The following is a 70,998-nucleotide window of genomic DNA, read 5'->3' as shown; positions in this document are numbered from 1 at the left end:
TAATCTATGCAGTTCTTGTCCTCGAGTAATAATGTTTCTTGCACTTCTTGCAGTCAATATCAGCAGATCCCTAATCTAATCTCTTATAGTTCTGTGTCCAACTTCTCTTCTCAGTTGATCTTAAGAAATTCACACTGTCTGGCTAATAAAGTTTTTTTTCTAGAAGGATCTTTCGTATACATCTTCATTAACTCAATGGTGGGTACCAATAATATTAAATTTAGAGGATTCAATGTATTGTATAGTTAATTAGCCGTTATAATTGATTTTTAGGTGATTGTAAATTCCTAATTGAGGCCAGTAAAGTTGTTATAAATAGCTGTGTAATTTGTTGTTGTATCATAATTAATAAAAAAGAATACTTTTCTGTCCAATTACAGATGGCTCTAGAATTTAGAGTTTTTTATTGTATTTATTTTTCATGAAAAATATTAGTTTTTCATTCAAATTCATACTTTTGATGTTTGATTGTTATTTTTTTCCATTGAAAATATTTTTCAACTTTTGAAAATATACCTAATTTTCCTTGTTTTTAAGGAAAATATTTTCTTTGGGGGAATAAGTTTTTGTTTTCCTCAAAACAAGGAAAATATTTTCTTTTTTTATGTGATATTTTTCATTCCAATCAAACACACTCTAATAGCATTTTTCAATTTTATTCTATTTTTACTAGATTTTATGAGTTGTAGAAATAAGTTGAGCCTTCGTTTAAGAAATTTATAATTAGTAAAGAGAAGTAGCATTAAGTTCCATGAAATGTATGGATAATAATAAATAGTAGTTATAAATATGTGATTAAAATTAATTTCCAAACTACTGCGTGCATTTTATAGCATGTTAGGCAAACTTTAAATCGTGTTAACGTTGACAAACATGTTTGTCAAGCTTAGCAAATCTATCATATATACACCATGATAACATTTTCGAAAAATTGCAGCCACGAATTACCAAATTTTTTGTTTATTAACAGACTTAACATGAACCTTTCATTTGTGTTATCGGAGATTAATTACATTTTAAAGTGTAAAAAGACAACTTTAGATTTTCATATTAAAGAACTAAAATAATTAAATTGAAAAACCAAAAATAAAAAGAATAGAATTTGAAAAACTTTTCTTCTTCTTTCCTACTAGACTATTTTGACCCCCACCCCACCTCACTTCATATAAGCCAAACCAACTTCCACCCACCCAACCACGTCGCCATCCCCGACTCCCAAATCAATTGATGAGTCGTCAACCATTTTCAAACCACCACAATCACGGCCACCACCAAAGTCACTGCAAACAATTCATATCATTGCCCGCCTACCCAAACTAAAACCCACAACCACTGCCACCGCACAACTCCACCAATTGCAAGAATTTGAACAACAAATCAACAAATCACAATGTTTACTGTAGCCTCAAATGTCATGTATAAGCCATGGTGGCTCTAAATCAAATTCAAGTATAGATTTCACAGCTCCAACTTCTTGAATAGTTGGAATAATATTACAGGTTTTTCCTTTCAACGCAAAATTGAGTGAATAACGAAGGAATCAATGGAGGAAATTATTAGGTAATCAATTTGAATAGTTGGAATAGCGATAGAGATAAACAAGAGGTTTATAAATCTGCCTCTGCAGTTGAAATAAAACTAGCCCAACAATTGCAAAATCTTGGAATTGGCATTCAAAAAGAGGCAAATAATGTTGAAGTGTAGGTCGATTAGCTATGGGAATCGACGGTAGCAACGACAGCAATGGGGTGAGTGGCAGTGGCAGTTTCGGTTCCTGGTTTTGATTTTTGGGGGTGGGTGTGTGTAGGGTATGCGGAGAAGATGAAGTATATTTGTGTTTTAGGTTTCTATTTTAATTTTTTATTATAGAAAATATAATTTCACCATTTTAACCTTTTATAATTAATCAAAATTTGGTCAAAATGTTAACTCTAGGTCAACTAAAGGTTTCCATCCATTTGGACTCCAGGTAAGATTTTTTAGAGGTTTGGTACCTCAGATAGTACAAATGAAAGATTTGGATCAAATCTGTTAATAAACGAAATGTTAGGTATCGTGGCTACAATTTTTCCTAACCTTTTTTTAACTTCGGTTGAGTTCAAACTTATTGTACATCTTCAACTCTGTACAATTTTAAACTAAAGGCTCTCTTGGCACAATTTTCTCTTTAAAATCATTCTCAACTACATATTATATGGAATTCCTAGTTTTTCTCATTTTTCAATTAAGAAAATTTGTTTCAAACAAACTCTTAGTATACTCTTATCAACCTATTTAACTATGCTTTACATATCAATTAGAAGCTACATATTTGACGTCTTACTTTCTAGTCAATTGTCGTGGATATGATATGTCCGCGGCTTTTAATGATACAACGAGCTTCGACGGTTTTCGTATATATTAATCAATTACTAAATAGTGATAGAAGAGATTGAACAATTATTAAAAAAAAAGTACAAAGATTCTCTTATGATACAAAAAAAATATATATATATATATATATATATATATATATATATATATATCCAAGTTTCCGCATCACCTATTTATGAAAATTATCGAAATGACAAATTACACAAAAATTATCGATTCAAGTTTTGACACCACTTAATTAGAAAAATTATCTAACGATTAGGTTAAGGAGTAAAGAATGGAAGGTTGAGGTGGTCATAATATTAGGTTATTGACTTGCCATACTTTTAATAGGCTGGAATTTTCCAAGGAAACATGATGCCAATACCGCAATACGTGTTTAGGATGTGACTATGAAAGTCAATTCAAAGAATTTATTGACTAGCCCCTAAGCTAGTAGTATTAATTAATTAATTAATCTTCATTAAGGAGATAAACATCTTGCAGTTCCTTGCTTGGCCCCCACGGAAGACCAAAATTTGATTGAACTACAACCATTACCATTAGTACTGAACACCCTTTAACAGCTAGCAAAAGGCTAATTCAAGAGTTGCCCATATTTAAAACCTTAAACTTTAAGAGAGAAGTTGTTAAACATGGTATTATCATATTAATGTAAATTGACGTGCCAAGTCCAAATCTTACTAGAGAGAGGTCGTTAAGAGATTGTTCGAGCAAAACTATCAATAACTTTTTAGGCGGAATACTTGTGGTGTGTGGTCAATAAATGAATAGTAATAGTGAATGTAAACTTGAAATTAATATTTAACTTTGACTAAAAACGATTTTTTAAGAATTTTTAGATGAAGAGAGGCTAAATATGGTTTCTTAGTGTAGACATACATGCTAAGTTCAAGTATTGTTGCACCATTATAAAGCCTGGCACATTAACCCCTTATGAGAAATGAACCAAGAATGTGTTGAATACGTAATTTAAATGAATATAATTCAATATAGTATTGAACTGTATAAAAGACTTTGTTTCAAGCCTTGTTTCTACGGATTTATGAATATCTTTCACATTTCAAATTTTCATAAAAAGTAAATGTGATATGTATGTGAAGGGACTTGTAGAAGACTATACCTAAATAAATACTAGTGTCACGTTCTTCGTCTCTGTTTGGTGGTCATAAAATTAAAAAAATATATAGTTTTAAATAGTATTTTTTTAAGAATGTATAGTTAAAAAGTAAGAAAATTTTTGAATTTACCAATAGAATATTTTATTATGTTAACATGTGGTTGAAAATAAGTATGAAAAATAGATTAAGCCCCCATTTGGCTTCTATTAAATTACATTTTATTTTTTTCTCTTCTATTTTCAACCATACAGTCTTTCATAAAATAATATTACACGTAAATCAAAAAAATTTCCTTCTTTTTCAACTACTCATTTTTTAAAAAAATACTATTCCACCCATTTTCATTTCAAAAAAAGAGGCCAAATAGGAGCTAGAGTAAAGGGAATTAAGATTTGCTAAATTATTTGTACTTTTAGCCTTTGTTTGACAACCATTATTTGAAAAGAAAAAAAATATATATTTACATATTCATTTTCAGCAATACATTCATACAATAAAATATTTTACACGTAAATTCAATTTTTTTTTACTTTTTAAACACACATTGTTCTAAAAATTAATATTCAAAATATTATTTTTGAATGTATGGTTGAAATAAAGTTAAAATACTATTCAATTTTATTTTATTTTTTTAAATTTGGCTCAAACGAGGGCATGATCAATAGAGTCTACGCATCAATGAATTTAATGATTACACGTATGCGTATTTTCTGTCCTTATTAAAAGGTGCATGTGACAAATATTCAAATTTAAACCCCGTTTGAGCCACATTAATTCTCGTTATATTAAATTAAATTTTTCTCTCTTCTATTTTTAACCACACAATTTTCAATAAAATAATATTACACATAAATCAAAAAATTTTTAACCACTCATTTTTCAAAAAAAACGCCATTCATCTCAATATCATCTACAAATAATGGGGCTCAAAAAAAAACTAGCTAAAGGCATACGCCATTAAAGTTCACCAAGTGATTGTTTGAATTTATCAATTTTTTAAATTGACCAAATCTTATTTTAACTCAAACCATGTTTGACAGTCATTTTTGTGTAAATTTTTTTAGAATTTGTGGTTAATAAGTAGAAAAAGAATTTAAATGAATAATATTTTATTAGTAAAATGTATAATTAAAAATAAGTATTAAAAAAATTGAAAAAGAATAATTATCTACAAGGAAACTTTGCAATCACTCTCACCGACCTCTCGTCCCCTGGCTTATATATATGGCAACTCTGCTATCGACTCTCTCGTCAAAAATCATTGTCCGAAATCAAATTTCAAGCTCTCTTCTATAATCTTAAGTGCTCTTCATTTGTGATTCTCTTTTATTTTGTTAATCTTAATCACAAAGTATTATCAATATCGAGAATGTGTGGTGGTGCAATCCTCGCCGGATTCATCCCTCGCAGCAAGGGCAGCAGCCAACTCTCCGCTGCCGACCTATGGCCCACATCCGCCGACTTCTGGCCAATTTCTCATTTTGCCAAACCCAACAATTCCAGCTCCTCCAGCCAAAATGGCTCTAAGCCTCTCAAAAGATCCCAATCTTGTACAGGTAAATTTTTAACTAGATTTAGCTTCTTTTTTCCTAGACTAATATCTAGAATCCGATTGAGGAATTTATACAAACAGGTGATAAGCAAGCGGAAATCGGTGGAAATGCAAAGCGGCAGCGGAAGAACCTGTACAGGGGAATACGGCAGAGGCCATGGGGCAAATGGGCAGCCGAGATCCGGGACCCGAGAAAAGGTGTTCGGGTTTGGCTTGGTACATTCAACACAGCTGAAGAAGCAGCCCGGGCGTACGATAGAGAAGCCCGCATAATCAGAGGGAAAAAAGCTAAAGTCAATTTTCCAAACGAAGACGATGCGTACAATCCATACAATCACAATCACAATCACAATCACAATCTGACATATAATAATAATCACGGTTCGTTTAAAACGTACCCGCTCGAGGAAGTATCCGGGTCAGCGTCCGGTTGGGGTTTGGAAAATGCATGTTGTTTTGATCAGGAAAGAGAGGGTTTGTTTAAAGTGGAGGAGGCGGTGAGTGAGAATGGTATTGTTGACATAGGAACGACAGTTCTGGATGCGGCGGCGGTGGCTGCGGAGGAAGCGGCGAAGGATAATGAAGTGCAAAAGCTGTCGGAAGAGTTAATGGCTTACGAGAACTACATGAAGTTCTATCAGATTCCGTATCTCGATGGTCAGTCCGTGGCGGCGGCAGCGGGGTCAAATCCAGCGCAGGAAACAGTACTTGGAGGCGGTGCATTGGATCTCTGGAGCTTTGATGATGTCACACCGGCGGTGACCTAAGCGGTCTCTAATTTGGCGGATTTCTTTGGGTTCTTTCAAATCAATGGCACAATTTGTAAATTAAGTAGTCATTCGGTACCTTAATTGTCTTTTCATATCCACATTTTATTAACTATTTGTAATTTCCATTCAAAAGCAATAAATATATTTTTTGTGTGTTTTTTTTTATTTTTCTTTTCATTCTTCTGAGTTTATTATCTACTAAAATAAGTGGCAATGCCATTAGTGACACGTTTATTTGTTAAATACGAGCTCTTTTAATTTGATGTCAAATTTAGCCCTCATTAAATTCAATTTCATTATATTCCATTTTTTTCTTTCCTATTTTTAACTACACAATCTTCCATAAAATAATATTGCACGTAAATCGAAATTTTTTTCTTTTTCAATCACTTAGTTTTTAAAAAATACTATTTTACTCATTTTCATTTTAAGAAAATGAGGGCTTAACAACACATCAAAATGACTTTCTCTCTCTCTCTCTCTAAACTAAGGTTTCCTTGGGCATTATGATCCAAAATAAGGATTTATCTTCTTGGATAGGCCCTTGTTCGACGTGATGGCCTCCTATTGGCCGGTTAGCCTCGGGCTAGTGGGTTCCTTGGCCCCAATTGAAACTATAAACTTTTTAATATTATTATATTTTATATTTGTAAAAATTTTCCTAGTTCAGCTTTCACTGCATTCGAGTTTTGAATTCTTCATCAATATTTGTTAAGTAATATGCAATATGATTCAATTTTATAGTAAATAAAGTTTTCACTTTTTATTTTTTTAACGTTGTTGATTATATCTAATCGTTCTTCGAAATATGCTCAAAAGAACCGATTATTTAATACAAATACAACTTTAGAATAGAAAATTATTTCGAAATTCAATTTAATTTGTTTGCGAAATACTATTTCTTTTTCTAGTTTTTTATCGCAAATATTTCAACGGGAATGGTCTTTGTCTACGTATTCGAATAAATATAGTTAACAACATTGATTTTTATTTTATTCTTCAAATTTTTCTAGCGCAATTTGGAATAATCAAAGGCCAAAAGTGGGAAAAGGATAAAAAAGTGCGCGTTGGGCAAGTTGGTGCATGCAACTTGGAAACATGGAGCGCCCCTTGGTTTTTGTTTAAAACATTGTATCGTTTTGAAAACATCAACTGGCGCCCATAGCTTTGTCTGAAAGACGTGACGCGTCGACCTAGTACACCGTTGTTGTTACGTCAGTTTATGCGATATTGAGGGAAACTCCAATACTAACATCATTGTATCAAATTGCACCATTTTTGGGTGCGAGGAAATAGTGGAAGATGACCGGTTTATGTTTCCACAATGGCCTTTGACCCAAAAACTCTCATTAAAAAATAAATAAATAAACTGAAAATGTAAACAATAAAAGGGTTGAAAATACCTCCAAATAAAGAGAAGAGAAGAGGAAAGAAAAGAAAAAGAAAATTAAGAGGCGAAAGAAAATCTCATCACCGATGCCACTACGGATTGCTTAGACCGGACCCACTTCGACCATTGTCGGAGATCGTCATTTTTCAAAGATTGTATTTGTTTCTTTGTTATTTACTCACCATTCAGGTCTGACACATGTGAGAATTTGAATGTTTAAAATTTGAATACGTTAAATTATGATTTTAATACAAGTTTTTATAGTTAAAATAGAAGGAAAAGTTGAATTTAAGGTTGAATTGATTATGAAAAGTGAAAAAATGGGGTGGAGCTCGTCGAAAATAAAGTTTTCAGGGGACCCAGTCGGCAATGACTTCACCATCTAGATTTAGAAGGCCCAGTTGTCTAGATCCAGATGGCCCTGAGCTGTCTGGAAATGGCCCAGCTTGCCGTCCATTTTTTTAATATTGAATTTAATTGTTTATAAATATTTCATGAATTACGTAAATTGTTTATTTAATTAAAATAATTAATTGTTTTTTGTTTCATTTTATTTAAAATATAAATCATTTAAATAATGAAATAAATATAATAAACGTTGAATATTCAATAAACAATTAAAATAAATAAGAAATTAATATAAATAATTAAATGAAGTAAATGAATACGAAATAAACAATTAAAATAAGTAATTAAATAGACTAATAAAATATTAAACAAATAATATACATAACCAATTAAAATAATTAATGAAATGTTTAAATAATTAATTAAATTAAATATTAAATAAATAATTTAATAAATCAATATTTAATTTAATTGTTTATTTAATTATTTATGTATATTGTTTATTTAAGTAAATAATAAATAACTAATTGAAATAAATTCAATAAAGAAGTAAATTAAATATTAATTAAGCAATAAAAATAATTAATTAACATAAATAAAAAATAACTATAAATAATAAAAATAGTTTAAATAAGTAATTAAATAATATTAAATAAACAATTCAAACAAACAATAGAAATAAATAATTAGCATTTAAATATTAAATAAATAATTTAAATGAATCATAAATATAAATAATAAAAATAAGTAATTAAGTATTAAATAAACAATTGAAATAAATAATTAACATTTAAAATAAACAATTAAACATTCAATTAACAATTAAAATAAATATTAAATAAACAACTAAAAAATTAAAATAAATAATTTAAATACACATTTAAATATGGAATATATAATTTAAACGAACAATTTAAATAAATAATTAACAATTAAATATTTGATAAACAATTTAAATAAGTAAATAAACAATTTAATTTTCAAACATTATGCTTTTTCCATTGTCTATTACACAAGGTCCAATAATTTTAAATTTTACAGAATGGATTACCATTTGGACGCCGCCTTCAGATGGATTCCCAACAAAGTTACTTCAAACTACAACTTAAGCAAGCTTAATATTAGTCCTAGATTTGTTGGATGAGAAGCACATGGACCTATTACGTCGATTATGTTTACGACGGTAACTCTAACACAGTTAGAAGACACATTCAGGGAATGTGACGATATGTTTGACAAGTTGAAGTTGGGATGGTGTTTGTACTGAAGTGCGTACTGAGGTGTCATCACAAAAAGACGTCGATCGACGTCTTTCATTTGGAGGCTGTTGATGACATTGAAATATTCAACAACTATCTATGAGGACAGAGCTGATAACTGACAGAGCTGACAGTTATCAGCTCTCATTGACGATCTTGAGGTACATATTATTCATTTGTGATTTTATGTTGTACATCATTTCGGAATCTCGATACATGATCATTAACTTGGTGAAATGTTAATAAGTCAGTTAGAAGTGCTTGCTTAGTTGACAACATTGATCGAAGAGAAGGGTCATAGTCATATCCGAGGAGATACAGGGGATGTGGGTCTCAGACTGTGATAGAGAGGGTGGCGGAGATGATGATAGGAAAGGTGATGGTGGAGGGGTGGGGATGTTCACAGATGTTTCATTAGAATCGTGACGCATGTTAATGGGGATGGGAGAAGTGCCAGTGAAGGGGATGAAATAATTGTATATATATTTTTTATTTATGAAATAATTGTATATATTATAAAATTTATTTATATAAGGTAATGCAATATTAAATACATAATATACACAACCAATTAATATAATTTATAAATGAAATATCTAAACAAGAAATTAAATTAAATATTATTTTTTTATTTGATTAAGTGAATAAATAAATAATTAAACAAAGTAATTAAATATTAAATAAATAGTATACATAACTATGTCGGAGAGGAACCCCAACTTGACAAATAATATCGCGAGTTTGGATGACATGACAATTATGTCGAAGAAGGCAATGGAAGTGACACCTTGTAAGAAACATGTTATTGACGTGTCAGAGCAAATTGTCAGCAAGAGGACTAGATTGTTGTCATAACACATTAATTCTCCGTACACGATCGAGGCAAAGAAAAGAACATCCATCGACTGTACGTTGTCAACCTCTTCTGTGAAATCGACCCAGAGCAATTGTGGAATCTTCAGATTGAAGTTAAGGCTGTAAATGGATCGAATATGCTCAAATCCGATCCGATTCGATTCAATCTAATCCGTTAAGAATAATTATCCTATCTGATCCGATCCGATCCAATCCAATCCGATGGATATTTGAATGCTAAATTCATATCTGATTAACTATGTTATCGGATATCCGATCTGAAATTGAGAAAATTAGAAAAATAAAGATTTTATTTATTTTTTCATTGAAAATCTTAGCCTCAACAAGATTTTAATTATTTATTTATTTTAAAAAATATTTAAACCATCTTGATGGGCTCACTTATTATATTAAAAGGCCCAAATCATTTTTTTAAGGGAAAATTTCATAATTAAGAAATTAATTATAGTACATTTCAAAAACAAGAAAACAAGTTTCAAATTTCTAAAATCAGATTTTTATTAAAAATTATTTATAATTTAATTAGTTAATTAATTATTTTATTAATTAAATATATTTAGGTTACGGATCTTTACAATTTGGTCACAAATTAATAATATAATTAGTTACTTATTATTTTTTGGTCACAAATCAAAAATTTTATGTCACAAATTTTTTTACGATCACAATTCAAAAATTTTGTGAGTCACAATTTGTTTATTGGTCACAAATCTAAAAATAATTAGTCACGGATTAATTTTTAGTCACGACTTATCATATTATTGGTCACAACTTATTTTTCGATCACAAATTAAAAATTTTATAGGTCACATATTATTTTTCGATCACGAATCAAAAATTTTATAGGTCACAGGGTAATTTTTCGGTCACAATTCAATAAATTATAAGTCACAAACACAAATTTTATAGGTCACATATTATTTTTCGATCACGAATCAAAAATTTTATAGGTCATAGATTAATTTTTCGATCACAACTCAATAATTTATAAGTCACAAATACAAATTTTATAGGTCACATATTATTTTTCGATCACGAATCAAAAATTTTATAAGTCACAAATTAATTTTTCGGTCACAACTTAATAAATTATAAGTCACAAACACAATTTTTAGGTCATGTATTATTTATTATTTTTAGTCACCAATTAATTTAAGTCACGGATTTATATAATTTGGTCACAAATTAACGATTTAATTCTTCACTTATTATTTTTTGGTCACAAATCAGAAATTTAATGTCACAAATTATTTTACAGTCACAATTCAAAGAATTTATAGGTCACAGTTTAATAAATCGTGAGTCAAAATTGAAAATCACAGTCACAAATTTCATGTTACTTATCCAATTGTGAGTCACAATTCACAATTCGAAATCAGTCACAGTCACAATTCTCATGGCCATCACCATCACTATTGCTGCCACCCACCACCCACCAACACCAACACCGCAATTGGGAGTCACAGTCCACACAAACACCAGATCCGTCGAGTGCCGCCACCACAGCACCTCAAACAACCCACTGCAACACTTCAAATAGACCACCACCAGATCAACCACCCACCGCAACACTGTCACCACACAAACACCGTTGTCGTCACCACACAAAATCCACGATCGCCACAGATCAGGGGATCTGTACCGCACCACTATTGCACGAAATCGACGATGCTGCAACGATTGCAATACACCACCACCACACAAAATCCATAATGCTGTAACGAAAGGGGAATCACCGTCATGCATACACCACCACAGCCTCATGCCACCTCCGCCGAATACACACGCCCAGACCCACGCGTGCGCACACACACACACACACACATCTTGGGACAGTGATGCAAGCTGCGCCACCGACAGAGATGAAGAGCGAACACCTTACACCCCCAAAACTCCGACTAAGCAGGGTGGAAGAAGAACTAACAAAAAAAATGCAAATCGCTACAGCACCCCACCTCCACCACCGCCATTCGCATCATCGCACACGCGTTACACAGATCGCCACCGCATAGATCCGCACATACAAGTTACTATCGCACACACCACTGCAGATCGACGCACCACACACCACGGATCGTCACACCACGCACCACCGCACGTTGGAGGAAGACATTAAATGGGAGATTAGTGTTTCAAACGGGGTTCGACAGCGTCACTGCAAACAAGGTTGTCTTCGATGGCGACGATGGGTATGAGTGATAAGGGGGAGAGAAAGTGGAACAAAAACGGTTTTGGGGTTTGGATGATGGTTAGGGTATGAATATATAAATTAATTTATAATATTATTATTGATATTAAAAAATATTTTTTCATCTGATTTTTGAAATATCAAAGTTTCGATATGATTTTAGAATGTTGGATACTTAAAATATGGTTTGGTTATGCTCATTTAACTTATTTTTAAAGAAAACTCTTCTTGGAATGTTTTAGTGATATTAGATCGAATTGACCTATATCCATATTTGATTTATTTAGTTAACGAATTTTCGAATTTGAATATCGATTAAGTTATCAGATTAAGACCTTAAATCCATCTCCCATTAATTTTATCGAATTCGGATCAAAATCCAATCAATTAATAACCCTTATTAAAGTACATTGAATTTTTAGCATCGGATGTGGAGTAAAGTTGATAAACCAAAACACACATTAAAATGTAAGCGTTCTTTTCTGTACATTGTGATCCGTAGATGTAATAATTTAAAATGTAAGCATTTTTTTAAAATGTTAGTAATACTTTAGTTTTTATGAAATTGTATAATAAATAACTAATTACTCTTAATTACATATATAACACACTATGAATAAAGAAAATTGAGAAAATCAATAACATATTATAAATAGAGAGTACATACGATTTAAGTAGATATTACATATTCGTCGGGTCAATTTTCATGTAATCAATGATATACTATAAATAGAGAAAATTGAGGAAATCAATAACATACTATAAATAGAGAGTACATACGATTTAAATGGATATTACACATTATTTGGGTAGAGAGTAACATATTATAATTGAGAACTTCCCACTCCACTTTATTTAGTAGATGAAATATAGTTTCGACATTCTTGAATAATGTTCAATGTCTTGAAAATGTGACCATCTCCATTAGATATTCTCAAGCACCGTGTGGTTTATGTTTTAATTAAATATTAAATAAATAACATACATAACCAATTAAGATAATTAATTAATGAGATATTTAAAGAATAATTAAATTAAACATTAATTTTATATTTGAATAAGTGATTAAATAAATAATTAAATAAAGTAATGAAATATTAAACAAACAATATACATAACTAATTAAGATAATTAATAATGAAATATTTAAAGAAGAAATTAAATTAAATATTAATTTTTTATTTGAGAAAGTGTTTAAAATAAATAATTAAATAAAGTAATTAAATATACATAACCAATTAAGGTAATTAATAAAGAAATATTTAAACGAGAAATCAAATTAAATATTGAATAATTCTAAATGTACTAATTCATAAGGATGTCCATAATGTACATGTGGAATTCTATGAGTGAAGGATCAAAAAAACTGTTTTTCAACTCTCCAATAATGTCATATGGTATAATATTTTTATTTAAATAAGTAATTAAAATAAAATAATTAAATATTAATTACTAATATTATACATAACCAATTAAAATAATTAATTACTGAAATATTTAAATAATTAATCAATATTTAAAAATTATTTATTTATTCAAATAAGTGATTAAAATAATAATTAAATAAGGTAATGAAATATTAAATACACAATATACACAACCAATTAAGATAATTTAAAAATGAAATATCTAAATAAGAAATTAAATTAAATATTAATTTTTTATTTAATTAAGTGATTAAATAAATAACTAAACAAAGTAATTAAATATTAAATAAAGAAAATACATAATTAATTAATGAAATATTTACATAAGAAATTAAAATAAATATTAATTCTTTTATTTAAATAGGTGATTAAATAAATAATTAAATAAAGCAATTAAATTTTAAATGCATTATATACATAACCAATTAAGATAATTAACTAATGAAAAATCTAAATAAGAAATTAAATTAAATATTAATTTTTCATCTAATTAAGTGATTAAATAAATAATTAAAAAAATTAATTAAAAAATAAATAAATAATATACATAACTAATTAAGACAATTAAATAAAGAAATATTTAAATTAGAAATTAAAATAAATATTAATTTTTTATTTAAATAAGTGATTAAACATATAATGAAATAAAGTAATTAAATATTAAATAAACAATACCCATAACCAATTAAGGTAATTAATAAAGAAATATTTAAACGAAAAAACCAAATTAAATATTAATTTTTTATTTGAGTAAGTGTTTAGATAAATAATTAAATAATTAATTAAATATACATAATCAATTAAGATACTTAATTAATGGAAGATTTAAATGAGAAATCAAATTAAATATTATTTTTTATTTAAACAAGTGATTAAATTATACATAACCAATTAAGATAATTAATTAATGAAATAATTAAACAAGAAAGTAAATTAAATATTAATTTTTTTATCTGAGTAAGTGTTTAAAATAAATAATTAAATATAAAGTGAAAAGTGTTTGATTTTTTAATTTGCAACTTAAGGGTATTTTTGTCTTTTTAAACAAAATTCTACCTTTGTAATTGTATAAACTACTTAAGGATATTTTCGTATTTTACTCAACAAAAGACCATCTTGATAATTGGCAAAAATTTGATTAAAGTGAAAAAATGGCTTTTTGACTTGCCCAATCTTAAAAGTACCCCTTTTTAGTGCAAAGTTACTCCAATGCAACACCAAACTTTGCACAATTTTGCATCAAAATGTAAAGTGTATAAAGTTTCTTTTACCCTTTTTTATCCTTTCCCAAACAAATTTGTTAAAGGTATTTGTGTCATTTGCGCTATATATTTTATAATACAATAAAAAATTATTATTATTATTTGCATTTAAAATAAATTTTAAATGTAAGAAATAATAATTAATATATTAATTAAAAGAAGAAAAAAATTGAGTTGATTGAAGACGAAAATTGACATTTTTGGAAATTTCTTGCTCGTCATAGACAAATCAAGGATAAAGAAGCTCGCATTGCACTTCGAAATGCATTAATCGATCATTTGTGGGCAGAATATATGAATTCCGAAAATTAAATTGCAAAAATTTTGTTTATCAAAATTCAAAATGCATTATACTATTTTTTGATGGCATGATTTCGTATTTTCGTTGTTGTGTTGTTTTTATTAATTGTACTATATTTTTTTATATCTATTAATAAATTTAATCTTCTCCATAATTTAACGTAATTATTTATTTAGTAATTTATGTATTTATAAAATAAGTAAATAAATAATATTTCAAATAAATAAATTATAAAGAATAAAAAAAGAGGAAGAAAATGGTTAAACATTATTCATTTGGTGTAATGGTTGGAGATGAATTTTGATTTAATGCAAAATGATACAAAATTTGGTGCAGAGCTGAAAATGACCAGGCTCTAATTGAGCCATATTTTTAGGATTGTCCTAAATTTTGTATAAGGGTCCGTTTGATTCTAAAGATAGAATTTGGATAGAAAAAAACGAATTGTAGAGAATTGAATTGTCTAGAATTTATTTTAATTGGAATTGTCAATTAATAGTGTTTAATTGATATAATTTTTATCTGAAAAATCTTAAAATAAAAGTGTCTTTTGGTATTCATTTGGCTCTATGTTTCATGAAAATTAACAATTTAAGGGATATTCACTTCTACAATTGTTTCTAAAATTTGTTTCCATTACAAACAAAAAAATAAAAATAAATGAATATCGAAAAGTTATCTATATTTTGGTGTTCGTTTAGTTTTGTTTTACATGAAAATTATCAATTTAAGGAATATCTTATTTTATAATTATTCTTAGAGTTTGTTCCCATTACCAAAACAAAAAAAAAAAAAAACAAAACAAAACAAAACAAAACAAAACAAAAAACCAAAAAAAAAAAAAAGGTGGAAAACCAATTTTGGTGAAATTTGGGTTTCCACCAAAATAAGAAAAATGCACATATGTGAGGAAAATATGGAAAATGAATTCCATAAAATACTTTTGCAATCAAACACCAAAAGAGTTGGACCATTTTTCATGGAAAATATCCCCAATCAAACAGGGCCTAAGTGATTTTTAGGAGAATGTGTGATTAAAAAATAGAAAAAATTATTGATTTCAAGTACAAAAGTATTTATTGAGAGAATACATGACTAAAGATGAACACGGGACGGACTAAAATAGAAAGCAATTCTATTTTTTCTTAAACAGAGAGAGTGCAAATTTTTTGGTTACTCCGCAAACAAATACCAAATATTCAAGCATAGCTGACTTTAATGATACTTCTACAAGGAAAAATTTATAATTAACAGGTTAAGGATCATCGACAAAACTAAGAACAACAATTTCAAATTTAAAAAATCATATATTTATTAATTAATTAATTATATATATTTTATTAATTAAATATATCAAGGTCACAGGTCTCTATAATTTGGTTACAAATTAACAAATTAGTTAGTCACATATTATTATCGATCACAAATCAAAATTTTTATAGGTCACAGATTATTTTATGGTCACAATTCAAAATTTTATAGGTTACAAATTGTTCATCACAAATCAAAAATGTATAAGTCACAATTTATTTATCAATCACAAATTATCGATCACAAATTAACAATTTTTTAGGTCACGCATTATTTCTTGATCATAATTTATCTTTTTCATTGATCACGTATTGCTTATTGATCAGGGGTTAATCAATTCAATGGTTACAATCAACTAAACAAGTTGTGACTGCCACTAACACTTTTGACCACTTTTGCACCATTGCCTTCAATAGCAACAACACCACCGTCGTTTTCACCAAAATCATCGCCACCACCTTCGACAGCAACACCACACACCACAACAATACAAAACCACCACACACCACCGTTTTCGCAAGACCCACCGCCACCGCCACCACTTATGACAGCAACACCACCGCCATGACCATCATCACCAGATAACACAAAATCACCACTATACACCACAGTAGCGCAAAACCACCACAAAACATTGACAGCACAAACCATAAACCCATCTAAAAAAACTACTGCAAAAGTCACCACTAATGACCACAAACCACCGTAAAACAATACAAATCGTCGTCGATTTGCCACTACAGTGACCACCATCACCACCAACGCCAACGCCAACGCCATCACCATAATATTAGGGTCAATACTTCTGTAACAAAAAAATCACAGTCACCATATCCACCCAAAAAAATCCCCAAATCCACTGCAGTCGTCGTCGCCACTTCATCATTACCGTTGACTTCATCCTCAATTTTTTTATCATAACAAACAAGATTAATATTATTTCTATCAATTTATTTTGAGTAATGATAGTTCTACGTTAAAATCAATTAAGCACTAAGCACTCAAGTTAAATCATTCGAGGCGAAGAAAGATCAAGCGCACGAGAGACGGCATAAAAGAACGAGGTCAAAATTGAAGTCACATATTCAATAATTTAAGAGCCAACTTCGGAGATCAAAGACTTGATTTCTTAAGCAAAAAAGTAAAAGGTACTAATACTTTGATGAATGGTTAAGCTCAAAATGCTATGGATTAAAAATAAGTTTTGTGCATTAAAAATCATTCCAATGAAAAGTTTTGATCAAATATAAAAATAACTTTTAAAAATGATTTTTGGATTTTAAAAACATTTTTAGTTTGAAAATTTAGTTAAAAATACTTTCCAAAAGTCCATGCATTTCAAAACTCTCAAATTGGAACAAACGGGATTAACACGTAAAAAGATCGCACTGTTGGGATGATCAACCGCCTAGAAAGGCAGTAGACTGAACGCCCATCAACATTCCAAAATTTGACCATTCTGACCTCTAATTTTCACTGTACAAACGGCTATATTAGTCATCCGGACAAGAGACGGTCGACCAGACTTGTCTTCCGCAAATATAGATTTTTTTACGTTTTTGAACTCTATAAATATTTTCACTCTTTCCATTCTTCACAAGATTTTCAAGTTGTTTTAAGAATTCTTTAAGCTTTCTTATGCATTCATTTTATTTATTTTTTCATATCAAAACTTTTATTGATTTAAACTCTTTAATCATTATTTTCATCAAAGTTTTTCATCTCTCTTTTTGTACTTAACTTATTTCTATCATTCATAGAAGATAGAAATATTTTGAAGAAAAAGTTTTGAACTTACATTGTATCATTTCTACTACTTTATATTGAAAACTTTGATTGATTAAATTAAACTTGTAAATCATCATATTCATCAAAGTGTATCATCTCTTTCTTGGGACTTAATTTATTATAATAATTCTTTAAAAGAGAGAGATATCTTGAGAAGATTTTTAAACTTACATTGAATTTATTTCTTCTTCATTTTCTCATTGAACTACTTTGATTGATTGAATTTTATTTTTAATTATCATATCTGTCAAAGTTTTTATCTAATATTTGAGCTATCATTTATTGCTATTCATTGAAGTGTTAGCCTCTCTTAGTAATTAAACTTATTTGTATTATTTATCAAGAGGGGAATTCCATTTTAAAATCACTTTGATAAAGTGTAAGTTGTGTTGAAGCCCTATAAATTTCAACAATGTATAAGGATCGGTGCTCCTTGTTGTAAACCATTGTATGGGCCATATTGAGGTTCCGTGAACCTCAATATTGTGGGTAATATTGAGCTTTCGTAAAACTCAATAGTGTGGGTTGTGTTGAGGTCCCGTAAAGCTCAATATTACGTAAGGATCGGTGCTCCTTGCTTGTAAGTCACCGAAAGTGTTGTAGATGAATTACACCATAAGTCAATCAATTTAGCGAATAAGCCTTGTTCGTGTCGGAGAGCTTGGTAACGAAGGACGTAGATCATTGCATTAGATCGAATCTCCACAATTAAATCTTTGTATTCTCTCCCTTCTATTTATCGTTTTTACATTGTGCTCATTAATTTTTCTTATTTGATTTCATATTTTTGTGTATTTATTTTATTGCTACATCTGCTAGTACATTGTTTTTAGACTTGAATTAATTTTGGAAAAGTATTTAAAAACCAATTCACCCCTTTTAGTTAACTATTCTTGGACTTTCAATTACCACCGTCTTATGAACAATAACCACCACGACCTCCCCAAATCCACGACAGACAGTAGTCCAACAGTGGTGGCATTGCATTCTTGCAACACCTCTGTGCGCAGTGTTAGCCTCTCTTAGTAATTAAACTTATTCGTTTTATTTATCAAGAGGCGAATTCCATTTTAAAATCACTTTGATAAAGTGCAAGTCGTGTTTGTAACGCCCCGACCCGCAAGGACCGGAACGTCGTTAGATTAATTGTACTTTTAGCCATAAACTTGAAAAAATAGCTAAAATTTTTAGAGGAAATTATAAAGATTTAATTTAAGAATATCCTTTTTTTAAAAGAACAATAAATGACAACATAACTCAATACAAAAAAAAACTAATTCTTAATGTCTTCGGGTGACATCCATGCATAAATACATTTTTTTGCATGAAATTCTAGGCAAGAATTTAAAAATAAATGTTGTTGTTTGACTTCCCATTTTTGCGCGGTAAGTTTTAAAATAAACTCATTTACATAGTAATCTAGGTCGAAACTTCACAAAACTTTAAGAGAAAGTAGAAAACTTCTCATAATATAATATGTCCAAAATTTAGCTTTTGTCGGCGACATATGAGATGTTAAAATGTTTTTCAAAACCTCGCAGCGACTCGATTTGGGAAGTAACCCAGCGCAGCATACTTAAGGTGTCATATAAAATTCCATAGCTATTGGATTGACATGATTTTGAGTTTATGTAGTAGCTAATCCATGAGGCTATTAAATCCCGCTGGTTTTGTCCTAAAATCCCAAGTAACGATTGAGTTATGAATTTTTAAGTTCAATGGCAGAAACTGAAATTTTCAGAAAACAGCAACACTATGTTTACTTAAAGTGACATATAAAATTTTTCCGACATTGGATTGACATGATTCTAAGTTTATTCAGTAGCTAACTTATGAGGCTATCAAAAACCATTAGCTTTGTTCAAAAATTCGAAGTAACAAATTAGTTATGAATTTTTAAAATTTGAGCAGAAACTAAAATTTCTAAGAAAACAGTAACATTAACTAATTCACTTTTTTTTTTTTTTGAAGACGGTGTTTCGTAAGTAAATTCTAGATCACATATATCTATTTTTAAACATAACATATTCATAAGAAAATGTTTGTAGAAATAGTTTCATATATGATGTCCATAAAAAAGTAATTAATAGGAAATACAAACATTTCATAATCAATTTAAAGTTGTTAATTCACCAACTTTTCCAAATCGAATTGCATCTTCAACCACCATCATCCGCGTCCCCAACAAAAGAACAAAATCAACTTGTAAGAAGGATTTAACCCATGAGTTTGAAACTCAATAGATATCATCAGTCCATTTCGTAATCAAATTAGAAAATTCAAAACATAGATTCATATCGTTGCATGTAGATGGATATTCGGCAAAATCTGATATCTATAACATTATCATAACATGTAGAGCCGGAGAATGATCATTCAAACTATAGTAGTGCCGAAGCACCGTACCTGTAGGTACCATTTCATTCAACTTTTAACGAAAATTCAAATTTGAAAACGAAATAACACTTGCACCTCAACCTACCTTGAATTTTCTTGGATATCAAATAACAAATGTGTAGAAAGCCTTTTTTCTTCTCACCTTTGTTATTCCTTTAGCTTAAATTGACATAAAATATATTTTTTTTGAGAGAAAATAAGATGAAATTCGAATTGAAGGAAGGATGTAGTGAAAAAGTGACCTTCCGCTTCTTGTAACCTTTCTTTTTAATGAAAAACTAAATGGGGGGAGTTGTATTATTATAAAGTTTGTTAAATTGGATCTTTAGTTAAGAATTTGAAGAGTTTTTAAGCCTAAAAAAATTCATAAAAAAGTTTTATAAAAAATCTACATGGTGATTCGAACCTGGGTTGCCTATATGAAATACCATGTAGATGACCATTGGGGCAACCCAGTTATTCATTACATCTTTGTAATCAAATTTACTTAAACTTAATCTCTTAAATTGTTGGGCTTTTAATTAATTTATGGCTTGAGCTTTCAAAATCTTAAATGGTTTGAGCTTCCACAACTCGTTTCTTGAATGAGACAGGCTCGTGATGCTAGATCATCACAACATAATAGCCTAATTACGTTTTATTTCTTGGGCTTCTACATCCCTTACACCTTAAATAAAATTTCGTCCTCGAAATTTACCTTATGGATTGGAAAAAAGTGTCGGATATTTGTCTTTAACTTCTTTTTCTTCTTCCCAAGTAGCTTCTTTGACTCCATGATTATTCCATTGCACCTTGACCAGTTGAATCTCCTTGTTCCGTAATTTATGTACCTTTCGATTCAGTATTTTAATTGGTAATTGCTCATAAGATAAATCTTTACGTACATCTAGGGATTGATAATTGACCACGTAATCAGGATCATACATATACTTCTTGATCTTCAATATGTGAAATATGTTGTGAACTGGTGATAGTTCGAGCGGCAAAGCTAATCGATAAGCCACACTTCTGACCCTATCAAGTATTTCAAAAGGTCCGATATAACGAGGTCATAGCTTGCCTTTCTTGCCAAACCTAAGTACACCCTTTATTGGTACCACTTTTAGAAAGACTTTATCTCCAACTTGAAACTCCAAATCCTTTCGTCTGATATCTGCATAGCTCTTTTGTCTGTCTTGCGCTGCCTTTTTCCTAGTACGGATCTTATCAATGGCTACGAATATCCTTTCAATAATCTCTGGTCCCAAAACTCTCTTTTTTCTGACTTCATCCCAATGAACATGTGATCTACATCTTTTACCATAGAGAGCTTCATACGGTGCCATTTCAATAGTTGCTTGGAAACTATTATTATATGCAAATTCCACCAAAGGTAAATACGATTCCCGATTGCCTCCTTGATCCAAAACATAGGATCTTAACATATCTTTCAAAGTCTGAATGGTTCTTTCAGATTGACCATCAGATTGAGGGTGATATGCCGTACTGAAATTCAATTTCGTTCTCATAGCCACTTGCAAGCTCTTCCAAAACTTAGATGTAAATCTTGGATCTCTGTCAGACACAATGGATACGGGGGTTTCATGCAATCCTACGATCTCTTTAATGTACAACCGTGCCAACTGATCTAGACTGAATGTCATTTTCACCGGAAGAAAATGAGCGAACTTCGTTAGACGGTCCACTATTACCCATCTAGCATTGTGTCCTCCTGCTGATCTCAAAAATCCTACCAAAAAGTCCATTACGATATTCTCTCACTTCCATTCTAGTATGTTCAATGGATTTAACAACACTGCCGGTCTTTGATGTTCTGCTTTAACTTGTTGACATACAATGTATTTTGCCACAAATAGACTTATACTTTTTTTCACATTCCTCCACCAAAATGTATCTCGAAGGTCTTGATACATTTTCATACCACCAGGATGTGCAGTGTATGGAGTGATATACGCCTCCTCCAATATCTCCTTCCTCAAAATTTCATCCTTAGGTACACAAATCCTTCCTTTAAACATCAGAGCCCTATCCGAAGCTATTCTAAAGTCCTTTCTCTTATTAGTACCAATCTCGTTCTTGATCCTTTGCAAGAATGGTTCCTTATCTTGTGCCTCAATGATCCGATCTCTAAGAGTAGGTCGAACCACCAAAGTTGCTAAACGGGTGGTGACTTGCTCTGGTGTGGCAACTATTTCGATTCATAAATTCTTCAAGTCCTTGATCAACTCCAACTGAGTAGTAGGAAATGACGCCAATCGTCCCACTGGCTTTCTACTTAGCACATCGGCAACAACATTAGCCTTACCGTAATGGTAATTGATAGTACAATCATAATCATTTACAAGTTCCAACCATCGTCTCTATCTCATATTCAATTCCTTCTGTGCGAAGAAATATTTGAGACTTTTATGATCCGTGTAAATGTCGCACTTCCCTCCATGTAAGTAATGTCGCCATATCTTTAAAGCATGCACTACTGCAGCAAGTTCTAGATCATGCGTCGGGGAGTTCGGTTCATGTTGCTTCAATTGACTTGATGCATAACAATCACTTTTCCGTGCTGCATCAGTACACATCCTAAACCTTGTTTGGATGCATCACTAAATATAACAAATCCTTTCGATCCTTCGGGTATAGCTAACACGGGTGCTGAAATCAATCATCATTTTAGCTCCTGAAAGCTCTGCGCACACTTATCTGTCCATTCAAACTTTACTCATTTCCTTGTCAATTGTGTCATTGGTCCAGCTATTTGGGAGAATTCTTCTATAAATCTCCGATAATACCCAGTCAATTCTAGAAAACTTCGAACTTCACCCACGTTAGTTCGTGTATTCCAATTAATTACTGCTTCCACTTTTACTGGATCCACCTCAATTCCTTGGGCAGTAATTACGTGACCGAGGAATCCAACTTGTTTAAGCCAAAATTCACGCTTTTTAAATTTGGCGTATAACCTTTCCTTACGCAGTATTTCTAATGCCATTCTAAGATGCTCTTCATGTTGATCATTACTCTTGGAGTATATCAAGATGTCATCAATGAAGACTATGATAAATTGATCCAAATACTGATGAAATACACGAATCATTAAATCCATGAACATTGTCGGAGCATTTGTCAACTCGAACGGCATAACTGTGAACTCGTAATGTCCATAACAAGTTTGAAAAGCTGTCTTGAGTATATCACTTGCCTTAACCTTCAACTGATGGTATCCAAATCGTAACTCGATCTTGGAAAATACCTTAGCCCCTTTCAATTGGACAAATAAATCCTCGATTCTCGGGAGAGGATATTTATTCTTGATGGTCAACTGGTTCAACTCCCGATAGTCAACACACATCCTCATACTTCCATCTTTCTTCTTTACGAACAATACTGGTGCGCCCCAAGGAGACACACTTGGTCGAATAAAGCCACAATCCAACAATTTTGAAATTTTAACTCATGAAATTCCTTTGGAGCCATTCTGTATGGAGCTTTAGATACCGGTGTTGCTCCGGGAACCAGATCTATTGTGAGCTCCACCTGTCTATCTGGTGGAGTGCCAAGTAGTTCTTCTGGAAACACATCTAAAAGCTCTCGTACCACTGGTACATACTCAATCTTTATCATCGTCTATTTTTCTCCTGAGACGTTAACTAGAAACCCTTAGTACGTTTCTTTTCTCATCATTTTCTCAGCTTGCAAGGCCGATACTAGTTGGAGATGGGGTTTGGTCTTTATTCCGAGGAAAGAGAATTGCTCTTCTCCTGGTTTCTGAAAAGACACTTCCTTCTCTCTACAACGAATGGTTACATAATTACATCCCAACCAATCCATACCCAAAATCACATCGAAGTCTTTCATCTCTATCAGATACAAATTAGCTTCTAATGTTTTTCCTTCGATTTCAAGATTTACCGACCTAGCTAACTAATCTGTATTTAATGTTCTACCTGAGGGGACGCTAACTTCTAGTGTACTTTCTGACTTCTCATAAGTAATACTAGATTTAGCAATGAAAGACGATGATACAAAAGAGTGAGTAGCTCCTGAATCAAACAGTACATAAGCAGGTGTATTGAATATCAGTAAAATATCTGTTATTACGTTTGAGTTTTCCTCTAAATCCTTCTGAGTCAGCGTAAAGACTCGTGCTTTTCCCTTTTTGTTCCGATCACCGTTGTCATCCTTCTTTTGAGTGAATATAGGACAATCCTTAGCAATATGTCCTGACTTATCGCATCGAAAATAGATATTCTTCCCATACAAGCATTCACCACGATGAGGTTTACCACACTTCAGACAAGGAGCAACTGTAGCTACTATGGCCTTGCTAGCACTAGATCCGATGTTAGCCTTCTTATTTTGCCATTTTCCATTTCCTTTGTCTTGACCATTCTACTTCCTCTTTCCAATATGCCCTCCATCTTGCTGGTTGTACAATTGACGCTGTTGCTCCGCATTAGCCTTCTGATACCAAATAGCATGAGCTCGTTCCAACATCTCACGATATGATGTGAAACGATGTGACATAAGGATCATGCTTAGGTCTGGGTTTAACCCTTGCTCGAACGTTCTAGTCTTCTTAATTTCAGTGTCAACCAGGTGTGGAACATATCTTGAGAGTTGATCAAACTTTCGTTTGTAATCAGTCAGGGACATATTACCCTGTTTGAGCTGAAAGAATTCACTTTCCTTGAAATCTCTTAGAGACTGAGGAAAATACTTGTCCATTACTTCCTCTTTAAATTGTTCCCATGTTAACACCAATTGTTGCTCGAATCCCACCAGTAACTTGCATCACCAATAAACATAAATTGCGCACACCGAACCTTTTGGGCGTCGGTGTAGTCTATGAGTCAAAAAATTTGTTCTAGCTTGTGAAGCCATTCCTCAACTACTAGTGGACCAGATGCTCCATCGAAGGTAGGGAGCTTATGCCTTCGAAATAACTCAACCACCAAGGCATGAGTTGGGAGAGTAATAGGAGTTGGCGGTGTAGGTGGAGCTGGGTTCTGATTCAACCTACCAAGATCTTGAACCATAATTGATTTTTTTTTTTGTATTATTAAAAGTACTCCTTGAAATCAGGATATATAATAGTTCGACGACCTTTACTTCCATAACATTAAGGAAAAGATAACACAAGGAAAAGGAATCTAATTTCTAATCCTTATGAATCTTGCGAATCTTCTTTGGTGTAGCTTTATCTTCGGAGGAGTCTTTTGCCTCAAGCCCCGACTCTAGGTCCATCTCAACCTGTGACTCATGCTCATGTTCATTCTCTAATTTCAACCCAAAGTCATTCTCATGCTCCCATTCGGGATCTTCCTCTGTTCAATTCAAACTGAGGTTCTGGCTCAGGCTCGAGCTCAGGCTTAGGCTTGAGCTCGAGCTTAGGCTTAATTACTATCTCTGGTTGAGGTTCTAAGCTCTCACTCTACCCGTCTAAAAGGATCTGACAATATATACCGAATTCAATTGCATTTGGGTGCTCTGGAGGGTTACCTTCTAACGTCTCATCCCTAACCATGACTCCCATATTTTCCCATTGAGGTGGAAGTGAATGTATGAGGTTATTTACAGCCTCGATATGCGTGATCTCCAGTTCTGCATCTACCGGTGCCATACATCTCTCGTAAATGTCATGTATGTGTTCAACAAGCAGATGAGATGGGTCAGTCACGTAGTTCTCATAGGATTGAATGATAGACCTACGGTTCAACGCTGCTCTACAAGCCGTGGCCTTTCTAGTGGTCTGATAAATTCTAACCATGTCTATCATATAAGTATCCAATTATGTATTATCTCTGCTAGTGATATCAACTTATACATTATGCTTTTGGGGTTTCAATAAAATAGCTAATCATCATTTCTTCATGTATATCTAAACAAGATATAACTTACATAACATATTTCATCCTAAATATCATTAGCATCTTCATAGATTCAAGCTTAAATGATTTATAAATCATGCTCGAAAAATAAAGTGGAACACAATATTTTATTCCATACCTTAGGTTCGTCGGATGAGGTCAATTGACGGATGCAAGATGACATAGAATGCATTAAATGTTTCACTTTCTCATCTTTTAATTATTATTTTTTAAGTATACGCTAAGTCTATAGAATCGACTAAATTCATGCTCTGATATCACGCTATAATGCCCCGACCCGCAAGGACCGGAACATCGCTAGATTAATTGTACTTTTAACTGTAAACTTGAAAAAATAGCTAAAACTTTTAGAGGAAATTATAAAGATTTAATTTAAGAATATTTTTTTTAAAAGAACAATAAATGACAACATAACTCAATACAAAAGAAACTAATTCCTAATGTCTTCAGGTGACATCCATGCATAAATACATTTTTATTGCGTGAAATTCTAGGCAAGAATTTAAAAATAAATGTTGTTGTTTGACTTCCCATTTTTGTACAGTAAGTTTTAAAATAAACTCGTTTACATAGTAATCTAGGTCGAAACTTTAAGAAAAAGTAGGGAACTTCTCATAATATAACATATCCAAAATTCAGCTTTCGTTGGCGACATATGATATGTTAAAATATTTTTCAAAATCTCGCAGCGACTCGATTGTGGAAGTAACCCAGCGCAGCATACTTAAGGTGTCATATAAAATTCCATAGCTATTGGATTGACATGATTTTGAGTTTATTCAGTAGCTAATCCATGAGGCTATTAAATTCCACTGGTTTTGTCCAAAAATCCCAAGTAACGATTGAGTTACGAATTTTTAAGTTCAATGGCAGAAACTGGAATTTTCAGAAAATAGCAACACTATGTTTACTTAAAGTGACATATAAAGTTTTACCGACGTCGGATTGACATGATTCTAAATTTATTCAGTAGCTAACTTATGAGGCTATCAAATAACATTAGCTTTGTTCAAAAATTCGAAGTAACAAATTAATTATGAATTTTTAAAGTCTAAGCAGAAACTGAAATTTCTATGAAAACAGTAACATTAACTAGTTGACATTTTTTTTTAAGACGGTGTTTCGTAAGTAAATTCTAGATCACATATATATATTTTTAAACATAACCTATTCATAAGAAAATATTCATAAAAATAGTTTCATAAACGATGTCGATAGAAAAGTAATTAATAGAAAACGCAAATATTTCATAATTAATTTAAAGCTGTTAATTCACTGGCTTTTTCATGTCGAATTGCATTTTCAACCGCCATCATCCACGCCCCCAACAAAAGAACAAAATCAACCTGTAAGAAGGGATTTAACCCATGAGTTTGAAACTCAATAGATATCATCGGTGCATTTCGTAATCAAATTAGAAAATTCGAACCATGAATTCATACCGTCACACGTAGTTGGATTTCCGGCAAAATCTGATATCTATAGCATTATCATAACACATAGAGCTGGAGAATGATCATTCAAACTATAGTAGTGCCGAAGCACCGAATCTGGAGGTACCATTTCATTCAACTTTTAACGAAAAATCAAATTTGAAAACGAAATAACACTTGCACCTCAACCTACCTTGAATTTTCTTGGATACCAAAGAACAAATGTGTAGAAAGCATTTCTTCTTCTCACCCTTGTTATTTCCTTAGCTTAAATTGACATAAAATATATTTTTTGAGAGAAAATAAGATGAAATTCGAAATCAAGGAAGGATATAGTGAAAAAGTGACCTTCCACTTCTTGTAACTTTTCTTTTTAATGAAAAACTAAATGGGGGAGTTGTATTATCATAAAATTTGTTAAATTGGATCTTGAACTAAGAATTTGAAGAGTTTTTAAGTCTAAAAAAATTCATAAAACTTTTTTATGAAAACATCTACATGTTGATTCGAACTTGGGTTGCCTATATGAAATACCATATAGATGACCATTGGGGCAATCCAATTATTCATTAAATCTTTGTAATCAAATTTACTTAAACTTAATTGTTAGGCAATTTGTTGTCAAACGACCTCCTCGGGCGATGATGTAACCTCGATTTTTATTATCAATCGACATTGGCCATATGATTGACTAGTGCATCGACACAATTATCGAAACAACACAATCCACATTTTTATGGACCGTTCGAAGCAACCTATTTTAAATAGTGTTGCTCACGGTTCGTCCCATTTCCTTGGAAGGATATATTATTATTTTTGAAGCCCACTTTAATTGAGTCGAGCCTTGTTTTGGTCCACAATTTAACCCTAACCTAACTTACCTATTTTGGACATTTACTTGGCATATAATCCCACCTTCCTCTCGGCCTCCATGGAGTTTGCCTATTTTTCCCTTCTCTTTGTGAGACTCTCTTCTCGGCTTCTTGCTATACTTCACGTGACCTTTGTGGTTAATCCTTTGTGGGCACATCATTGGACTTCACTTTTCAACCTATAGCAACCGGAGTGGGGCAGCGACGGAGGTGGTTCTTGGAGTTATCTCAACCTTTGTGGTGTCGATGAATTGGTAAACTGAGCCCGATTTTGTAGAGTTGTCTCAACCTTTGTGGTGTCGATGAATTGGTAAACTGAGCTCGATTTTGTACATGGAGTTTGGTGGAAATCAACCCTACATCTGGTATCAGAGCCAGAGTAACCTTCCCCGGCTTGAAAATCACCAAAAATCGACGGTGGAGTCGCGAGTTTGGTGTAGAACCAAACCTACAATCCCCTTTTTCGGCCAATCCAGTCACTTTTCGGCGAAACCGATCCCATATTCAGAACCAGCAGGCTGAGGCGCCCCTTCGTGTGTGGCGCGTGGCGGCGATTCCGGGCGAACTTTCTTTGGGTAGTTTGCTCATTTTAATCCCCTGAATGCACTAACACTGTTTATTTTCTGTTTCAGGTTACACAGAAAAAGTTGGACAATTTTGCCCCCAGTGGATCGATGGTTGAAACTGCATATATCTACTGAATTACTTTAGGCCAAGATTGCGGCCCTAAAGCAGTAGATTCGCATCTCTCTCGATTATATGGACTCAGACACGTCCACTTTGGTAAATTGGCTTAACCCGTTAATTTTTCAGCATTAGCGTGTCACCGTGTGGGGTGACAATAGGTTGGGGGTTGTCATTGCTTGGCAACCATTGCTTGTGCTAGAATTAGGGTTACGTGCTCTTGATTGATCTTTTTGATTGAGTATTTGTTTTTTGGTGAAAATCAGTTTTGTAATTCTTAGTGATCTAATTACTGTGGGACTAGTTATCTGCTAGACGTATTTTTTGCTGCATTGTTATTTCCGCTGCTTACTTATTCCGTTAGAAGTACTGTGACCTTACCCGTTCGAACATTCCCTTGATCTAAGACCGCAAGTCTTACGAAACTCTGAGAATCTAGAACGGTGTATATTGTCTGTGACCTTAGGACTACTTTGTGTGGTTTGATTGTGGTTTGTGCATTTTTGATTATTGTGTGAAGATAACAACTCACAGTTTTGATTTGGGAATTTTTAATGGAAATGGTGACTTTGCTATTTGGCAACAAAAAATGAAGGATATTTTAGTCCAACAAAAGGTTTCAAAAGCCATTGAAGGCAATTTTTCAACTGATTTTTCACAAGAACAAAGAGAAGAAGTCGATGAGCTTGCTTATACCTCAATTATTTTACACTTGTCTGACGCCGTTTTAAGAAAGGTGGGTAAATTAAAAACTACTAAAGAACTTTGGAAGAAATTAGAAGACTTGTATTTGCTTAAGTCTACACCGAATAAACTTTACCTATTTGAATGTTTTTTCAGTTTCAAAATGGATTTTTCAAAGGATCTTGATGACAATCTAGATGTGTTTAACAAATTGGTACAAGACATAGTTAATTGTGATGAGACTGTGTCCGAAACTTATAAGGCTATAATTTTGCTCAATGCAATCCCTGATTCCTATAAAGAAGTTAAGAACGCCATTAAGTATGGTAGAGACACATTAACACCTGAAATTGTCATAGATTCCCTTAGAAGTAAAGAAATGGAAATTAGGATTGAAAAACATGATAAGAGGAACAGTGAGGTACATATGATGCGGGGTAGAACTCAATTTAGGCAAAATAGTCATGAGGGATATCAAACTAGTGGTGAGTCAAGTGGTAATGGATGGAAAAAGAAGAGCAAATGTAGGTCTAGATCAAAATCTAGGACTAAGGCGAGAAAATGCTATGGTTATGGAAACACAGGGCATTTTATAAAAGATTGTCATAAGGAGAAGGGTAAGCTAAAGGCTAAGGAGAGAAATGAGGTAAATGTGTTAGCATCTACTTCCGATATAAATGGTGGTGAGGTCTATATGATTACAAGTCCAGTTGCATACACTGCTGAATTAAATCTAACTGCTAATTTCCGCATCCAGAGTGGATACTTGATTCTGGTGCATCTTTTCATGTGACGTCTGAAAAGAATTGGTTTTGTAAGTTGCATGAATCTAACGTTGGGCATGTTGTACTGTGTGATAATTTTGCCTATACTATTGCTGCAATTGGTGATATAAACGTAAAATTTGACACAGGTTTTGTGTATACGTTAAAGGATGTTAGATATATTCCTGATTTGTCGAGGAATTTGATTTCAGTAGGGAGACTTGAGAAGGATGACTTTACTGGTAAAATTGGAAATGGGATGCTAAAAATGATCGAGGGTACTTTAGTTTCCATTAAGGAAATTAAGAAAAACGATATATACATTACTACTGGGGAAGTGATTAGAGGTGTGAATTCCTCTATCTCCTCTGCCAAGATTGATCACACACACACATGGCATAATAGACTTGCTCACGTAGGGGTCAAGGGACTTAAGCTACTTAATGAAAATGGTGCTTTTGGTAATGACTGTGTGTCAGATTTGCCATTTTCTGATCATTGTGTACTTGGTAAACATCACAAAACTTCTTTCTCCATGAGTGTTAATAGAGCTAAAGGCATGCTCGAATATGTGCACTCTGATCTATGGGGTCCTGCTAGTAACCCCACATCAGGTGGTAATAGGTATTTCCTGTCTATTATTAATGACTATACTAAGAAAGTGTGGGTCTATCTTTTGAAGGATAAATCTGAGACCTTCAATAGTTTTAATAATTGGAAAAGACAAGTGAAAAACCAAACTGGCAAGAAAATCAAATTTTTAAGGACAGATAATGACCTAGAATTCTGCAATAAAGAATTTGATAGTATGTGTAAAAAAAGCGGCATAACTAGACTTAAGACCATTCCCTACACCCCTCAGCAAAATGGGGTAGCAGAAAGGATGAATAGAACCATACTTGATAAAGTACGTTGCATGATGATTAGTTCAGGTGTTCCCAAGTCATTTTGGGGTGAGGCTATTATGACCGCTTGCTATTTGATTAATCTGATTCCTTCTGCTGCATTGAATGGTGACACTCCGCATGAGAGATGGTCGGGTAAACTGAGTGATTACTCGATACTTAGAACTTTTGGCTGTACAGTTTTTTCTCATCAAAGTGAGGGCAAGCTAGAACCTAGAGCTAGGAAGTGTGTTTTCCTAGGATACCTCGAGGGTGTTAAGGGTTATAGGTTATGGGATAGAAGCCAAAAAGGGGTTAAAATCATCATAAGTAGAGATGTCACGTTTAACGAAAATGAGATGCCATGTATTAAAGGAAAAACTGAACCTGAGAGTAAAGTAGAATCAGGTGAAGAGAGAGACCAGTTTAAGGTAGAGTTAGGAAAACTCAGTCCACTTGCCCCTATTGTTTCAAATGAGGTGGAGACTCAAACTCAGGAACCCAAAGTGGAGAATAGTAACGAAATAGTGACAGAAGAACACTATGAGGAAGAAAATCCTTTAGCTAACTATAACTTAGTTAGGGATAGAGAAAGGAGACAGACGAGAGAACCAAGAAGGTTTGGTTTTGAATTTGAATTAGCTTTTGCCCAGGCTAGTTATGAAGAACTAGCTGATAAAGAGTAGAAGCAATAGGCAGTGATCAATCTAATGAATGGCTTAAGGCATTGAAAGAAGAGATGAGTTCTCTAGAAAAGAATCATACTTGGGAGCTAGTACCTAGGACTAAGAATAAATCAATTGTTGATTGCAAATGGGTTTTTAAGGTTAAGGAAGGAACTAGCAGCTTAGAACCCCTAAGGTTTTAAGCTAGGTTAGTGGCTAAAGGCTGCACACAGAAGGAGGGCGTTGATTATAATGAAATTTTCTCACCAGTTGTTAAGTACACCACTATTAGGGTCATGCTCGCATTAGTTGCATGTTTTGACTGGGAACTTGAACAACTTGACGTAAAAACTGCTTTCTTACATGGTGAGCTTGATGAACAAATTTTCATGAATCAACCTAAAGGTTTTAAGGATAAGTCAAAACCTGATTATGTGTGTTTTCCGAGAAGATCCTTGTATGGGTTAAAACAATCTCCTAGACAGTAGTACAAGAGGTTTGATTCCTTTGTACTCACTATAGGGGTTTTAAAGAAGTAAATTTGATCACTGCTTATATTTTCAACACAATGAGACTGATGATAGTTATTTATTTTTGTTGCTCTATGTGGACGACATGCTTTTGATGGAATCATCCTCTAAGTGGATAAATAATATAAAAGCAAAAATAAGTGGTGAATTTAACATGAAAGACCTAGGTAAGGCTAAGAGAATCTTAGGTATTAAAATCGAAAGAGATAGGTCAAATTCTGTTTTATTTTTGCATCAGTCTCCATACATATCCAAAGTACTGAAGAAATTCAATATGAGTAACTACAAATCTGTCACGTTGCCTCTTGCTAATCATTTTGTTTTATCGAAGGAACAATCTCCTTGCAATTAGCGTGGAGTTGAATACATGAGCAGAGTACCTTACTCTAATGTGATTGGTTTCATAATGTATTTGATGGTTTGCACTAGACCTGATTTAGGTTTTGCTGTTAGTACTCTCAGTAGATATATGGCTAATCTGGGCCCTGAACATTGGGAAGCACTAAAGTGGCTGTTAAAGTACTTGAAGGGTACTAGTAACGTAGGCTTAAAGTTTAGTGCTAATAAAGAAGGCATAAAATTAAAGGATTTTGTAGATACTGACTATGCGGGAGATAGGGATGGTAGGAAATCTAGTTCATCTTACGTGTTTACCTTATCTAATTCATGTGTAAGTTGGAAATCACAGTTACAACATATTGTTGCACTATCCACTACAGAATCAGAATATATTGCTACCACTGAAGCCATTAAAGAAGCTCTATGGCTTAGAGGTCTACTTCATGAACTGTGTGTCCTGAATGATTATGTGATAGTGTATTCTGATAGTCAGTCATCTATACATTTATGCAAGAATCCTATTTTTCACGAGCGCACTAAACACATTGATGTTAGACTCCACTTCATTAGAGATATAGTATCTCAAGAGGTGGTAAGACTTGAGAAAGTCCATACCCACTACAACCCATCTGATATAGGGACGAAGGTACTACCACTGGCAAAGTTTAGGAGTTGCAAGGAACTTCTAAACATTGGTATAGGTAAATGATTTCCAATTTTATTGGTTTTCTATTAGAGGTGTCACTAATGGGAGACAATTTTCTTTTGCAGGTCCTTTGACACCAAGGTGGAGGTTGTTAAGCAATTTGTTGTCAAACAACCTCCCCGGGCGATGATGTAACCTCGATTTTTATTATCCATTGGCCTTGGCCATATGATTGACCGTTCGAAGCAACCTATTTTAAATAGTGTTGCTCACAGTTCGCCCCATTTCCTTGGAAGGCTATACTATTAATTTTGAAGCCCACTTTAATTGAGTCGAGCCTTATTTTGGTCCACAATTTATCCCTAACCTAACTTACCTATTTTGGACATTTACTTGGCATATAATCCCACCTTCCTCTCGGCCTCCATGGAGTGTGCCTATTTTTCCCTTCTCTTTGTGAGACTCTCTTCTCGGCTTCTTGCTATGCTTCACTGTAACCTTTGTGGTTAATCCTTTGTGGGCACATCATTGGACTTCACTTTCCAACCTATAGCAATCGGAGTGGGACGGCGACGGCGGTGGTTCTTGGAGTTGTCTCAACCTTTGTGGTGTCGATGAATTGGTAAACTGAACCCGATTTTGTATTTGGAGTTTGGTGGAAATCAACCCTACATTAATCTCTTAAATTGTTGGACTTTTAATTAATTTATGGCTTGGACTTTCGAAATCTTAAATGGTTTGAGCTTCCACAACTTGTTTCCTAAATGAGATAGGCTCGTGATGCTAGATCATCACAACATAATAGTCTAATTTCATTTTATTTCTCGGGCTTCTACAGTGTTGAAGCCCCATAAATTTCGACAATGTATAAAGATCGGTGCTCCTTGTTGTAAACCATTGTATGGGTCATATTGAGGTTGCGTAAACCTCAATAGTGTGGGTATTATTTAGGTTTCATAAAAATCAATAGTGTGGGCTGTATTGTGGTCCCGTAAAGCTCAATATTACATAAGGATCGGTGCTCCTTACTTGTAAGTCACCGAAAGTGTTGTAGATGAATCGCACCATAAGTCAATCAAATTTAGTGAAAAAGCCTTGTTCGTGCCGGAGAGCTTAGTAACGAAGGATGTAGATCATTGCATTGGATCGAATCTCCACAATTAAATCTTTGTATTCTCTCCCTTCTATTTACCATTTTTATATTGTGCTCATTAATTTTCCTTATTTGATTTCATATTTTTGTGTATTTATTTTATTGCTACATCTGCTAGTATATTGTTTTTAGACTTGAATTAAATTTCAAAAAAGATTTAAAAATCAATTTACCCCTCTTGGTTAACTATTCTTGGACTTTCAATTACCACCGTCTTATGAACAATAACCACCACGACCTCCCCAAATCCACGGCAGACAGTAGTCAAATAGTGGTGTCGCTGCATTCTTGCAACACCTCTGTGCATAGTGGCATGCAGCGATACTACTTGCAATGAGGTACCGCCATCGTTGTATCGTTGCACTGTGTGCAACGTCGCCACAAAGAGAGACTAGGTTTGCTGGATTGTGTAGAGAGAGGGAAAAAATGGATGATGGAGAGGAAAAAGATGGAGGATGGAGAGAGGACGGAGGGAAATTAACTAGGGTTCGTGTGTTAAACAGCGGTGCTCGTCTCCAACGACGATGGTGACAACGTGGGCTTGTGGTGTGGTGTCAGCCGAAGCAACTCCTTCATCGTTGGTCGTCAAAGTTTGAATGGGTTGTCTGCACTGAAGAGAGAGTAATGAGAAAAAGGAAGAGAGAGAAGGGAAAGATGTAGAGAGAAGAGGGAAATGAAAATAATTAGGGTTGGATGAAATTTGTATTATAATATTTAATATATAAATATGAAATGTCTGATTTTTAATTAATGAAACATCCAATTTGATTTTAAAAGTAGGGTGTGATGTAATTTTCACTTTCTGTAATTATCTAGAACGTTTTGAGAGTTCGACATGAGTTTTAGGCCCAATCCAATTGGTATGTCAACTCAAACATCATTATATTTGGTAAAAATTGCTGGAAGTAAGACATTTAGAGATCGCATTTCGTAAATCATATGTTTGAATTACTATTTCAAAAATTAGATGTTTTGTTAATTAATTAATATATTTTAAATATTAATAATTATATCATCAAATTAAATATACATATTCATCCTACCCAACCACACATACCAAAACCCTGATCATTTTCATCTTTTCTATTCTCTCTATCCCAATTGCTTTTATCTCTCCAAACCCTCGTCATCGCCACTACCCTCATTAGTGCCACCATACCACCATCACCATAACCGCTGGCACTACCTCGCCCTTGCCACGCTCGACCTCCTCACCACACCTACCAAACAATTTTCGACCCTGTAGTTGCGGCAGCAGCCGTTGCCTTCGTCGTTGCCGATATCATCACCACAAATCCACCATCTTCACCTCAGCAATCAACACCACACCAAATAAATAAAGAGAAACAGAGGAGATGGGAAATAAAGAAATAGTTCACCCCGCATTTCCAACGAAACAGTGGGTCAATGATGTCGGGATCTGGGAAAATTTGTGGGAAAGTGATAAGATCTAGAGAAATGCCGAGATTTGCTGTAGCAACAAACGATGGGATCTAGGAAAATTTGTGTCGCACAGTGGTAGCACGATAACATCTCGAGGTGGTGATGATTTTCATGAGGTTGTGGCAGTGCTAACTATTTTTGTGGGTGGTTTTTGTTGGTTGTGTTTGCCGTTGGTAGTGGTGTTGTGGTAGTCGTCACAATGGTAGTGGTAGTGTCAGTGTCAGTGGTGATGGTGCTTCTGTTGAGTAGTGGTCGCAGGTGGCAATGTGGCGATGTTTTTTGCAATGTGTTGATTTGTTTGATGTGGTAGTGTTGCTGTCGGGAGGTGGTGTGGTTGTTTTAGCGATGACAATGGTGGTGGTGCTACTGGAAGTAGTGGTGAGATGATGCTTGCAAATGTTGGTGGTGATCACAAATTATTTGGTTGACTATGACCATTAAATTGATTAATCTGTGACCAATGAAAAAGATAAATTGTGACCAAGAAATAATGTGGCCTAAAAAATTATTAATTTGTGATCGATAATTTGATAGTAGTAAGTTGTAACTTATAATATTTATGATTTGTAACCAATAAATAAATTGTGACTTATAAATTTTTTATTTGTGATCGATGAACAAATTGTGACCTATAAAATTTTTGAATTGTGACTGAAAAATAAAATGTGAGTAACTAAATCGTTAATTTGTGACCAAATTATATAGATTCGTGACCCCCAATATATTTAATTAATAAAATATATAATTAATTAGTTAAATCATAAATAATTTTTTAATAAATATCCGATTTTTGAAATTTGAAATCTTTGTTCTTATTATTGAAATGGGTGATACTTAACATTTTAATTATGATTTTTTCCCTTATATTTGTTAGCATTTCTGCTAAACGTACCCGGTCCTTTACTTGCTGGCTTACACTCTTATGTGGCAGAATTAAAAAATAAGGAAATGAGTCTTGAGAGTTTGAACCGGCCCAAAACCAAATAAACCCTTATCACCACGTTCTTCCCATTCATTCATTTGCCCCAAACATAGAAAAAATCCTCAGATGCAAAACAGCCCTTGGAGGACAACTGAAGGCACACTCCTTTATCCCAAGCGTATTAAGGAGCCCGTGCTTCAGTGAAGCCGACTGTGCTCACAAAATTTTTGTTCGTAACTTCAAGAGAGAAGCCGACCGTGTACAGCAAGTTCGGGAGTTGTTGATGCCATCACCTCCAGGGAAATCTTGACCAAGTATTAAGTAAGTATGATTTTCGTTCGTCGCGACTACTGTTGTCCGACTAAATTCATTTCAGTGAAGGCAAAGAGAAAATATTCTTGCATTTTGTTCTACCGATTTTTGTTAATTAAGTACGATGAATCCCTATTTTCATTTATCTTGGATTCATGTTTAAAACGGAAAGGTTGAATTTTATTTTTTTGGAATTCTTTGTTTCTTCCATATTTATATACTTCAACATTTAGTTTGATGATTTGCTTGGTTTGATGAGTTACTTCTGGTAATGTATGAGTGTTCAATATCACTTCTTTGTGAGTTTTTTTTATCAGAACTTCGATTCAAATAATGGGTAAGGGAATTTTGATAAGGACGGATATATCCTGTTGATTTCATTGACAAGAGAATCAATTTTGAATTAGTAGAAAAGGTGTGTGGTTGTTGTCTAATATTGTGCAACCTGTGAATTTTGAATTAATCGATTATGGAGTAAGGGTGTTGCAAATTTATGTATTTTACATTAGTGTGTGGTTGTTGTCTAATGTTGTGCAACTTGTTTTTTGTTTGTATGTAGTATGGCAGGAAAGAACATCGGACATTGTCATAGCTGTAGAGAGAAGGGACACTTCTTTGCGGATTGCCCGAAGAAACGACGATGCCCCCGGTGTAAAATTGAATATGTGAAGTGCTTTGAGATTGAGAGAGAAACGAAGAATAAGGGAAAACTATTCAACTCCTGTAGTGCTAATTGTAAATTTTGGGAATAGATTGATGAGGGAGAATCGAGCTGTGGATCGAGTACTATTCTCATCAACTCAAATAATCATGCAGCACTTGAAGAAGTCGACTAGTTTTCTCGCATATTCCAGTCCCTTTGTCGAGTAATCGAAGAACAAAACATTGAGGTTTCTTTGAACGTGACAATACGGAAGGCAAATGGAAGTGCAGGGATGGACAAGAAAGGAAAGGGGCCAGCATGATTGTTGGTTACATTTCGTTAGGACGCAGCGCTACCTCCTTTGATGTACAATATTTGTTGTGTTATGTGGAGTGGGCGTGTAATGTGTTGTGTTGTGCGAATAAATCATTGTGATGTAGTCGCTTTTCATGTTTTTGTCGCTATGTAAACGATGTTAGTGTTAATTTTACTGGACTGCAATTTTTGTTCTTCATTGGTGCACTGGGATTGAATCTAAAATAGTAAATTTTGTTCTTTAATTGTGTAAGAGAGGCGCTATGTTCAATTGTGTTCTTTAATGACATGACCATTGTGTTCAATTGTGTAAGAGTAGAACTTGTAAGGACCCTGTTTTATCATTAGGCTAAGCTACGTTTACATCTGGATTTATGAAGAACATTGCTAGATAAATTACCAAAATAGCAAATGAAGTGGAGTTATTATTGTTCAAATGCACTGATAAAATCTGGACACCTTATTGGCACATAACTGATGCCAAAGAGCTGCCCTATCAAAATTTACAATTTGAACTACATGACATGCAGAGTCTTTACAATTTCTTTTACATGTGGGTCTCTAGAAAGTGTCAATGCCTCGGCAAGACCAACAACCGAGGTTATATCATCTCCTTCGGCTCTCAGTTGCTCACTGGTTTCACCCTCTACAAGTAGAATAGGTTGCTAAAAAATTTTAGCGACATACTGCGATAGGCATCCCTCCAACACCATGGTGACAAACTGAGGACCAAAGGCCCTGCATGCAATAGCTCTCTCAAAAGTTTGGGCTGCTTCAAGAGCAAGGCAATGAATAGATAACATCTCAATTAGAAGATAATATCAGAAAAATGACTTCAAGACACAAAGATATGCATGCATACTGCTTTAGGAATATGTTGACAATGCAGTGCAACTTTGAATGTAACGTCCACTGTTGCTGCAAGAGGTTCATTATTTGAATCAACTAACAGATATAATGACTGGAAAAGGCGCGAGCCCCCCAAAACCTGAGGAATAAAAACTTTTCAGAGCTCAGTTATAAGCTGTAAAAACAATTTAAACCAACATGTGTATTACCTAGATGCCACCCACTAACAGTTATCTGAACACATATTTTGGTGCAATTATAGCAACAAGGATGCATTTTAGTAGTTCAGATTATCTTACAGGCAATTATAGCAACAAGGATGTAAGAAACATCATGAAGTGCAAATGAGTCTCTTGGAAAAGAAAGAACAAAGTAAAGGAAAAATGTAAGGCAGAGAATGCTGAGGCAATTTGGAAAAAAGCACTTTCATCAACACTATACCATCCCACATCAATAATGCCGAAACTCAAAAGCTCCAAACCTGTCCAACTCGCCATCACAAGTTTTCTCTACGTTGGTGGGGTACGTTTAGATAGTGGTAAGACATTGCATGTTCGGCTGTCAATTGAAAAAAGTTATTACGAAATCAAGTACAACTACAAATAAAGTACATATGTTCGACCACATAATTACCTTGACCATACAACATAACACTTGTTGAAGCCACAGGCATGAAATTGGGGGACCCTACTTATTGTGTAATTACATGATTTTTTCACCACCACCCTACACCATTTCATAATGTAACTGAAACAAACAAATTGTATTCACGCATAAATGTATGGAAACAAACCAGTAGAAGTTGTGAATATGTCAGCGGTGCCTGCATGTAGTACGATCCTTCATGAGGTATTTGCACAAGCGGTTCAACTTGTCCTAGGTTGCTTGGGCCTGCCATTGGTCTCCTTCCCTTCGCTACATTTGGACGGGACTGTGGAACACACAAATAACAAAATTAATTAACACTCTAAACACTTTCTGACCAAACAAAAGTAATTGGAAAAATACCTTTGTTGTACCGAACTTCAATTCCAAAGGGCTTTCCTTTCGAAGTTTCCTGGGTGCACCTTTTCTCTTAGAGCATTTTGGATCTTGTATACTTCCGAGGCTAGTATTATGCTGTGATGCTCCCTCAATTGATCCTGTTTGACCAGCCGGTGGAGAAACATTATTACTTCTAGAATATGACATCGTCGTTCGCACTGTTTGTTTTTTGTGATCTATCCACTCCATCATATCACGGCTCTCCTCGTCGTCATTTGCAATCATGTTCGAAAGCGACGCAAATGATTGACACAATTTGTCGTATCTCAACTAGGCAGGACTGCTACTCAAACCGTCATAGTTCACCGCGACCCTAGTATGAGCTCTATTTACATCTCTTCTCCATCTTCGTAATATGTAGGTGTCAGGTAAGGAAGTGACATTATTACGGAGAAGTACAACGATCACATGCCTATATATTATTCCATGAAACTCGAAAAGGTGACAACTACATACAATTTCACATTTTTGTACCTGAAATGTGACGAAAGACTTGCTTTTCTTTGTATGATTGTCAAGTACAACATCCTCTAGGACCTCATACGTCATCCCTAAATAACCCTCCAACGAAGATATGAGATCGTAATACATCTTCCCAATAAAATCATTTTGAAGTTCCTTGAATTTCAAAATGGTGTACACTTGTTGAAACTGCTTCTCGAGCTCATACTTAGTTCCATATGGCACCATTTGTGAGAAAGACTTAAAATCTGCTTGGAACTCTTTCTCTACCTTATTTCGCAAAGCTCCCTCGTATTGTTCAATAAATTGTTTCAACGGTGTCTTCAAGTGCACATACCCATCGAATAACGCGTTCATACTCTCACTGCGCTGCGTTGTTGACATTTTCGCCCAAAAGCTGGTCTTTAAATAACAAGGTACCCAACGGGCTCTATTCGTGTACATCCCAGACAACCAGTCATCGATGTGCAAGTTATATGTATCTATCATCGCACTCCATCCTTCTTCAAATTCTTCAACATTGTTAGTATCATACACCAGTACGTGTATGGTAGAGAAGATCTTACCCTTTTCATCATGGTATCCAAACTTCTCTGACAACTTTTTCAATACATGCCACAAACACCATCTATGTTTCGTGTTTGGGAACATGATCTCTATTGCATTCTGCATGGCCATGTCCTGATCGGTAATAATACCGAGGGGTGTGTGCCCGTGCATGCACTGAAGCCAAGACTTGAAAAACTACACAAATGTTTCTGTATTTTCATTCAACACCAAACCACAACTGAGAAGTGTTGATTGTCCATGATGATTAACTCCAACAAAAGGTACAAAGGGCATGTCATATATATTAGTTAAATATGTAGTATCAAATGTTATCACATCCCCAAACTCTTTATACGCTTGCCTACTCCTATTATCTGCCCAAAAACTATTCTTCAACCGCGACTCCTCATCTAAATCCATACTAAAGAAAAAACCTTAACACCTTGCTTGCATGTTCGAAAAGTAGGACCTGTATTGCTGCGGCATCACCTTCTCCAAGTCTTAACCGCTTCACTTGTTTTACATAATTTTGACAATCCTTTTCGATGCAAGTCATATTCTCGTATTCCCCTACTTCTACTACTGCTAAGTTGTAGCTTTTATGCAACGAAATCTCTGCCATATCGTTCACTTCAAGCCGTCGTTTCACCTGAGCACTCAATTCTCGGTTGCAACGATACAACCTAGACTTTGAAGGGCTGATTTTATGATTGTGAATGAGATTAACAGTATTAATTTTTCGTACTCCACATGCATCTGCAAAAGCAGTTAGTCTGGCTTTACAACCTGTTTGAATGGTAGCTTCCGGCTTCAAAGAACCACTTGTGTTACTATTTCTTCGGCCTTCACGGCTATATGTAAAGACAACATATCTCACAATTCTGTCATTATCCTTTTGTGAATTTCTTTTCCTAACCGAAAAGCCTACGTTGTATGCATATCTTTTGTAAAAATCAAACAACTCTTTTTCACCATTGAACTTGATACCCACCTCGGTTACGATCACACCATCTACTCCTACAATTCCATCATCCACGAAATCCACAATTTCGAAAATCTTGTCGTTATCTGTTTCTAATAGGTTATCAACATCCACCTCTTCCGAAATTTCTTTCCTTATGATAACAAATCAAGGGTAAATTTTAATAATAATAATATTCATGAAAATAATAAAATGAGGGAACAAAAACTGTCTGCATATAATGCTCAATCCCGCTACATATATGCACCTCACTATACCGTACTTTTCAGTCATGTCCATAAAGAATTCCATTTCCAAGCTCCTAATCAAAACATGATATACTATAAGTTGATTAAGAGAGTCAAAAGAAGAACATTTTAAAAGTGAGACTGAGGTACTCAACATTTTAAAAGTTAGATTTTTCCACAATTCAATCCATTCAATGTTGATCACAGTACATTCATCAAGAAAGAATTGAGTTTATAAAATATATGAATCTTGTATATCGTACGTTTAAAACATTATTGCGCAGTAGAATTTGAATTGTGTTGAGTTTATTTTTTATGTAACAGGGATGGATTCTATAGCATCTGGGAATTCATTCAATCACCATGAAGGCATATGTTTATTAAAATATAAAAATAAAAATTCTAAAGGATTTACAGTTCAAACAACAATCTTTATGCTTGCCTTGATTTCTTCCATCATATTTAGATTTGTAACTAACAAGTTTCAATCCCTACATGCAAAAAAAATAGGCGACTATTGAATGGATCTATATGATCATAAAGGAAAAAATGCTGGTCATTGCATTTTCAGGCATATTTTCCTATCAATAGAGAAATTTGTACTAACATCAAGAATAAGTAGCAAGTTTCCGTGTTACAAAATTTCTAGATTAATTATGAACCTCACTATGGAAGCAAAGAAAATCACCTTCCAAATTTATATTCTTCATACTTATACACTCTCAGTGCTCACACCGGTTAAAAATAGTGAACCATTTAATTTTGAAGCTAGCACACTCAAAAACTGAAACAACCGAATCAAGTAGCCTTTATTTTAGTCAGGATAAACTCGAATACTATTTATCTTTGATGTTACCATTCACATATTTCCCCAATAATCACATTTCAGGTGGGAAATACCAAGCGAGGAAAATGAATGCACGGTTGGATAAATTTCAGATGAGGAAGGGAATCACCTTTATCCGACATCTCTTCGAGTGTTCTGGCTTCTTCTTTGCTCTGAAAATGAGCGCATAAATTTTTGGTTATTATGTATGTCTGATTTTTGTTCTACCCGAAAGTTCTGTCTGTTTCCAGAATGAAGATGCCGCTCGATCGTGTACAGTAGAACAATCACAGCTGAGAGACCCTTTTTCCCGGGTCTTGAGAGATTTCTTTTCCTGCTATATTGTGGGCAAATAGGAATGGAAGGGTTATTTTCTCTTCAATTTGTATGACCCGGTTGTATTTTATACCTGACCCAAAAGTGTGGTCATATGATGGTCCAATAATTTTGAATTCAACTTCCTTTCCAGTTCAGCGCGTACACCTCCGTGTAAATGGTCATGTACAAGAAGCTTTTTTGATTTGTTAGAACGCTAACATCCGATTCCAAATTGAATTTTGCTATTTGTACCTTTGGCTTTACACTTTGACGTGGAACGCAAGTGTAAAAATTCAAAAAAAAAAAAAAAAAATTAGAAAACAAACCAAAATGTAACTAGATCTCAAAAGGGGTGACCTAATTCGAATCCGAGAAAACAGAACAAATAATACTCGGTAATCCAAATTTTGAAATCAATTTGTCATCTTCGTTGCCCTCAAGTTTCTCTTAGTTCCGATGTTGAAACCGCTGTACTGCCCATCCTAAATTCTATCACCAATTCCGGTGGGCAATATCCAAACGCGATATATTTGATGCCACAAAGCTGAAACTTATTGGATGAAGAAGCGACACGGATTCACTCCAAAAGCAAACAATAAGCCGGAATATTCACTTGTTCGATAAAGATGGCTGACAAAGGTATTTTCCATCATCATTTTGATGTGAAATTGGTGAATATTATTTCAGCTGTGAACATGCTAAAAATCTATGAACCCGTTGTGAATATGCTAAAAATCTGTAAACCCATTCGTAATCCACGTTTGATGGAAAAAAAATTCACGGCCACCATTTTGTTTATTAAATTAGCTTCGAGGTTGATATACAATGATAAAAGGATTGGTGGGCTTTGTTGGAGATGTAAAATACTGGCCTTGTGTTAGATTGAATGAGTATCTTTTATCAATTCAACATTGGTTTTAACTTTAGTTTTGATTTGTTTTTGCAGGGAAAGGAATTTCGAAAGAGGTGGACGATAATATTTTGTTAGAATTTGATAACAAGAACATTTTGGACAGCATGAACTTAGTGGATCATGGAATTGTTCGGACAAATGGTGTAATTGTGCTTGAGATGAGAATGAAGTTCAGCAATAAAAGGAAATGTATGATTTTTATAAAGATATGCGTACGAAGTATGATTCCTAGTTAGGAAAAGAAATTTGCAAAAGAGTTGTGAGATATGTTGTGCTCACGTGTAGTTGTGAAGGTCGAAAAAATAGTAATATAAGCGATTCTTTGAAACTGCAACCTACCATTTAGATAGGTTGTTGTTCGTCTCCCTTTAGACATCAAAGCACTTCAAAGAGCCATTTTTTACACTAGGAACATCGTCGTTTGTTCTGGCAATCTGCAAAAAAGTGCCCATTCTCTCTACAGTTAGGACAGAATTCAAAGTTCTTTATGGCATTCTAACAAGCAAACAAACCACAGATTACACTACATTACACAACAACCGCACAACACTATAAATTCGAAAAAATCGCAAAACTTAAGACTCCATTAGTTTTCTTTTCACCACAAATACAATACAAGGTTCTTTAGACCAAATATATCATATTTACATAACATTTGATGGAGAATCCATTGAAGCAATGGCATTGAATTTGGACAAGCTTGTTGCACGTGATGAAGGTTTTCTATTACAGCTTCAATGAATTAACAACTGCTCGATTGAGTGAAGGTGGAATCCCAAACATGAAGACGATTGATAAATTAAGCACCGATGGATTCCTCTCGTAGAGATGGATGAATCCAGATTCAACGATAGCCGAAGCTTTCTTCTATCGCCTCTGAAGGAATTTACAATTTGGGGGTAAAATGAAAATGATACGGGTTCCTTTCCTTTCATTTGGCCTAGTTCAAACTTTTTCACCTCCTTTCTTTTAAAATTTTTTTAATATGGCCATGTCACGTTGTCAACAAATGGGTAACCCAAAATGTAACACATAGTGCAATTGTTATTCTAATGACAGTGTCTAAATCTCCACTTGAACTTTTTCCCTCTACAAACTTCCTACAGACAATCCAAGTGTACGTATACTCCTCTGTCAAGATATATTTACATTACTTGGTTTAAACATATTGGCATAAATATAGATTGCGAAAAAAATATTCAATCATTTTTTGTTAAAATTTACTAAAATTCTTCTCTTTTTTTTTCCTTTTTTTTTTTTTTTTTTTTTTTTTTTTTTTTTTTTTTTTTGGGTTATACCAAGAGCTAATTACCAAAAAGGTACTAAAGTCGTTTTTAAGAATAACAATGGACTTTGCTTTCCCAATAGCAATCCGGGCTTGGCCCGATAAGAAAAAAAGCCCCATTCCATAAACCCTAGACCAAAATCATCTCCCATATAAAAACCTACTCTTGAAATCATTTCAGTTTTCAACCTCATCTCGTCTCGTACAGATCGATCGAGAGGAGAAAAATGGTGTCGCTGAAACTACAGAAGCGGCTCGCCGCTAGCGTCCTTAAGTGCGGCAAGGGCAAAGTGTGGCTTGACCCCAATGAAGTCGACGAACTTTCCAGAGCCAATTCCCGTACGTATATGTAGAGAATGGAAGTGATTTATTGTCGTTCGATTTTGTGTTTATATGGTTTGTTGAGTTGACTTTATTTGCATTCTTTCAGAAAGATTTGATTTTATCTTTTTGAGGATTTGGAGAAGTAATTTGGTCTATACGTTGTTTTGTTATCTGTCTTGAGCTTCTCATCAATTTCATTTCTAGAAAGTTTTGTTGAGTTGATTTTATTTATATTGAGATGCTAACCTTTTCGATTCCTTGGCTATGTTGTTTTCTGGTGCTATTTTTATAATTCGTTAATATTTAATTATTCTTGTTGAGGCTTTAGATAAGTAAATCTGGGAAAATGAGCTGGTCCATGTGTTGTTTTTGCTTCTGTCTATGAGCTACACAGGAGTTTCTCTGCCCGGCAATTGTTCAAACATTTCAGTCTCGCACTATATCAAGCTGTAGATTGGCTCTTTTTTAATTAAATCTGTATATTCAACCTTGACTATCTCTGTAGCTTTCGTTTTGTTAAAACATACTATTAACCAGATAGAGGATATTGGAGAAACTAGAAATATGGGAAACGGGGTATTGATTGCTGGTGTTTCTGTCCGGCTTTTTAATGGTCCTAAACCCCCTTAGTGTCACAAGAGAGTTTTTTTTAGACAAGACAACCAATTGTTGAAACTCCAACCTGTATGAGAATGCTGGACACACAACTACTTTCCATATACTTGACTATATTTTCTTTCTCCCGACTATTACAATTTTTCTAAGGTGATTTAGAATCTATATTCGGCATGAACAAATACCGGCTTTTTCCTATTGCTGCGATTTGCAACAGTATTAAGTATTTGTTACTGAATCTTTTGGAATAAAATTCAGGTCAAAATATCAGGAAGCTGGTCAAGGATGGTTTCATCATTAGGAAGCCAACCAAGATTCACTCCCGATCTCGTGCTCGCCGAATGAAGGAGGCAAAGAGAAAGGGCCGTCACTCTGGATATGGTACTTTCTTCTAATTGTGGAATGAATAAATCGTGTGCAGTCAGCTAATTGTTGATTGCATTAAAGTTGGTGAAATATTAATGTTTTTGCTAACCGAATGAACTTTCCCATTATATTATTATATTATGAATTTTGTTGATAAGTTCACTTCTTACCAATTGAAAACAGAGGGATTCTTCTTACTGATATTTTTAATGGATATATGATGCTTTGTTTTATATGTGAAAATTAAATTAAGAATCTGTACCTTCTTTTTGCCAGAGACTAGGTAAATGCAAATGCCAGATGCGATATTGTCTCATTATGAGACTTAACTTTGTTGGGACTTAGTCATACTGATATTCGAAAATTAACTTAGTGCATCAAAGTTGTGATTAAGTGACCCCTTTCATGGTGTATTCTTTGCCTTTTATCTTATTTATTTGTTGAAAAGAGAAGTTGGATGCCTGATATCTAAGATGTTTTCTGAATTATTTTAGGTAAGCGCAAGGGTACTAGGGAGGCAAGGCTGCCAACTAAAGTTCTTTGGATGAGGAGAATGAGAGTGCTGAGGCGCTTGCTTCGCAAGTACAGGGAGTCAAAGAAGATCGACAAGCACATGTATCATGACATGTACATGAAGGTAAAGGGTAATGTTTTCAAAAATAAGCGTGTTTTGATGGAGAGCATCCACAAGTCTAAGGCTGAGAAGGCCAGAGAAAAGACCTTGTCTGACCAATTCGAGGCTAAGAGAGCAAAGAACAAGGCTAGCAGGGAAAGAAAGTTTGCTAGGAGGGAGGAGCGCCTTGCTCAGGTGATTAAGTGCATTCACTTCGTAGGTTTTTGTCCAACTGTATCCATGCTGACAATTATATGCAGAAATTTTTAGCGTTGATATACTAACTAAGGAATTCAAAATATACAATTTTTCATGAAATCTAAAAAATGACAAACTTCTTGGCCTTGTGCCTAGCTTTTATTTATGAGTTGTCACTATCTTGATGAAGATTTTAGGCTTTATAAATAATTGGATTTTTTTCTCTGTTTTCTATTTCAGGGACCGGGAGAGAAAGTAGCACCACCAGCAGCTGCAGCCCCTGCTCCTCCATCCCAGGCTGCTCAGTAAGTGACCTAAAATCATTTGTTTCAACTTTTTTCATTAGTTCTTGAAAATATATTTTTAACTCGTACTCTGGCTACACAGGGGAACCAAGAAGGCAAAGAAGTGAACTTTTTGACTCTCATTTTTAAGGATTGGCGGATTCGTATTTAACTTTATCCATTTTTGTTTTTTTTTTCCTTTGTTATTGACACAGTTCCAAGTATTCAGACTTCTGTACTAAATATTTTCTTATAACAAAAAATTAGCTGTTTCCAGTTAATAGACTATTGAGAAATCATATAACCGTGTTTCATTTTATGTTCTGTCATACAACGATTTTGACATCCTCTTGAGATGAATGTCTCGAGTATTAGATTTCGTGCATCTATATTCCGTATTCAATTTGTCTATGTTGGCTGATTCTGATAATTGTTGACGTGGAGTCCCACTTGAACATGAGGACCAAAGGAACTTGAAGTAAGGTCCAAAGTAATAGTGTTCGGAGTAGATTTCTAGACTTGGTCCCGGATGTCAAAGGCTGATGCACATCAACCAATTATAACTTTTGGAAGAACTAGTCGTACCATCCTTGAATTGGCAGACATTGGCGATGTCAGAAGTACGGCTTAAATGAATGGTTCTTTAACACTTTGGTCTTTACAGCAACGCAGGCTTAGATGAATAGTTTCGTAACACTTTAGGAACTTGAAGTAAGGTCCAAAGTAATAGTGTTCGGAGTAGATTTCTAGACTTGGTCCCGGATGTCAAAGGCTGATGCACATCCACCAATTATAACTTTTGGAAGAACTAGTCGTACCATCCTTAAATTGGCAGACATTGGCGATGTCAGAAGTACGGCTTAAATGAATGGTTCTTTAACACTTTGGTCTTTACAGCAACGCAGGCTTAGATGAATAGTTTCGTAACACTTCGGGTCTTTATCGTTGCTAGTCGTCTTGTTGTGGCCCTTTGAACAGAATATTGGTGAAGCATAAAATGCATTCTGGTCTTGGGTACAAAAACTAATTTGCTTCTTAACTTGAACAAGCGAAATGAGAATAAAGAGTTTTTGAAAGGGAAAAATGCATAATTATCATAGCTTCAAGATACACTTTCAAATTTAAGAAAATACAATTTTGTGACCTATACGATTGTAGCCTATAATCAAATAGGAAACGGTCAAAATGACACATTTTAGATCACATTCTTGTATTCACAACACATTTAATAGGTCACAAATTACTTCACAATTGCTTACATTTCACACCGTAATCGTTGTTTCTGCCGCCTTCGATCCACAATCACTCACCATGACCCAATGCAGCACCACTTGCACCACCTCCAAATCACCACTACCACCATATGCAATCTTACAATTTTCGTTGCTAGAGCCACTGTAACAGTCCAGAGAACTTCCATACAAACCACAGAAATTGCAAAGATTCCCCCCAACAAACTCTCCAAACCCGCCACTGCTAAACCTCGAACTATACCACTTCAATAGCTACACCAAGAGAAGTTGAATGGAGTCAGCGGCAAGTGACTACGAGCATGCTATTAAAGCTTTCTTACAAACCGCTCTCAGAAAGCATTCATAACCTCAGGTGAAGCTTAGCATGTTATTGAAGCTGTCATTTAAGGTGTATGCACGGCAAAGAGATGCATAAAGAGAACTAGGAAAAGAACTGTCAAGTTCCAGTAGGAAAAGTTACGATCCAAAACTATTGACATCCCGAAACATTGTACAATTATGCATAGAGCCCCTGATAACTTAATGTCTGCAGTTGACACAAAATAAGAAGTATTAAGGAATCGTTAAACAAACAAAGATGGGAGAGAAACAGCTTAACTCAACCTTCGAATTTAGTGTAGTATGTAGCTGTTTCATGTTTAGGTATCAATCTTGAATTAATTTACATTGCAGACACAATGTGCATTACCGATACATAAGACAAGCCAAAACAGAGAATCGCAAGACTTTAAATTTCTAGCTTAAGAATTAGATAGAACGTTTTTCTCTGCAGGAAACCTACAAATAGTATCCCCATAAGAGGCTTACAGTAGGAAAAGTGTCATTTGAAGATTGCGATCTGTTGATGTGGTCGTTACGAGCAATTACCCAATTATAATATTGTCTTGGAGGTAGTACAAACCCATCGACAATCATCCACTCTGCAGGATCAAACCCTGCCTTTCCATTGATAATTTGCTAACCATAACAAGGTATATTTAGAAAAAAGAGGGGTGCATGTGCATGTAATTTTCTTCTTTCAAAACCATCCATAATGAACTGATATGAAATGCTTAAATAAATGAGTTTAGAAATAAAATTACATATTCTAAAACTGCACAAAATCATCCTTCATAATGGAATACCGTCCATGTTCATGAATGGACACAATTCAGTTGATATGATGCATAATTCAGTCTCTTGATATTGATCATTCAACATGGACAGTTGGGCCACTTCATGATCCTGCAGCAAAAAAAGTACACAACTCAAGATTTGAATTCCCTCCACCTCTCCAACTTCTGGTCCTTACTACTATAAGGGAGGCTGTAGTGAAGAAGTGAAGACAAAAAATCTCTACACTGTTTCTCGTGTCCATATATCAATAATATAGCATATGGGCACAAATAATTAGTAGACTCTCATTAGAAAGCTAGCCCCAACAAAAAGACATTGGATATAAATTAGTTCTGAGTGGAACCATAGGTAAGAGCTTCAGCGCTTTGATCACCTTATTTGGAATGTAATTGAAAAGCAATAACAGTAGAAATTCCGTTATCCAAAAATTGAAAGAAAAAGAAAAAGAGATCAAAGAATTGGCCTTGATTTTTTTCTTGACCACTGCATTTATCAAAGAAAGCTGCCTATTTTCAGTACTACAAAAAATTCTCAAAGTTCCTTCGGTCATTTACAATTTAGAAACCATGCACGTAGTCAAATACCTTTCCAACAACACAACAAAGAAGCTACTTCAGATAATAACATGACATCCAATATTCGACTATTACATACGTCAGGAACCACCAAAAAATTTAATATTCTTGACAAGAAAATTTCATAAATTTTCAGCAAAACAGACAATAAAGTATACCAATTGTGAGTGTTAAAGTAAAAAATGAGTGAGACTACATACATAGCAACAGAACCTGGAGAAAAATAAAGTTAAGAGAGTTACCTCTCAATGTGATAAATTCATTCAGATGTAGAGCAAAGCCTGAAAGACTCAGTCGTACAACTATCCAATATGACAGTAATAGCAATACTCAAATTCTCCTTTTTTCTCCCTTGACCCTTTTAGAGAAGCGTTTTTTAGGACCTAACTGAACTTCACGGAGCATTTGTGTCCACAGTTCTTCAAATTGGTTATGAAACCCTTCTTGAAACCAATCCCGAATTTCTGAAAACAATTCTGAAGGATCGTCATTCCACAACTTCTTTAGCATGGCACAACTGTCGACAATTCTTCCCCTTGTACTTAATTTATTTAACAGATTGCCAACTCGTTTAAGACCTGATGCTTCCGGCTTCAAAATGCTAGCTGGTGAGGCTGCCATGAACTTTCGGACAGCTTTTAGGCATGGCAAAACCTGTCCTTCAAGTAATGAACAAGCAAACACAGCCACCCGAATTGCGTCTTCTTTGATGGGCAAACCATGAAGAGGGAGTGGCCATAGATGAGGGCGAAAAGTTGGAGCGACCCACGAGAAAACTTGGTCAGCTACAGGGTCATAATATGGTTTCGGATCTGAAAGGGGGGCAGAAAAGATACACGATGATCGAGCGTATTTAACCAGCCAATTTGATTTCACACTTGTTGCTCCATGAATATATGGCCTTTTTGTATATAATAATTCACTGTAGACTAGAAATTCAGGTGGAGATTTAGAAACAGAAGAGCGACGATGGAGGAATACTGTTTCTTTGACCATGCAAGCTTGATATCTCGCTGCATTAACTTTTCTATCTCCTTCTGACAGCCCCCAAGCTCCTTTAATGCGTTTAGCAACCCTATCAGCCCAGCCAGCACAGATAGCCTGCCCCAAAATCTCCTCCTCATTCAGTAGAAGAGGATGTTTATCGAAAGTAACCCTCCAAGAACTTTCTACATCCTGCATAATCCCATGAGTCCAAGAGAATTCTCGTTGGAAATCACTACAATTGGAGCTAAACACTAGTTGAAGAAGCTGCTTTCTCAACTTGGACATTTCTTCCATTGTCTTGTAGTGCAATCCATTGTCAGTACAGAATTCTACCGGGTTCTCAGAGAGCTCAAAGCATTGCAGAGCATAAGCTATGGTCAAAGCATCACTGGTGGGGTTACAAAATTTAGCACGAGATAATTTAGCAGTTTCTTTAAGTTTCTTTTTCCTCAACTTTTCTTCCTCGTCTGGAATTTTCTCACTCCAATCTTGCTTCATGTCATCTGTGTCATCGTGGCTTGCTTCAAACAGCATAATGAAAGGATTTGACAAGCTCAAAGCTGCAGCTGCTGCAACAGCATAGCCCAGTACTAGATTTGCTCGGGCATAATCTTTCACCTCACGCATGATTTGAATAACCGTAAGAAGCATTCTGGAGTGGCGAGGACTCATTGGATAGCGTGCCATTGCCTTCCCTAGTGGTGTCAACCTTCCTTCATTATCAAGTGCCTCAAGAGCCTTTAGACAAAGCTCTGCTTCATCAAACGAACTGTCCTCCGGAGGGGTTGGAAATGGGAAATTCTTAACCTGAGATTGGAGTAAAATATGAAGTTTATGGAACATGTATACTGTATGAAATAGAGCAGAAGCAAATAAACAAAACAAACAGCAGAAAATGGTGCCTATATTTTCCATAGCACAGAAAAGAAAATGAAATTGAAAGACAAATAATATAAGGCAATCCAAAAAAACTTGCCTTGCCAATATGCATGGATTTCATGAGAAGAACAACACCATCAACTGGTACTTTCAATATTTCAGCACATGAGAATTCAAGAAAAATGTCATTGAAGACTGCAGAGGAATAGAGGCGATAACAATGTCCAGGCCCAGTTCTTCCAGCTCTTCCAGCACGTTGAGCAGCAGAAGCCTTACTTATCCACTGTATCTCATATGTTTCCATTCCATTAGAGGAGTCGTAATTCTTGACCTTCTCTCTTCCAGTGTCAACAACGTACTTTATCCCAGGGATAGTCAAAGAGGTTTCAGCCACATTAGTGGCAACAACTACTAGGCGCTCTCCTTCCTTGACCTCTTCAAAAACACGAAGCTGCGCTGATGCAGGAAGCATTGCATAAAGGGGCAGGATCCGCATTGGACCAGCACAAAGACACTTACCTTCCCTGTTTTGCTGTCCCAAGATGGAACTGGTTTGCTTTGAGGTTCCTTCAGGATTAACAGGAACCTCAGAAACAGGGTTAGGTGTTTTCTTGCCTGCCAATGCTTCAAAAGATGCCTTCAATGAAGCAAGGCTTCCTTCATCCCCCAAAACATCTGCAAGATTGCTATCAGACTCCAGAGATGTTGGTTTCAACACATCACCCTCATCACTGTAGAATTCAAGATCACTGTCATCCCCGGAATCATAAGACACATCAGACTCTACTTCAGATAGATCTCCATGATCCTCAGTATGAGAGCCAAAACGATTCATAATGTCATGACCAGTGTTTCCTTGAAGTTCGAATGCCTCACTAATATCCTTAATATCATTTTCTTCCAGAGGTTTTTCTTCGGAAACTAAAGACGATTCTTCATTTACTTCCAATGCACTTTTAACTATTTCCTGAGAAGCATTTCTCAGTTTCTTACACAAGTACTCCACCTCCCTCTGCCCAGTCACAAAAACAAGAATTCCTCCGGGTGGCAATCTCTTGTGAATTGATAATACTTTCTTATAGGCTTGGCCAACGTAATCTATGATCTCTGTCCTCTTGGAGAAGTGCATAGTAACTGGATACTGTCTAGTCGGGACTTCTATTACTGGTGGAGGATTATGAAATATTTTTTTGTTAGACACAAAGTCTTCAACACACAGGGTAGCACTCATCAGCACAAGTTTCAAGGGATAGATCCTCTTCTCAGAGTTAATAATTTCCCCAGCAAGAATCCTCTTTTGCTGCATCTCATATTCCCACTGTCATAAAACACGAGAAATTGAAAAGAACAGTAAACAGTAATAACCACCCAGATTTTAAACCTTTCTGATATCTTTTCAAAACATATATAACCAATAGTAAAAGGGCATGCTATAACTAAAAGAGGTTCCAGGAGATACTTGGCGCTCACGTATAACTCGAGAAAGCATCCCGATAAGTATATCCGTATTCAGGCTCCTCTCATGAGCTTCATCCAAAATTATGATGGAGTAGCGTCTCAACCAAAAATCATTCTGCAAAAAGAAAACTAACAGTTAGCAAACAAAATCGGTCATGGCAAATAGAGGCAAAGAATCCCAGGAAAGAAATTATTACAACTAGAGTACAGAAAAGTGAGCAGCAAAATATATCTGCGAAACAGTCCCAGCAGGAAATCAGAACAACTAAATGGAGGAATAAACCAATAAGAATAAAAATAAAATAGCAGCTATCAAATTATCGCTTTTTAATTCCAACTCGACAAAGAAGTTCAAAAATTCTCCATTCTCAAGAATGTAGAGTTATAATGGGTACGAAACCAATAGAGGGAAAGAGAAGAAAGTTTTAAAACCAATATTAGATTGTAGCTCCTCTTCAGCATAGCATATCACAGCTTGTTATTTTCAATGCCCATGCCTAATGTGCTAAGGAATGCAATGGCAAATAGTTGGTGGATAATATAGAAGCAACCGGTGTGATAACGCTGTTGTGATTCTGAGAGCTTGTTAACAGCTTTATCATTACGTTACACAGAATTGCCGGAAACTTTTTCCCAAAGAAAAGATGCTAACAATAAAGAAACATTTTTTTCCCAAACAAGGTCATTCACATGTGCAGCAGAAGAGGCAAAGAATGAAGGCAAAACCTGAACTTCTCGAAGCAAGATTCCGTCAGTCATAAACTTGATGGAGCAATTCTCTCCAATCCTTCTGTCATGCCTAACTTGAAAGCCTACCTCCTTACCCAAACGAAGACCAAGCTCATACGCCACTCGCTTGGCTGTTGCAAGTACAGCGACTCGTCGGGGTTGGGTCACACCAATAACACCGCCTCGAACATCACAAAGGCTTGAACCAAAGCCAGTCTCGTAAAGGAACTGAAATATGATAATAAAATGCAAGAATAAGACTTTGCTCCAAACAGAATGTTGTGTGAAAGAGAGAAGAAACATAAAGAAAAATAGCTAACCTGGGGGACCTGTGTGGTCTTACCACAACCAGTCTCACCACATATGATAACACTATTATTCTCATTAATAGCTTCCATTATTTCCTGTTCCATCATTACTATTGGAAGATTCCTTCTGTTGCTCTCGACCTCCTTTGATCTTGATACGTGCACTACAGTTGGGGCACTAGTAGTTCTCAGTGGAGTACGGATCCCCTGGTTCATTATATTGCTGAGATTTACATTTGGACTTCCATCCACTGGAGCCTGTTCCAAGTGCTCAGCATGAGTTGCTTAAAATATTTTATAGGCAGACACAGTTATCTTAAAACGCGTTAATTAGAATGAAGTTGTCAGAGTATAAACTCTTTTGAGATTCAAAATAAAATATTGTCAAAAGAACTGATTGATCAAAAAAATTCACCATACAGTATGGGAGTATACCAATGACACTGCTGGTTCTTCACTAGGAGGAAATGTACATTTGGAATTTTCTGGCTGTTCTGGTATTAATGACTTATTAGTTTCACTATTTACATCCTCGCCAGTCAAAGCAGCATCTTCGCCAAGAGTAGCAGGTTCATTCCTAGAAACTAGTTCTTCAGAAGATTTTAGTGGGGCAGGCATGTGATTCTGGAGCTCTCTTTCTGATAAAAATGGTTGCGGAGAATTGTTATCATTGTTTACTTTTGACTTGTTATCGTCTGGATGCAATTCAACATCACCAGACGCATCATCACTGGTCCTTTTCTTGAAAGGTCGATAATCATCCAATTCTAAACCTGCTCTAGCAAACTGCATTTGCCTCCTACGTTTTTCGCGGACAGTTTCAACCTATCAATATTAAGCCACTTCATAAATTATGGTATAGGAATTCCTTTTTGTTTTTAAACAACAATATTGATCATCATGACGGTGACACAAACCTGACCCAAGTTCCGTGAAGACCACATAAGAGAATGCACATCATCTTGAATCTTGTATTTCCTGAATGTAAATAATCCAAATCCCATTATCAAGACTAAAATGAAGTTAAACACACACACAAGAATCCATGAAAGACAACATTAGCGGCATTCATACTCCAATTCCTCGATGCTTTTTGACAAAAGTATCTCCTTTTCCTTCTCCTCCTACACGTTAGAAAATTATATCATTAAACCTTCAAAGCCCAGATAGGGAGAAATCGTTTGCAATATGCATAGAGACACCAAGTAAAATATTTACACACCTCGAGTTTCTTTAACTTTCTTTTCTGGGATTTGCTCAACTTAGGCTCATTATTTATCCTGAGCTTTTCGGACACCTAATAATCAATTAACAGATATTAAATTGTCAGATTAAATATAATCCAATTGAGAAAGTAATTCAGGGAGAAAATATTTATCAATTTAGTATGCATATACCTGCTTATTTTTGTTCTTTTTATTCTTTTTCTTGCCTGGCAACATGATTGCATTGCTGCCATTATCTTCCAAACTATCATAAATTGCAAATTCACAGAGACCCAACCGCCATAATTAACCATAGAGACAACTACAACGAAGTTTGTCCTTGAGAATTTCAATTTCAATTATTTACCTCAATAACCCTGTTCCATCGTTCAAGTCAGTTGAAGAGTCCATTTTTACGTGCTCCATCTAGTCTAGAAAAGGAATGAAGTGCCGGTCCAGTGACTGTCAAGGCCTGAGACGAAGTCCGTAAATTAGGCCCCCTGACGTAAATGCAAAATTCAACAATGTATCATGCGACCCATTGCTAAATTAGGAAAAACAATAAAACAATTATATAAGCCAACAAGGCTTCAAACATTTTCAATCTTTTTAATAACAAATTAGGACAAGTCATTGCTTACCTAAGAACTAGAATTTCAACGAAAACGGTGGAGTTACACCCTCGAGAATTCCACCGTCACAACTCACGAGCTTGAAACAAAAATTTAACATCAATCACTAATACAAATATGAACATGATCATCAAACTTAGGGAAATAACAATTGCACAAGCACACATTTAATTAAACTTAGGGAAATAACACATTTAATAAGAACTAATCACCAATTCACCATTTAAACAGTGTCATCAACAAAATAAATTAATTCAAATTAGTATACTAGTTGTAAATACTGAAGTTATCTTTTCTTGAGCTCATTGACATAATAATATCTCAAGTTCTCAAACATGTATTCTCACACCTTATCTATCAAACTATGTCATTGAAATTAACTATAAACTATTTTACACATTACTTGAGATCTGAGAGTTGTTCATTCCAAACTTGTACAATAAATTATATATTGATCAATTGATCAATAATCATTAAATATATTATATTTGTAGCATTTTTAGGTCCTTGACAACTCGACTACATCCTAGATAAGTAGTTAACAATTAACTCATTAACACGGAACTGCAGAAGCTTCTCTGAGCTCTCTCCAATCAGAGTATACCCCACGGCCCACATAGAATAGAAAAGACCATTTATTAATTAAAATCAAGCCATCAAAATTATAATAAGTAAATGGTAAAAGAGTTGAATACTACAGGCAAACAGCAATCATGTAGATGTAATCAAATAAAAAACTCAAACGGAATTAATAATGTAATAGATACTATACTAATAGAGTAAAAGGCTAATAGGCACAGCCAACTGCCGTATGCCAAGAGGGGCATACTGCTGAAGCTGGAAGTCGAAACCTACATTGGGATTTGGGAGTTTAGCTATCTGGGTAGTGGGACTCTAGCTCCAGCGAAGCCAACTAGCCAAGCCGCGAAGAGGAAATATGGGATTCTGGAAGGAGAAGTCGAGAGAGACGGAGATGAGCGTTTGGGGAGATTTCAATTTGGGATTTGGGAATTTTGGGTAAATAGACAATGGATTATGGATTTATAAGTTGGGTCGTCCATTTCGGTAAATGGATTAAGGATAAGGGAATTGGATTTGGGCTTGAGAGTTTGGGTTGCCATTGTTCAAATAAAAAAAGGGCGGACATTCTCCATTCCCAATCTTCACATACACACCACACAAATTAGCACCGGAAATAAATGACAGACATTCTCCATTCCCCACCACCAATGGCTTCACCTTTCAATACCTTAGTTACACTTTCAACTCTATATTGTATTTGTGGGACATAGCAGTTGCAGAAAATGACATTCTACCCAGGCCCAGCACAGTACCCAGAATTGAAGAAATTCTTCAATGCAAAAAGAGAAGAAGGAATACATAGAAATCTGATTTTAATTTTTATACCGGCAGGCAGTGGTGTGGCGCGGCAGACGGCTGAGACTTGAGAGAGAAGAAAGAAGACGGCGTCGCCAAGCAGTCAAGGTACGGGTGGGTAGGTTTTACTTTTGCCTTTCTCTGGATTGTGGTTCTTCGCCTCTCTCGCAAACCGGGACAAAGGGCAGGTAATGGGAGGACGAGAAAGAATTAGGAAGGCCTCACCTGCCTCGACCCAAAACCGCCTCTGGAATGAAACGAGTCCTGTAACAAAAATTACGTTATATTTTAGTCTCAAATTTTAAAGCAGTCAAGGTACGGGTGGGTAGGTTTTACTTTTGCCTTTCTCTGGATTGTGGTTCTTCGCCTCTCTCGCAAACCGGGACAATGGGCAGGTAATGGGAGGACGAGAAAGAATTAGGAAGGCCTCACCTGCCTCGACCCAAAACCGCCTCTGGAATGAAACGAGTCCTGTAACAAAAATTACGTTATATTTTAGTATCAAAATTTGAACAAATTCAAAGGTGTAAAAGGGCAACAAATTCTAGAACAGGTTTTAGTTATTAAAAAATTTCATATTCACCAAAAAAAAAAAAAAGGATTTTTCAGAAGACAAGCTGAGATTGGAGGCGACGGTGGCATATGAACGATACTGGACAATCCTCACGAGGACTCCTTTTAGAGTTTTTAGTTTGCTGACCGACCGCTCCGACACAAATTTACCTATTAACTTTTGGAAGATGGAAGCAAAACCTTCAATATTAGAATTTGCCAAATTGGGCTTTATTCTCTGCCCAGGTTAAATTTTGGGCCAAATTAGGGGCAATGACAATGAGCCCAATATGGAGAATACCCATAAAGTAGCTCGAGGAGAAGAGTGTCAATGAAAACGAGTGATGAGAAGCATAACGAGAACATTGTAGTCCATTGAACTTATCAAGTCTATGTGTTGATTCAATTAAAAAAATTGATTAAAATTCAAATCAAAATAAACAATGAATTCATTATGATGACTCAAGAGTTCTAATATCCGAACTCGACCTTGGTGGCCCGACCTCACCTCCTCATTCATTGCCCACCTATGAGGTTGGACCTCATGTTTGTGTCGGCTCTCGGTACTTGTATTGGGCCGTGTGTCCAACGTAAATTCCAGGTAAGTAACATCCTATTCTAACTGCAATTCGTGAGGATTCTTATCCTAACCGTTTAACTTACTCTCACTTTGATTCAAACTCAAATGAAATACTTTGAATAAAACTTAAATATCTTGTCCAATGAGAAAAAAGACTACAAGTAGCCGAATTACTCTATAACTCTACCACCAACACCTATAAATACAGGGTCAATGCTCAATATTCAGATACGCTTTTCATTATTTCTAATTCATTACCTTACCCCCATTAAGTTCTCTGTATAACTTAAGCATTGGAGGGATAACGAGAACATATTTCGTTGCCTTTGTTTTTGGTATTAGAAGGTCATGTTCATTCACAACCTTCAAAACTCGACGTTCCAACCTTCAATTCGAGATCCATTAGATACAATTTTTGGTAACATCACATTACATATACTTTTATCAAAATCTATTAAAAATCTAATTTTGATTTAAATAGGGAGTACGCTATTTTGTTATTTTCACTGTGTCATGTTCAATGTTCACTCCAAATATTTGCACTTACTGCTTTATTTCTTTTTCGAAGCAATATGTGTACTCAAAAGCGCGTGGTAAGTAGATTAAAAAATTAGTTGGTATACTAATGCACTGTTTTGATGGTTTTCCATTCAACTTCTTTTTTCTTTTTTCTTTTTTATTATAAACAGATATTTAAGTAGATTAAAAAATTAGTTGGCATGCTAGTGTACTGTTTTGATGGTTTGCCATTCAATTTTTTTGTTTTTCTAAATAAATATTTCAATTATAATATTTAAACTCAATTGACAAAATCAAAGAATTCCATTTTAGTAATAGATTGGTTAAGATATTCAAGTCAATTAATTTTTATATAAATAAGTTTCATAAAATAAAAATCTGACTTAGCTGTGAGTTTACTCAATCATCCAGAAAGAGAACCTTTTCATGACAAAATAGGCTAATATAGCGTTCCCCTAAATTTTTGTTATACCAAAAAAAATGTAAAATTTAAAGCTTCGAGACAACGTTAAAAAGTAGTTTCCAATTGCAACTATAATTTGACAATGTACTTCGGTTACAAAATTGAGGGAGGTTTTCGTGCTGTTACACCAACAAAGCCAAAGCCAAACAAAAAGAATTGCTCAGAATATTTGTTTATCCTATGCAACTTTATTTAGGATTAATTTCTTGAAACTAAAAAGTTAACCAAATCTGATTCGATTAGTCGGAGGGACCAATCATACTCTCTGGGACAACAAGCTTATCAAATTCTTCAGAAGTGAGCACTCCAAGTTTCAAAGCAGCTTCCTGTACAATCAGAATTTTTTGTCAATTTTGTATGCACAAATGAATTTTCAGATTTACAGTGTTGTTTAATCTATTTAAAAAACATGGCATTGACGCAGATAGACGATGAATGAAATTCATCGTGATGCAGGGATAAAGCAGTTAGCAACGGACCGTAGAGTGTTTGAAAAAAAATTCATATAGTCGAACTGCTTACTTTTGGTATTTTTGTTGCATCAGCTATAATCGAGCATGTTTAGCTAAGCTTAAAAGGTTTACTTCCAAATAAGTTTCGGTATAAGCAAGTTTGTTTTTTATTGATCAATTGAAAATAAGTTATTTATTTTGATAGTAAGGCAAGCATCACTTCTGCTTAATAAGAAAAAAGTAACTTGTTGAAATGTGTTTGGAAATAAAGAGTTGTTTTTAAGTTAAGCTACTCATAAAAGAGGCATGATCCAAACAGTGCAGCGTGCAACTATAAGAAGAGGTCTAAACAACCAAAGAAGGATAGGAGACTCCACTAATAGGAGGTTGAATCTCACCCTCAAAGTACAACCCTCCTTGTGGGCGGTCTTGGCAACTGATGCAGCATTGTCATAGCCAATTTTCTGGAACAACAGAAGCATTAACTTAAAATAAGTACAGTCCAGTTACGGGAAGATATACAGCTAGAGAATGCATAACAAAACCTTACCGGGTTTAGAGATGTGACAAGCATGAGTGACTGCAAGATTATACAAAACGACGTAATATCAATCATCTCAGGGTGTTTCAACGGGTAAATGAAAGGATATTTCACATTCCATATTGACTAACCTCATGTAATAGTTTAGATATTCTTTCTTTATTAGCTTGAATTCCCCTCACACAATTCTTCTCGAAAGAAGCTGATGCATCCCCAATCAATCTCAATGACTGTGATCAGCAAAATGAAAAATTACTGATTGAAAGTGGTTCCCTTGGAGCAAAAAATCATATGAACACCCAGAGAGAGTGGGAATTTCATAGTGCCATAGCAAAATGTTTTTCAATATGAAAAAAGTTAACTATGAGCAATATCTGAACTATATCATGCTGAAGCAATAACGTTCAGTAGAAAAAGACCCAAGTCAAGGGCAAAGGTGTGGAGGTTAAAAGACATTACACCAAGCAATAAGTGCCCTCCAAATTTATCAAATCTTTAGTGCATAGTCAACATAGTTCCAATAATAGAATCAGGTTCCAGATTGAACCATATAAACCACAAATTTTACCATCCAAATGTTATCTGTAGTTCATGCAGAAGAATTCACTAGGGTGACTATCAGAAAGAACCTTTAAGATCAAAACTGCACTCTCTACTCTGAAATGTTAATGCAAAAATAAATGCTGGAACATACATGTAAAAGATTGCTGGCAATCATAGGTTTAAATACATTCAGCTCAAAATGGCCATTTGATCCCCCCACAGTAACAGCTACATGATTTCCCATAACCTGGAAGGCGAGAAGATAATTCATTAAATTGACATAGTTACTAAGAAGACTGTAAAAATATCCAATAGAATTTGTGAATGACTTGTCAATATTTATCCTAGCTGCTATTACCTGAGCACAGACCATTGTGAGAGCCTCACACTGCGTAGGGTTCACCTTTCCCTGAATCAACGGGGTCACATAGACAAGATTATTTGAGAAAACTTGCAGTTAGTTTTAGTCATAATTTGCTGTACAAATTTTTTTCGAATAAATGAAATCTACAACTAGATTACCGGCATGATACTGCTGCCAGGTTCATTTTCAGGAAGAATGAGTTCTCCTAGACCGCACCGTGGACCACTGGATAAAGATGACAATGTGAGAACACCCAGAATGACGGGAGAAAACAGTGAGCAATATGTCTAAATAACCAAACCTTCCTAAGAAACGTATGTCATTTGCCACCTTCATGAGAGAGGCAGCAATTGTGTTCAAGGCTCCACTGGTTTCAACAAATGCATCATGTGCAGCCTATCATTATCAGAAAACACAAAAAGAAATTTTTTTTATTGTAATTAAGTTTTACATATAATTTATTTCCAAAGGTTGGGCAGAGACTTGTAAGTAAAAACAGAAGAAAAGCTTCAGGAATGATGAGACTACCAGTGCTTCAAATTTATTTTCAGCTGTTACAAATGGTAAATTAGTCTCCTCTGCTACTGCTGCAGCAATCTTTACATCAAACCTGAAAAAGTCAGTTGTCTACATAAGAAATACAAGTGTAATACTACACAGTCAAAATTTTTTAACACGAAGAGGAAACAGTAACAAGGATTTCTCGCAAAAAATCCACATGTAGTGACTTGTAACATGCAATAAATTTAATTTACAACTAAAATACTGCAATGCTTACCCTTTCTTTGTGTTTAATCCGGTCCCAACAGCAGTGCCACCTTGAGCAAGCTGCTCATAAAATATATCTAACCTCTCAGAACAGTAGGCAGAAAGGAAAAAGAAGGTTGATATTAGGAGGAGAAGGATGTATTGAAAAGAGGGAAACCTGATACATGCGAGGAAGGGTACACGAGACACGATCAATTCCATATTTCACCTGAAACATTAGAAATATTTATGTAACCATCAAATGTAATCATTCTAGCAACCTTCACAAATCCACTGAAACTTCATTTTACAATGACAACAAATCTTGTAAAGGTATGGGGAAAAAATCTTACTTGTGTAGTGTAGCCACTAAATTCTTGTCCAAGGGTCAAAGGTGTTGCATCTTGAGTGTGTGTACGACCAATTTTAACAATATCTTTGAATTCAACTGACTGGAAAAAAATATGAAACAGACTAAGTGATAAATGCAGTACTGATTAACATAGAAATGGTAAACATAACAACCACAACAATGGCAATACCAAATAGTGTATGTTTATGAAAGAACATTGAGACAACTACATAATAAATTATACCCTATGGAAGAACATCGAGACAAATACATAATAAACTATACATTTCTATAAAAACTAGATTTAATAAACAGATTAAAAAAAATGAATAACAAGCTCCATCCAACATTAATAGTGTTATCATATCCCTATTCAAAGAAGGTGTTTATAAATGGAAATGTCTTTATGATGATTCATTGACTGGCCAAGCTTATACCCAGAAAAAACAATAATAGAGAAGCATCACTACAATTCCAGCCACCTTTATGGGGCTTAATCTGATGCAGTCAGAATCAATTATCTTGACATTCCACCCTTCAATATATGGGATACTGATCCAGCTATACAGCAATAACATGGATCCTTACCATATTGATTCACAAAATCAATTATCCCTGATCCTTATCAAAAGCTTGACGATTGCCCAGCCAACAAAAAATAATATGAAATGAATTAAATCAAACCTTAAACAACCAAAAGGTAAACGCTTTGAAGAACTAGGAAAATATAGTGGTTCCTCACCTAAGGCCCAGCAAATCAATTGCTAGTTTCAAAACATAAGTAAACACTGGTATGGGTGGTCTAAGTTTTTTAGCCAATAAGTTCATTTTAACGCTTGATAAATGACAAAGGTTTTTTGTCCTTCATCACTTTGGAGGCATGAACAAGAACTTTAATGAACTTTCCAGTAAGTACAAATCTAAATTTATTAACATTATTGCTCTACAAACACTTCATCGCCCAAAACAACATGAATAGCCATAGTCAAGTTGCCAGGTGAATATCTTGGAAGCATAAACAAAATTATAAGCATGGCAAAATATATAGGAACTATAATGCAAGTATTTAGAACTGTAATTCTTAGAATACCCAAATAAAACAAACAAAGAGATACAACCTAGGCCAAAGTCCAAACTTATGAAAGGTTAAAAAACTCAAATTGCTGGCATTCATGATTGTGTCTAATCAACCTTCTCAGATCAATAACTCGATGGCTGAAATTAATACATCTCATGCTAGAACGTTCTTTATGTGCAAACAAATAAAGATGAAGAGAAACAGCTTAACTCAACCTTTGAATTTAGCGTAGTATGCAACTGTTTCACGTTAGGTATCAATCTTGAGTTGATTTCCATTGCAGCTGCAATGTGCATCACCTTTACATAAGACAAGCCAAAACAGAAAACGGCGAGACTTTACTTTCTAGCTTAATAATTAGAGAGAATGGTTTTCTCTGCAAGAAACCAAAAAATAGTATTCCCATAAGAGGCTTACAGTAGGAAAAGTGTCATTTGAAGATTGCGATCTGTTGACATGGTCATTTGGATGCACAAACTTTTCACCGCGCTCGTGGCCGAGGATTTCAGCAGCTCTATTTGCAATAACCTGTGAAAAAACCACTGTTGAGACAGAGGTCTCAAGAAAGAACTTTAAAGGTTTCAAGAAAGAACACTGTGCTTAATTAAATATACCGGCACCATAATTAATTTAAGTAGATGTTTTTTTTATCAAATTGAATGTTAGTGCAACAGAAATCGCCACAATATGGCTACAAAATGGAAAAGGAAAGGGGGTGTATTAAAATAATCTAGAACATGGACACAGCAACAGACAAAAAAATCAACTTATTTTATATTTCTATTGCCTCAGACTTCATAACTTGCAAATACCTCATTGGCATTCATGTTACTTTGAGTGCCACTACCAGTTTGCCAAACCACCAGTGGAAAATGATCGTTTAACTTTCCCTCGGCGACTTCTTGGGCAGCCTGCATAATTGCTTTCCCGATGGATGGATCAAGGCCATATTCCACGTTCACCTTCAAGTAAGACAATAATATGCATAATATTAAACATTAAAAGAACCTTAAACGTGAACTACTAACCAGAAACATTATAAGAGTTAAGCTACACTACATTATTCTAACAAGACATCACGCTAGATGGGGAAAATTATTCATTATGAAATCTATAGATCTTATCTTTTTCATCAATTTGTATGTGCTTGCATAGACAAGTTTCCAAATCAGAAATGAGAAACAAAATGATGATGCAATCTATGCCAAATGAGAATACTAAGTTAACTCATTATCAACCTTTGCAGCGCACTTTTTAAGAATCCCAAATGCACGTATAATTGGTTCAGGCATTCGTTCACGCTCGCCTCCAATATCAAAATTTTGCAACGATCGTTGTGTTTGAGCACCCCATAATCTGAATGAATTAAATAGAAAATATGAGCAAAGAGGAGAACTATCAGAAAGGATTAGAATAACCACGATAGAACACGATTAAGAAATATTCTCAGAAGTCAGCACACTTAAAAATTCTTCACGGATAAATTGAATTACAGTGCTTCATGTAGCAAGAATGACAACAAACTAAACAAATTATCCTCGTGGGGAAAATAAGACCACGGCAGAAAAGGTCTCATAAGGTCCGTCTACATAGCTTTGTTTCACAATCAAAATATGACATTAATTTACTATGTTTAACGGTGGGCTATAAACCCTCTTCGTGCTCTGTATTTGTTTGTTTATAGTAGTCACAGCAGTTCGTTAGTTCTTTGTTCATCACTCAAAATAATGGGAAATGCCGGTGACTAGTTGCGCTAGTACAAACCTTTCGACAACCATCCACTAGCTGCAGGATCAAATCCTGCCTTTCCATTGATAATTTACTAATCATAATACAGTATATTTAGAATACTGGAGTAAGAAAGCACCAGAAAAGTAATTAATTAAAAATGACAAGTCAGGATTTTAATCAAGAACAAAAACACAAACCTAGAAACAAAATCCTATGATACTAGAAACACAACGTCCAGTTTCATAAAACTTGATAAAATAAAATAAAACAAAGGGATTACGGACTTGTCGGAGGGAACACGAATTGGACCAAATGTATCTCTTTCTTCCCTGTAGGAAGTCGTGTGCAATCTGAAGCTTGTTGTATAGCGCAGTGACTCCGCCAAAAACGACTTCGCGGTCATCGATCCACTAGACAGTCGACGAGATGCTACGAAAATTGCCATTACTGATATCAATGGAGGCCGCCGGAGATTGGGAATGAGCGCGCACAGGTCAGTTGCTACAATGAAAAATGAATTGGAGCCGTAAATCTAAGTTTGATTTGATGGAAAAAACCTTTTTGACGTCAAAAGTGTGGAATTTTCATTGGTCACTGGTCAGCTTAACAATATTGGCAAGCCATTCAATGTCGAAATGGCCCGGGGCCGCTGTTTGTGGATCGGGTTTAGCCCAATATGGGAAAGAAGTCGGACTTGCTGACAAAGACTGAGTGAAAAAATCGTCAAGGGCTGTGATACTTGGACAGGTCGTGACAGGGCCTATGTGACGCCCTCTATTGGAGGGGTGTCGGTGGAATTTTCCAATTGTTAAATTGTATTTGAATTAAAAGTATTAATATTTTAACCCACCAATGTTTGTCGTTTGGTTTGAATATCTCAGCAATGAATTTGCTAAATGTTGCTAATGTGGTTTGTTACTTGAACTCTGTATTTTTGTTTTTCTCTTTAAGCTTGGGTTTAGAATTTGATAATGTATTGCAATATTTATGTTTAAAACACTCCTTCTTAAGCTTGAGTAGAGAAGTTTAGATTAATTTATTTGAAACACATTACTTTAATGATAATTAAAAAAGGGAGTCGTTATTTCCATTTATCATTCTTATATATATATATATAACACTTTAAATTCTGGTCTTATTAAAATTTTAAAAAAGTATTATATTTATCCACATTGCATTTCGATATTATACCTCCGTTTGGTTCTCATTCTTTGGCCATAAAAATGAAAAATATGACAGTTATCCATCACATGGAGTTACCATATTTGACTTTCTATCTCTTGTGGAGATTTCGTAACGACTATATTTTTTATTCTCATTTTTACAAAAATGGATATCAAAAGGGACCTATGTATTATGATTAGAGATATTCGACTTATCTAAATCTATGAGCCTAAGTATCCACTGACCAAAACTAGCAATGGGATCAATGTAAATGATAATATGCATTAGATTATGAAATCCCCTATTGCAAATTCCTAACACTTTTTTATTAGTCTAAGATTAAATGTTTCATCTTTTTTCCTCTAAAAAGGTAAACGCGGGATTTCGTTAGCTTAAGTCACCCATAAAATAATGGGATACAATCAATTTAATGGAATAAACACCTATCTAATGTTCCAAAAGAAATCAATTTTGCAGGCCAGATTTAAAAATCATTCTAGATAATTCGTTAGTGGAATAAAAAGAATTAGGAGAAAAAAGACCCACAGAAAATGAATGGAAAGACTGCAAGTTTTGAAGAATAAATGACTTTTTAGTTAGATGCATGGAATTGATTAAGCATTTTATTCGAATAAATATCAAACTATAATGGATGGTTCTAAATTTGTTCGAATAAATATTTCCATCTATGTGAATAAAATGGCAAGAACCACAGTCGATCTCTCTATGCAACTCAACATTATTAAGCAAATTAACCACATTCGACACAATACTAAAATCACCACATAAAATATTTTTTCAGGAGTAAAGAATCACATTGCACATCCGAGAGCTGAAGATCAATAGCCCAAGTAAAACGCATTCGTACAGTATGGCCATGGCTCCCTGCCAAGGCCATTGAACCATACCCTCTTGGTAATGACTGCTCCAATATCGAAAGAGGCTTTACCCATCACCACCTAAACATCAGTGTTTAGTACAAGCCCAATACTAGTGGGCCACCACCTCCCCAAGGTATCTTCTTCGACATCGTTGCGGTCTAAAGATCTTTCGTGCGTTTAATGGATTTGACAGTTCTACAACGTATGCTTTCACTCTTTTCGAGTGACAAGCCTCCTAGTACATAGGATGGTCACTTTTCAGTTCATTTAAGGTCATCACATACTTGGAACAACTAATTGACATCACGCATTCAACAAACATTACCTCTTCCCTTCTACCACATAAGCTCACATTATTTTTAAAAGGTAATGAAATTTTATATTTTAATATTGTATTTCCTCTTCAACTTGGATCCCTCTGATTCATCTCCCTCCCACACCGAATATCTTCTCGTCCTGGATTTATTTTGAGCGTCAGAGTGTTTATGACCGCCTCCTTCATTGTTGGAGAAGAGGTCATGTGCATTGATGCTTGGTCCAACTGTGCATTATACTTAACACATGGACGAAAGTGAAGTCGAAATTTGTTGACCACGTGTTTTTCCAGAATTTCGAGATCAACAGATAAACAATATAAAATAACGAGCCAATGTCGAAAATCTTCGAACATTGTACTTTTCTTGAATAGTCATTAGGCCACAATGGGAAGCTTTGCTTCGGTCACGGTAAAAGTTACAAAAAAATGATAGATCTTAAAAAATAGAAATATTATATCTTATATATATACTCATTTTCGTGTAAACATAAGTGAACAAGTAAGTGGTCAAGAACCAGAAATGGTGAAGAACTGTTTCAACTTTCATGTAAAAGAATAAGAATGGGGATAAAATCAAGTGCAGGAAGTCTTACATTCGGTAGGTGGGGTTGATCGTTCAATCCATTTCCACAAAGTGGGGACGAATCACAACTGTTAAATATTGTGAGTTAATTGTTTCAATAGTCACTGAATTTAGGTTCATATTTTCGACTGCTCATTGAATTTTAAGATATCGAGTTTTGGTCACTGAATTTAAGTCTATATTTTCGATTGCTCACTAAAATTTAAAATGTCAAGTTTTGGTCACTAAACTTTAAAAAATGTTGTACATTACTTACTGAATTTGGTCCATATCTTCAATTTCTAGTGAGTAACATACAATATTTTTCAAACTTAAGAGGCCAAAACTCGATATTTTAAACTTTAGTCAACAATCGAAAATATGAACCTAAGTTCAGAGACCAAATCTCGACATGTTAAGCTTCAATGATCAATCGAAAACATAGATATAAGTTCAATGACCATTGGAACAATTAACTCTAAATAACTCTGATCATGCCTCAATTGAAGTTTGTCCAATCCTGTAATTTCTCTAAACGAAAAAATCACATGCTGGTGTTTCTCTTAATTGGTTGTCTTTTGTTTCTAATTATAGGTAATATCCATGTTATTTATGTATTATTTGTGATTATTTTTAAATTATATAAATATATACTGTTGACTCTTTATAAATAAATAGTAGTATGGAAAATTTATGTGTTCATTCTCAAGTGAGTAACAACTAACAACAACTAATATAAATCTCGAATACTTTTTGTCGTGAAGAACTGGCTGTGTAACTAAAGTAGAAGATTGAAAATCCACTTTCTAAATGTATGATAGCCAGGGGACAACTTGTGCAATGTTTTCTTTATCAGCTAGAACTATGCCTGTCCGTCGTTTTCATTTTGTGTGTCGGCAATGCTCATTAGAAGACAAATTAGCGGAAATTAACATTGATTAATGCCTAATTACAGCAATATTTCGTATTAATCAATTGATAATTAAGTAAGGATTTTTTAATCAATAGATGGGCTTACATGTGTAAATAATTGTGTGTTAAATTATAGGCTATCGAATTCGATTGAGCTCAATTAAAGCGAGCTAATAAGACTTCGATTTTGGGCTTTAATGTATCAAATTAAAGTGTGGGTTTACATATGTGTAGAGACCGGACCCAAGTACTAATTCTATAATGGGCCGAAAATGTCAAAAAGCGTCGCTATATAAATATGTTATGGTCCCTAGATCACACGCACGTATT

The 70,998-nt window shown here is 34.6% G+C and overlaps 7 protein-coding genes and 1 long non-coding RNA gene across 23 annotated transcripts; 3 read left to right on the top strand and 5 right to left on the bottom strand.

Annotated features, from left to right (window-relative positions):
• Positions 1-4,725: 4,725 nt before the first annotated feature.
• Positions 4,726-5,981, top strand: LOC111406367 (ethylene-responsive transcription factor ERF071-like). The gene is made up of 2 exons (XM_023035798.1): positions 4,726-5,050; positions 5,128-5,981. Exons 1-2 carry the CDS (start codon positions 4,864-4,866, stop codon positions 5,811-5,813), a joined length of 873 nt encoding a protein of 290 aa, XP_022891566.1. The 5' UTR covers positions 4,726-4,863; the 3' UTR covers positions 5,814-5,981.
• Positions 5,982-20,912: 14,931 nt separating this feature from the next.
• Positions 20,913-22,108, bottom strand: LOC111406898. The gene is made up of 5 exons (XM_023036260.1): positions 21,927-22,108; positions 21,744-21,809; positions 21,438-21,623; positions 21,194-21,377; positions 20,913-20,966 (listed from the first exon to the last, which is right to left on the bottom strand). Exons 1-5 carry the CDS (start codon positions 22,106-22,108, stop codon positions 20,913-20,915), a joined length of 672 nt encoding a protein of 223 aa, XP_022892028.1.
• Positions 22,109-22,120: 12 nt separating this feature from the next.
• On the bottom strand, positions 22,121-22,939 carry LOC111406897. Its single transcript, XM_023036259.1, has 2 exons — positions 22,768-22,939; positions 22,121-22,551 (listed from the first exon to the last, which is right to left on the bottom strand). The coding sequence occupies exons 1-2, from the start codon at positions 22,937-22,939 to the stop codon at positions 22,121-22,123; spliced, it is 603 nt and encodes a 200-aa protein (XP_022892027.1).
• Positions 22,940-41,636: 18,697 nt separating this feature from the next.
• Positions 41,637-43,619, bottom strand: LOC111406896 (protein FAR1-RELATED SEQUENCE 5-like). The gene is made up of 6 exons (XM_023036258.1): positions 43,551-43,619; positions 43,369-43,434; positions 43,093-43,141; positions 42,671-42,743; positions 41,931-42,556; positions 41,637-41,851 (listed from the first exon to the last, which is right to left on the bottom strand). Exons 1-6 carry the CDS (start codon positions 43,617-43,619, stop codon positions 41,637-41,639), a joined length of 1,098 nt encoding a protein of 365 aa, XP_022892026.1.
• Positions 43,620-46,169: 2,550 nt separating this feature from the next.
• LOC111406364 (60S ribosomal protein L19-1-like) lies at positions 46,170-48,711 on the top strand. The gene is made up of 5 exons (XM_023035796.1): positions 46,170-46,331; positions 47,190-47,312; positions 47,792-48,105; positions 48,349-48,413; positions 48,496-48,711. Exons 1-5 carry the CDS (start codon positions 46,220-46,222, stop codon positions 48,518-48,520), a joined length of 639 nt encoding a protein of 212 aa, XP_022891564.1. The 5' UTR covers positions 46,170-46,219; the 3' UTR covers positions 48,521-48,711.
• A 772-nt stretch (positions 48,712-49,483) lies between these two features.
• LOC111406363 (ATP-dependent RNA helicase DEAH13) lies at positions 49,484-59,177 on the bottom strand. Of its 16 annotated transcripts, XM_023035785.1 has the most exons (15): positions 58,390-58,871; positions 57,544-57,613; positions 57,270-57,374; positions 57,095-57,167; positions 56,920-56,994; positions 56,772-56,821; positions 56,615-56,675; positions 56,118-56,522; positions 55,710-55,955; positions 55,387-55,617; positions 54,662-54,775; positions 53,300-54,520; positions 51,579-53,130; positions 50,728-50,869; positions 49,484-50,171 (listed from the first exon to the last, which is right to left on the bottom strand). In XM_023035785.1, exons 3-13 carry the CDS (start codon positions 57,326-57,328, stop codon positions 51,667-51,669), a joined length of 3,999 nt encoding a protein of 1,332 aa, XP_022891553.1. In that variant the 5' UTR covers positions 57,329-57,374; positions 57,544-57,613; positions 58,390-58,871; the 3' UTR covers positions 49,484-50,171; positions 50,728-50,869; positions 51,579-51,666. The 16 variants fall into 16 exon arrangements, with proteins under 16 accessions (XP_022891553.1, XP_022891559.1, XP_022891554.1 ...); XM_023035791.1 differs by lacking the exon at positions 50,728-50,869 and having other exon boundaries at positions 58,390-58,873; XM_023035786.1 differs by lacking the exons at positions 49,484-50,171; positions 58,390-58,871 and adding an exon at positions 58,942-59,176 and having other exon boundaries at positions 50,571-50,869; positions 57,270-57,446.
• Positions 58,949-59,383, top strand: LOC111406365. Its single transcript, XR_002704992.1, has 2 exons — positions 58,949-59,019; positions 59,227-59,383. It is a non-coding gene; the product is annotated as an uncharacterized LOC111406365 (long non-coding RNA).
• A 1,679-nt stretch (positions 59,384-61,062) lies between these two features.
• Positions 61,063-67,425, bottom strand: LOC111406362 (fumarate hydratase 1, mitochondrial). The gene is made up of 17 exons (XM_023035779.1): positions 67,118-67,425; positions 66,341-66,458; positions 65,915-66,064; positions 65,520-65,630; positions 65,318-65,401; positions 64,026-64,124; positions 63,851-63,901; positions 63,704-63,753; positions 63,454-63,535; positions 63,227-63,321; positions 63,084-63,150; positions 62,920-62,970; positions 62,713-62,808; positions 62,150-62,248; positions 62,028-62,057; positions 61,876-61,941; positions 61,063-61,351 (listed from the first exon to the last, which is right to left on the bottom strand). The coding sequence occupies exons 1-17, from the start codon at positions 67,276-67,278 to the stop codon at positions 61,265-61,267; spliced, it is 1,497 nt and encodes a 498-aa protein (XP_022891547.1). The 5' UTR covers positions 67,279-67,425; the 3' UTR covers positions 61,063-61,264.
• Between the last annotated feature and the right edge of the window lie 3,573 nt (positions 67,426-70,998).

The sequence above is a fragment of the Olea europaea genome, chromosome 12 (genome assembly GCF_002742605.1).
Source record: "Olea europaea var. sylvestris chromosome 12, O_europaea_v1, whole genome shotgun sequence".
NCBI classification, from domain to species: Eukaryota; Viridiplantae; Streptophyta; class Magnoliopsida; order Lamiales; family Oleaceae; genus Olea; species Olea europaea.
Note: the sequence above shows the minus strand (reverse complement) of the source record. Positions and strands in the feature narration are given on the sequence as shown.

What these genes read in the sequence shown, in the direction of transcription:
- LOC111406896 (XM_023036258.1), bottom strand. Translation starts at nt 43,619, where the DNA reads ATGTCGGATAAAGGTGATTCCCTTCCTCATCTGAAATTTATCCAACCG. An exon ending in GCATTCATTTTCCTCGCTTG is followed by an intron (nt 43,435 to 43,550) that starts GTATTTCCCACC and finishes CGGTTGTTTCAG; the next exon opens with TTTTTGAGTGTGCTAGCTTC. An exon ending in CCGGTGTGAGCACTGAGAGT is followed by an intron (nt 43,142 to 43,368) that starts GTATAAGTATGA and finishes TTTTGCATGTAG; the next exon opens with GGATTGAAACTTGTTAGTTA.
- LOC111406362 (XM_023035779.1), bottom strand. Translation starts at nt 67,278, where the DNA reads ATGGCAATTTTCGTAGCATCTCGTCGACTGTCTAGTGGATCGATGACC. An exon ending in TTAGTGGCTACACTACACAA is followed by an intron (nt 63,902 to 64,025) that starts GTAAGATTTTTT and finishes CTAATGTTTCAG; the next exon opens with GTGAAATATGGAATTGATCG. An exon ending in TATCTAAACTATTACATGAG is followed by an intron (nt 62,058 to 62,149) that starts GTTAGTCAATAT and finishes ATAATCTTGCAG; the next exon opens with TCACTCATGCTTGTCACATC.
- LOC111406364 (XM_023035796.1), top strand. Translation starts at nt 46,220, where the DNA reads ATGGTGTCGCTGAAACTACAGAAGCGGCTCGCCGCTAGCGTCCTTAAG. An exon ending in ACTTTCCAGAGCCAATTCCC is followed by an intron (nt 46,332 to 47,189) that starts GTACGTATATGT and finishes AATAAAATTCAG; the next exon opens with GTCAAAATATCAGGAAGCTG. An exon ending in GGGCCGTCACTCTGGATATG is followed by an intron (nt 47,313 to 47,791) that starts GTACTTTCTTCT and finishes GAATTATTTTAG; the next exon opens with GTAAGCGCAAGGGTACTAGG.
- LOC111406363 (XM_023035790.1), bottom strand. Translation starts at nt 57,328, where the DNA reads ATGGAGCACGTAAAAATGGACTCTTCAACTGACTTGAACGATGGAACA. An exon ending in AAAAGAACAAAAATAAGCAG is followed by an intron (nt 56,995 to 57,094) that starts GTATATGCATAC and finishes ATTGATTATTAG; the next exon opens with GTGTCCGAAAAGCTCAGGAT. An exon ending in TCTTGCTTCGAGAAGTTCAG is followed by an intron (nt 54,776 to 55,386) that starts GTTTTGCCTTCA and finishes TTCTTTTTGCAG; the next exon opens with AATGATTTTTGGTTGAGACG.
- LOC111406367 (XM_023035798.1), top strand. Translation starts at nt 4,864, where the DNA reads ATGTGTGGTGGTGCAATCCTCGCCGGATTCATCCCTCGCAGCAAGGGC. An exon ending in AAGATCCCAATCTTGTACAG is followed by an intron (nt 5,051 to 5,127) that starts GTAAATTTTTAA and finishes TTATACAAACAG; the next exon opens with GTGATAAGCAAGCGGAAATC.
- LOC111406898 (XM_023036260.1), bottom strand. Translation starts at nt 22,108, where the DNA reads ATGGACTTTTTGGTAGGATTTTTGAGATCAGCAGGAGGACACAATGCT. An exon ending in CAAGGAGGCAATCGGGAATC is followed by an intron (nt 21,624 to 21,743) that starts GTATTTACCTTT and finishes GGATGAAGTCAG; the next exon opens with AAAAAAGAGAGTTTTGGGAC. An exon ending in CCAATAAAGGGTGTACTTAG is followed by an intron (nt 21,378 to 21,437) that starts GTTTGGCAAGAA and finishes AATACTTGATAG; the next exon opens with GGTCAGAAGTGTGGCTTATC.
- LOC111406897 (XM_023036259.1), bottom strand. Translation starts at nt 22,939, where the DNA reads ATGTGTACTGATGCAGCACGGAAAAGTGATTGTTATGCATCAAGTCAA. An exon ending in CATTTACACGGATCATAAAA is followed by an intron (nt 22,552 to 22,767) that starts GTCTCAAATATT and finishes GAATCGAAATAG; the next exon opens with TTGCCACACCAGAGCAAGTC.